The 72,089-nt window shown below is 46.6% G+C and overlaps 2 protein-coding genes across 3 annotated transcripts; both read right to left on the bottom strand.

Moving 5' to 3' along the window:
• Positions 1–31,262: 31,262 nt before the first annotated feature.
• Positions 31,263–34,079, bottom strand: LOC127319978 (uncharacterized). 2 transcript variants are annotated; one of them, XM_051349793.2, is made up of 3 exons: positions 32,822–34,079; positions 32,102–32,210; positions 31,263–31,573 (listed from the first exon to the last, which is right to left on the bottom strand). In XM_051349793.2, the coding sequence occupies exons 1-2, from the start codon at positions 34,038–34,040 to the stop codon at positions 32,146–32,148; spliced, it is 1,284 nt and encodes a 427-aa protein (XP_051205753.1). In that variant the 5' UTR covers positions 34,041–34,079; the 3' UTR covers positions 31,263–31,573; positions 32,102–32,145. The 2 variants fall into 2 exon arrangements, with proteins under 2 accessions (XP_051205753.1, XP_051205752.1); XM_051349792.2 differs by having other exon boundaries at positions 32,135–32,210.
• A 4,930-nt stretch (positions 34,080–39,009) lies between these two features.
• On the bottom strand, positions 39,010–42,858 carry LOC127319962 (uncharacterized). Its single transcript, XM_051349791.2, has 3 exons — positions 41,535–42,858; positions 40,285–40,354; positions 39,010–39,301 (listed from the first exon to the last, which is right to left on the bottom strand). The coding sequence occupies exons 1-2, from the start codon at positions 42,799–42,801 to the stop codon at positions 40,296–40,298; spliced, it is 1,326 nt and encodes a 441-aa protein (XP_051205751.1). The 5' UTR covers positions 42,802–42,858; the 3' UTR covers positions 39,010–39,301; positions 40,285–40,295.
• Positions 42,859–72,089: the final 29,231 nt, after the last annotated feature.

Raw genomic sequence — 72,089 nt, 5'->3', positions numbered from 1 at the left:
TGTATCTCCTTCAACTTTGTTGGCTTCCTCATTGTTACGATAGCCTGTATTTTGTCGGGATTTGCTTCAATCCCTCTTGCTGATACTAGAAACCCCAAAAGTTCTCCTATTTGGGACGCCAAAGGAACACTTCGTCGGGTTCAGTTTGAGGCAGAACTTATCAAGGTTGTCGAAGGTTTCCTTGAGATCCTCGATCAGCGTTGCCCCCTTTTTTGATGTTATGACGACATCATCAATGTATACTTGCACGTTCTTCCCAATCTGTGTCGCCAAACACTTCTGCATCATCCTTTGATATGTTGCTCCCGCATTTTTTAGACCAAAGGGCATTGTTCTGTAGCAAAACACGCCGTAAGGTGTAATAAACGCGGTCTTTACTTCATCATCTTCTTTCAATCTGATCTGGTTATAACCAGAATATGCATCCAGGAAGGAAAGACGTTCACATCCAGCCGTGGAGTCGATAATTTGATCGATCCTCGGGAGGGGAAAATGATCCTTTGGACAATGTTTATTGACACACGTAAAGTCGACGCACATGCGAAGGACCTTAGTGTTTTTCTTCGGCACCAGCACAGGATTTGCTACCCATGTGGCTTCTGTGAATATCTCTTTGATAAAACCAGCTTCTTGTAGTCGATTAATTTACGACAGATGACTTTGCGGTTTGGTTCAACGTCGCAAAGGTTGTTTGATTGGTCTCGCTAGTGGATCCAAGTTTAGGTGGTGCTCGGCAAGTTCCCCAGGTACTCCTGGCATGTCAGCTGGACACCATGCGAAGATTTTCCAGTGCTCACGGAGGAACTCGACGAGCGCGCTTTCCTATGCGATATCCATGTCGTTTGCGATAGATGTCGTCTTTTTTGGGTCTGTCGGGTGAATCTGCACCTCTTTTGAATTTTTCTCGGTACTGAAAGTTGATTCTTTGTTTGGCCTTCCAACGTCTGCCAGTACGTCGTAATCAGTCATGCTTTTTGACGCCAAGTACTCAGCTTGCATCCCGAAGGTTTCTGACAACCGGTGGAAATCCTTGTCGCACTTATCGGCTAAGGCAAAGCTTCCTTTAACTGTGATTGGTCCCTTTGGTCCAGGCAACCTCCACAACAAGTATGTATAGTGTGGCACTGCCATAAATCTAGCATATGCTGGTCGTCCCAACAGAGCGTGATATTGCGACGGAAAATCCACGACTTCAAACTCGAGCCTCTCGATTCTATAATTTTCTCGGGTCCCAAACTGAACGTCGAGATTGATCTTTCCCAATGGATAACTTGGTTTCTCCGGTGTGATGCCGTGGAACCTTGTGTCTGTTGGTTTCAAGTTTGCTAAGGATATGTTCATCTTCCTCAATGTATCTGCATACATAAGGTTTAAGCTGCTGCCGCCGTCTATGAACACCCGAGAGACATCAAATCCCGCGATAACTGGCGAATAAGTGCTGACTGCCCTGGTCGAGGAACTTGCTGCGGATGATCTGCTATTGTGAAGCCGATATCTTGTCCTGACCAATTAAGGTACTCAACTGTTGGTGGAGGCATTTTCTCTGCCATAAACACCTGTCGTGAGATTACTTTCTGAGCTCTATTGGACGGCCTTCCCTTCTGAATCATCAACACTGCTCCATTGGAATTAGGATCAACATAAGGTGGTGGTGCAGGTGCTGCCGCTATTCTGAGCTGATGCCGATTGTCGTCTGTAATCGCGGGAGGAGGCGGCAAGTGAATCTCGCTTCTGGGTTCTCGAGGATTTCTCTGTGCTGCCCGCGCATTAGCGTTCTCTGCATACCGCAACATTGCTTGAAAATTTCGACAATCCTTCTGCAAGTGCCCTGACTGTCTTTTTCCGTTGCTGTCGAGGAAAAAATGCATCTGGCACGGTCCGTTCATCATCTCTTCGGGGGACACGAAAGGTCTTGGGAACCTAGGCCCGCTATTTTGCCTGTTGCGTAAATCATCCCTGTTATCACCTCGCTGCTCACTGCTTCTCTGGTAATCATCTCTGTTGCTTCCTCCTGTGTTTGTCCGAAAACCTGCCGAAATTTGTCCTGGAGCGTCGTAGTTCTGGTACGTCCGAGGAAATCTTCGCCTCGGTTGATAGTTTCGACCGCGGTCCTCCTCTGGCGACCTGTGTCGTTTGTTGTGGACGGCGTCTTCTCCGTCTGCCCATTTATTTGCTATCTCCATTAACGCGGATACTGTCTTTGGATTGGTCCTTCCCAAATCTTCGACGAAATCTCCACGCCTGACTCCTGCGACAAACGCATCTATTGCTCTCTCGTCAGATATATTTTCTGCTGAGTTTTTAATGATATTCCACCTCTGGATGTACTTCCTCATTGGCTCATCCGCTTCTGTCGACACGCTCTCAACTCCTCTAACGACGCGGGTTTTTTGCACGTGGATCTAAAGTTCTTGACGAACACATCCTCGAAACTTTCCCAGCTGTCGATGGATCCTGGAGCGAGTTTCTTTATCCAAGATCGTGCGGCTCCACTCAAATGCACCTGGATACTTTGCATGGCTGTTGCCCTAGTTCCTCCTGTGAGCTTCACCGTTTCCAGATAGTCGACTAGCCAATCCTCTGGATCTTGAAGGCCGTCGAACTTCTTGAAATTATCGGGTAACTTGAATCCTGAGGGGACTCGAGTTTTCCGGACTCTCCTCGTAAAGCATGGCAAGCCACACATATCTTCGTCGGTCAATTCCGGAGATTGCCGATGATCCCTTCTGCTTTGCCGCGCTCTGTCGACTCTTGCCTGTGCTGCTGTGTCTCTTGCTCCACTTGGCCCTTCAGGTGCTGCCGCTGTTGCTGCTGCAGGTCGTGGACTATTTTGCCTTGCCACTCCTTCGGGAGGCGTTGATACAAACGCTGTCCCCATAGCTCCAACTCCTGCTACCGCCATATTGTACAATGTTTCCCTTGGATCACCTGGAGGTGGTTTAGACGCAAGGATAAAAGCATGTGTCGCCATATACCCAGCCTCTGGTGTCTTAGGGATGATGTGTCCACTGGTATCGATCGACATGCAGGCCATGTCGAGGTTCTGGACCACGTGCTCTCTTGCAGCTTCGGGTATATGTTGCAGCCGTGCTCGTGCTCTGTTCCGCGCCTCCCGGTGGCTATCACCCGGAGTTCTAGATTGTCGACTTAGATCTGCCCTTCTCCTGCTGGATGCGAAGCTGCCTCCTTTCTCTGTTCAACTCACCGTCTGTTTTTCCAATTCCCTGGCAGCTCGTGCGAGCCTATATTGATATGCTTGCAATTCTTCTGGTGTGGCTGTGGTAGCCATTGGTTCTGTGCCGTTCATAGCTCTCGCGGCTCTGTCCCATGCTGCTTGTGAAAGTTGAACTCTATCTCGCGGCTCTGGCCCGACGTATTTGTTGCCCAGGCCTTGTCGCAGATTGGAGGGATCGACGTATGGATTTCCCAAACTGTCGAAAGCCTCAGATGTCTCCTCTTGATCTTCAATGGCGTAAATCTGATGATACTTTGTACTCAGATCTACGTTGGGTTTGGTGACATCATCGTTGAGATTGATGAAGACCTTGCCCACTGTGAGAGATTTGTCGATGAAGTCGTAACTGTCGACATCGCTTGAGCCATCGCTTATATATGAGTCCGCAGATGACTCGAACGACATGTCGTTGAAGATCTTGGCGAGTTTCTCTCTTGCTCTGGTGCTGACGTAACGTGTCGCCGAGGTTTCTTCTTCTCCTGACTCGGTTGACGATGCATAGTTTGAAAAATCGGAATCGACCACCGACGATCCCGACGAAATCGGAATCTCGACACGATACGATCCTTCCTTCTCGACGCGAAAGTGAAACCTTCCGAACGTCATCTCCATGGGCTCCGCCAGATACGCATATGCATCCAAACGGGAGGGTGGGTGAGGAACAAAATCGACAAGACCAGCAGCGATCTGTTTACCTCGATCCATTGTGTTGCTTGCGGTTGACGATGTTGAAGATCTTGAGCGTGCCATCGAGATCAGCTCCTTACGCCTCTAGTTCCCACAGACGGCGCCAATTGACAAGGTATCAACTTGTCAATGCCTATGGATTGTAGGCTAGGGTTTAGTTGGAAGTAGAGGGTAAGTAGATCTCGAAGGTTTCAGCCGGAAAGTACTCGACGAATATGAAAACTAAGGTTTGCAGACAATGATCCCCTTTTCGTCCCTCGCCTCCCCCTTTATATAGGAGGTGGAGCCGAGGGATTCGTGCTATACAAGTTACAGAGTCCGAGACGGTTTCTAACTCATCCCGCCAGATTACAAATAACACTTCCTATTACAACTCTTGACTTTCCTTAATATATCTTGGGCTCCCGAATCTTCTTATTCTTCGGGTAGTGGGCCTTCAGTAAACCCCGGGTACTATCTTCGGCAGGCCCATTTGGGATGCCTATGTCACAGAGGGACTCCACCTCCATGGCCGGCCAACCCTAGAGGGGGAGGAGTCCCAAGTGGACTCCCCCAAAGGGGGCCGGCCACCCCCTCCATGGAAGGTGGAACTCCCACCTCTAGTGGGAGTCCTAGCTTGGGTAGGTTTCCCTATCATATGGAAGGTTTTGGGTTCGGATCTTATTCGGAGACTTGTAGTCCAACACTTGGGGCTTCCACCTATATAATGAGGGGCCAAGGGGAGGGGGCCGGCCACCCTAAGACCACAAGCTGGCCGCACCCCCCAAGTGGCCGGCCACCCCCTCCCAAACCCTAGCCGCCCCCCTCTCCTCCATAGCTCTCGCGTGCTTAAGCGAAGCTCCGCCGGAGTTCTCCACCGCCACCGACACCACACCGTCGTGCTATCGGATTCAAGAGGAGCTACTACTTCCGCTGCCCGCTGGAACGGGAGGTGGACGTCGTCTTCATCAACAATCGAACGTGTGACCGAGTACGGAGGTGCTGCCCGTTCGTGGCGTCGTGATCAAGATCTTCTACGCGCTTTTGCAAGAGGCAAGTGAACGTCTACCGCAGCAACAAGAGCCTCATCTTGTAGGCTTTGGAATCTCTTCAAGGGTGAGACTCGATAATCCCCTCGTTGCTACCGTCTTCTAGATTGCATCTTGGCTTGGATTGCGTGTTCGCGGTAGGAAAATTTTTGTTTTCTATGCAAGGTTATCCTACATATTTGATATTCAAACATCATGTGAAACTACTCATGGATATGCTTTGTTAATTCTTAATACAAAATTGCATGGAGTTTTCCTTTCTTGTGGAGTGTAAGAGAGATGTGTTGCCGACAGGATGCCCATATGAATGCTTACCAAACACATATTTAAGTTTCGTCAATATTATCTCATTGATGAATTGCTATTATCCAGTAAAACTTTAAAGAGAGTAGACAAGTGAACCCATGAACCCTGGTCCAATTTTAATCATAAGAAACACCTTTCCATTGCATTTTTCTTACTTTCTACTTGCAGCAATATTTTAATCCAAAAATACAAAAATATTTAGTTCACTTAATTTCACATAAAATCCAAAAACAACTATCTCTTTACCGCATTTACTTAGTTTACTTTGTTTGTGTTACCTCTTTTATTTACTAATACTAATACGAAAAATACTTGTGTTACCTCTTTTATTTACTAATAGGGATTTCTATTTTCGTGCCCCTGGCTCCTTAGTTGTGCTCAGTTTTCCCCAGCCCCTTAGTTTTTCCTCAGTTTTCCCCAAGACCTTGTCTGAAACCCGCAGAAGGAGCTCAGACGGAGGATTCCCGTTTAGTTGACGTTGGTTGGTGCTGACAAGTGGGGCCGCTATTGGTGCCCCGCAGTGGACATGTCTTCACTTATCAAGATCATCGTGGGACCCACAACTTGTCCACGTTAGTGCGCCGGACCCACAGCTTACCCAGGTGACCGTTGCAAAATGGGAGCCCGAGCCAGCCCCGCGCCCATGCCCGTGCCATTGCTTCCCCTTTCTTTCCCCGCGCCCCATTGTTCTTCTTCTCCGCCAGCGGCAGCCCTTCTCCGGCAGGCGGGTGATGTCTAGTTTCTCTTCGACCTCCCGTTCTTCATGGCCGCAGTATGGACCCGTGCCTTTGACAAGATTCCCTGACTGCCCACGCCAGGAGCCTCTGAAGCGGTCGATCTGTAAGACGGACGAGAACGGCAACCGTGGATGTGAGTTCCTTGCATGCGAGAGCTTGCCATATAGAGAGGGGGATAAGGTTAGATCTCGCTCCAATTTCTCTGTTTTGTCTCGATTTTCTTGCTATTCCCTCGAATTTGGGATTTAGGGTTCCCGTTGTTGTTTTCAGATCCTGAAGAAATGCAGGCATTTCGAGTGGATCGATGTGTACGTTCAGAGGCTTCAATTGCAGGAATCAATTGGCGCTATTGGGGAGCGCAATTTGGGAGGGGGACTTGCTGTAGAGAATGCGGCGGAGAGAGGAGCCCCGATTATGCCTAATGCTCCCAATGCAGGACTGGTGAAAGTGAAGGGAGAACTGAAGAAAATGAACAAGCAGTTAAGGCAGCTACTCGAGTTGAAGAAGCAAGCTAATATGATGGCTGGTTGTTTTTTCTGTTGTATAATTGTGATCGGATTCTTATCATTGCTCACCAGGCGCTAGAAGTTGTTACAAGGGATACCTTGTTACAAATTCATTATTCAGTTACATGTACTTGTAGTTGTTTTCATAGTTAGTGTGTGCATTCACCGAAATTACCAACTATATTGGAATGCTCCCAATAATTGTTAGAGGGGTGACAAATAATCTAGGGCTCCCAATAATCTATTCACCGAAATCCGCAAATATGTATGCCTCATGTTTATACCAAAATTATACCACTTTTGGGCCATTTCAAATTACCAAAACTATATGCCAAAATTATATCCCCAAAAAGAAAAGGAAAGCGAAAGATAGTTGATAATTGTTAGAGGGGTGACAATAATGCATTCACCGAAATCCGTAAATATGTATGCCTCATGTTTATACCGAAATTATACCACTTTTGGGCCATTTCAAATTACCGAAACTATATGCCAAAACTATATCCCCTAAAAGAAAAAGGAAAGCGAAAGATAGTTGATAATTGTTAGAGGGGTGACAATAATGCATTCACCGAAATCCGCAAATATGTATGCCTCATGTTTATACCGAAATTATACCACTTTTGGGCCGTTTCAAATTACTGAAACTATATGCCAAAACTATATCCCCTAAAAGAAAAAGGAAAGCGAAAGATAGTTGATAATTGTTAGAGGGGTGACAATAATGCATTCACCGAAATCCGCAAATATGTATGCCTCATGTTTATACCAAAATTATACCACTTTTGGGCCGTTTCAAATTACCGAAACTATATGCAAAAACTATATCCCCTAAAAGAAAAAGGAAAGCGAAAGATAGTTGATAATTGTTAGAGGGGTGACAATAATGCATCCACCGACAGAGAGAGAGGGATGGCCACGAAGAGAGAGAGAGAGAGAGAGAGGGGTGGCCACGAAGAGACGGGGAGGGGTATACTGCCCGTTAGATCAGTTGATCAACGGTTCGTGGAGTCGATCTGTGTGAGAACGGCTCAAACAATCAGGATAAGTTTGGGCTTTTGAGAGCATTTGTGACAGAACTTGAGGGCAAAACTGAGTAGTACTAACAATCCAAGGGCACATAAATAGTAAATAGACTAAGGGATTCAAACAAAAAGAATTACAAAATGAAAAATGCGTGTTTTGTACAATATAATTCATATTGGGCTACATCAAATTATTTGCAATTCAAATATACATGAGTGTGACAATTATGGCATCATTTAGACAAACTATGTTTTCGGGGAAGATGTTTTGCAAAGGGGTTTGAGTGGAAAACCATGCATCTTCATAGCTACACTAGTGATTCTGAGAAGTGGTAATTTGTGGTAAAACTTGATTTATATATGTTTGTTAAGGTTTTCTTGGTGGCAGGTTGCGTAGGAAAACTCCATGAGTAGGTGCCACTATGTTTTTATTTTTTTGAATTTTTTTGCGCATGAAATGCCTCAATTAGATATGTTAATCTCATTTGTTGACTCTCTATTGACCAGCTACTTGAGGGTAAAAGTGAGTATATTGCACTTGCCAGTCTAAGTACTCGAGGGGAAAACTGAGTACAGATAAAATTTCTGTATACGGCCCGAGGTTATAACTGAGTACACCAAACGTCTCAGGGTTAGACTCGTGTCGCGGTGCACGCTGCAGCCGTGCATAGCGGACGCGTGTTGCGGTACACGCCACCTTCGTCTTTATAGAGCCCCTCTTTCTCTCCCTCGACTCACGTTCTCACTGCAACCGCCTCTCCTGTCCCATCATCTTCTCCACAACCGAAGAAAAAACCCCGAAGAAAACCGCCGGCGATGGACAAGAATGAGATGCCCATTGCCGGCGCATCGGCCGCTGCCCCCGTCCAGGCCCCTGTCGCTGCTTCCAACGTAGCCGCCGGCGCATCGGCCACCGCCCCCGTCCAGACCCCTGTCGCTGCTTCCAACGTCGGCCGCCGCCCCCGTCCAGACCCCTGTCGCTGCTTCCAACGTAGCCGCCGGCGCATCGGCCGCCGCCACCGTCCAGGCCCCCGTCCAGGCCCCTGTCGCTTGGGACCCGTACGAACCAGTGCCGTACGTCGCGCCGGAGAACCCCTACGACACCAGCATCGTCGACGACGAGCCGGAGGTAACCCTTTGCTCCCTTGTTCTTATCCCATTTCAATCCTTTTGTGTTAGATCTAGCGTTATTAGGGTTCATATGTTCCTAGTTCAATCCATTTGTGTTAGATCTAGCGTTATTAGGGTGCGTCTGTTCCTAGTTCAATCTTTTTGTGTTAGATCTTGCGTTATTAGTGCTTGTGATTTGCTTTTGTTTAAGATTTGTGCCGATGATGATGAATATTTGGGCACAAATTGATTCAGGGTTTGGTCAGTAAACAATTGGTGTGTACAAATTTGTTGTGCATGATCTTTTGTTTACTCACTCAAATCCTGGATATAAGTGTGTCCAATGTAACTGAGGCTACCTCTTTTTTTTCGAGCCCATATTATCATGCATGATCTTTGTTCACTCTCTGTTCCATCATCGTTGCAATTGAGTCCGTGTTTTTTGCACGATCTTTGGTGCTACGTGACAGGTGCAGAGCAGCGACGTCGACAGCGATGACGAGTCCTTCCACACCAAGACTCGTCACGTCCTCAGGAGGCTGCAGTCCGGCCATTACGATGGCCCCTTTGCTCGAGGCATTTACAAGTGCCCCTTCTGCAACAGGAAGCTCCACGCCACCGACTTCAACTGCCTGGTGAACCATGCTGAATCCATTGGCAGATGCGGCGCTAGAGTTGGAACGACGGTGAACGTGCATGCGTTCATGGCCAAACACAAAGCACTTGGGATTCACCTGCGCAACCTCCAGGCGAGTCACAGGCGCAACCTGGAGGCGTTGAACATGCCTACTGCACTCTCTGTATGTGACTGCTATATCTGTAGAGCAGCTTAAATTCATGTAAAATGTAGCTTATGTTGTAGGGTTCTATCGGTACTACTGTTGGATCTGTCGTGAATATATCTATGCTATGTTGGCTGCTCTATGCAAGCTTATCCTATATTTTCTCTGGATTTGTGCCCTAGATTTCCTACCTGATTGGGTAAAAACGAAGGCATAAAGAAATGAATGGCGTTAAAAAACAGAAGGAGAAGCTGCTCTAGATTTGCTACCAATTTGGGCTATCAAATAGGAATGAGATCGAGCGAGAGAGAGGAAAAAGGTACATTGAAAACTACTAATCTGGGCGAAAGAGACAGAAACCACTCGTCCCCACATCCCGGACCCACACGGCTCCACACGCTACGGCCACACAAACATGGTCTCGTCCTGTCCCACGCGGTTCCTTCCTACCAGCCCCACACGACGCGACCCCACAAACAACACGACCCCACTCGTCAGCACGGAACGGTCAACTTAACGGATTCCTGCCGTCGGAGCTGCTTCTGCGGGTTTCAAACAAGGACTTGGGGAAAACTAAGTAAAAACTAAGGAGCTGGGGAAAACTGAGCACAACTAAGGAACCGAGGGCACGAAAATAGAAATCCCTTACTAATACTAATACGAAACCTTGTGCTTGACAACTACATGGTGGAGTTAGGGACACAAGGCATTATCTTACTTTGCAAGATTGCTAGAAGAAGAGGAAAGGTGACGACTCTTTCCTAATTCCCCGAGAGTTCGATATAAACTCTCGAGACACCCTTGTGGGAAAATTTTTCACTGACATAACACTCTGCACTTGGAGTTACAACGTCATGAAAAATATTTTCTGGAGCTATTGTCGGGAGTTAGTAGAGCATCTCACAACTGCATCCTCATCAAGCTAGGACTACAAAAATTCCCACGGCAACTACAAGACTATTTTCTGGCCTCGCTATCAGGAATTGGTGAGTTATCTCGTAGTGGTTTTGTTGCGTGACTAAGAAAGACTATTTTTTGGCGCTGTCATCATCTTCATCAAGCTAACACCCAAGTTTGGGGAGGTTGCACCGCTGTGAGCTCTTCTTTCTCTTTTAGATTTTGCAAAGTATTTTATATCTTGTTTTTATTCTTTTCTTTCTAGTTCTATTTTAAAACACAAAAACACATAAAAATTAATAGTAACTTTCTGTTAGAAATTATGGGAGAGAGAGTTACTAAATTGTGTGATTACACAAACACTTCTAATGATCATTTTATTGCTAAGCCTATCACAACACCTGAAATAACTGCTGAATGCTTTGAAGTAAGTACTAGGTTATTAAATCTAATAACTAGAGGAAAATTTGGTGGTAGTGCTAGTGAAGATGCCTCTATGAATTTACATGATTTTTGTGAAATTTTTTATATGCAAAAGTTAAAAAATGTGGAAAACAATATTGTTAAGATTACACTATTCCCATTTTCACTTAGAGGAAAAGCTATAAAATGACTATTATCATTACCTACAGCTAGCATAAATTCTTGGGATGATCTTAAATAAGCATTTATTAAAACGTATTACCCATCTGTTAAGATCCTACAAAATAGAAATATCATCCTATCATTAAGGAAAAATAATAATGGGTTAAAAACATGCTTAGAACTTGTCTATCACATGGAGTAAATGAATGAACCATCCTACACTCTTTCTATAATGGGTTAAATAATATCAAGAAGCATGATAGACTCTGCTGCGGAGGGTACATTCATGAGTAAAACTGTGGCCGAAGCTAAAGCCATCTTAGAAAGCATTCTACACAACCATAGTCAATGAGCACCTAATCCCACTAATAAAATACACTCTATTGAAGAAGTAGATCCCTTATCCAATAAAATTGATGCCAGATTAGCTTACATAACAAAGCAAAATCATGATAATGTTCATTCACAATAATTAGTTGGAAACACCAATGAAAATGTAGATGTCAACTCTATAAGAAACTTTGGTAATAATAGATATGAGAACAGCTACAATAACGCCTATGGTCGGCCTCCTTATGTGTCCAATAAATATACTAGTGGTAATAATAACTTCAATGAATTATAAAATAACAATAGAGCCTTTATATTCACACAAAAAGAATTAAACGAAGAATTCATAGAAAAATTTGAAAGACAAGATGCTTTAAATGACAAAATATATCTCCTAACACAAGAAGTTATGTCTTGTAAAAATCTCCTACAGCAAAAGAATCATGAAGAAACTATCAAATATGTGCAAGAGGTAAGAGACAAATCTTGGGAGACTCTTAATGCTACAGAAGATAAAGAAACACTTATGATAACAAATAATAAACAAATATAAGAAGTGAAAATGCTTAGTGAAGTAAAAGAGCCATTATTAGATCTTGACAAATGTAACTTACATGAACTCATTGCTACTCTTGAAAAGTTTTCTAAAGATCCTACTATTAATGTTCATCAAGCTGGGATTGCCTCTTATATTTCATCAAGATAAAGAGGTATAACCAATAAATCTATTATACCACATAAGCTTAGGATGCTTGGATCCCCAAGATATTAATTGTCGTAGAGAAAGAGATACACCATGCTATTCTAGATTTAGGATCTAGTGTCCCTGTTTCATCTAAAGAGCTATATGGTTTGCTAAATCTCAAGAGTATGGAAAAAAATGCTCTAGAGGTTTTTTTATTTTCTGATGATTCAACCAAAAAAGCATTAGAAATAATTAATAATGTTGGTTGAATTACATATGACATATGTTCCTGTGTATTTTATTGTCATTAACATGGATAGCAATACATCTAATCCTATAATTTTTGGGAGACTCTTTTTGAGAACTACAGGGGCTATTATTGATTTAAAAGAGAGGAATGTTAAATTCTAATTCCCACATAAGAAGTGTATGGAGAACTTTCCAAGAAACAAGGAGGTAGCACCAAGATTCAAGTTAGCACGTGATTTCCATACCACTTAAATCAAGTAAGTAAGCCTAGCTATATGGCTATAAAGAAAGCGCTTTACGGGAAGCAACCCAAGATATTTTTATGTTTGATTTTTTCTATTTCTTTCTTGCTATTGCAAGAAGTTTTATTTTTGTTTACTCTCTGATTTTTAAATAAAGTACCAAGTTTTTACCCATTTGGATGTTTTAAAGTTGTGAAACAAACTTGGAGTTGCTGATCTCCGTGCTGCACTTTTCAGTGCATGTTTTTTCTGATTTTTTTTCGTAACTCCTAAAATTTTGATAAATTCATAGTAGCTGTAACTTTTCATCCTCTATATGCACAAAAGTTGGATAAAATTCTTGGCATGTCTAAGTGGTCGAAAAAAATCAGTTTTGCTGCTGCTAAATGTTTTGACAGATTCTCCCTCTTAATGTTTGCACCATTCTTTTGAGTTCCAAATGATTTTTCTTGAATATTTTGATTTTGTAAGAATGTGTAGAAATTTATGTGCTCTCTGGTACTAAAGGGATTGTTTTATCTTTAAATAAAAGGGCAGCAAGCATATTATTCTTGTACCACTATTTCACCCCATAGAAAAGAATGAGAAGAAATGTTTTTTTTGGATAAAGGGAACATATTAATATTGTGAAGATACCAATTACACCTAGCCTCTGCATAAACAAGATGTTCTAAGACATCACGAATGCACACAGCCAAGAAAAAATAAAGAAAGAGAGAAAAATAAAACAAAGACCCCGTCACTGTGATGAACCACTCACAACAGTAGCACTTTGACCACCACAGAAGACAACACCTGAACTACAAACAAGATTCTCCAAAAGCAACGCCTCCAAGAAGGAAACAATACACAAGCATTGTCGTCGCTCGATCGTAGATCTTGGGCTTTCACCCTAGAGAAAATCTGAGTTTTCAAAACAATGCCTTCATCAAAGAACATTATTAGGTGCAACCAATGAAGGCCAGACCTTGAGTTTTCAAAATCGTGGCTCGGTTCTCGAGGAGCGCCACCAAGAATGTGGTCCACCTGTGTTGCCGCCCCCGCTTACCAAGGCTGCTATTGCAAGTCTCCAAACACCGGACACACAAGTAGAACTTGTACCGCATTATCCCCATCACATCCATAACACTCTCCACCATTACCAACCTCTGATCGTAGCCACCATGACTTTCTCCACCTCTATCAGTTTCATGGAAATCTATATTAAGACATATCACATGGCACCAACAAAAGCTAAAGCTTCGCGCCTCGCCCAAAAGAAGCAACTATGGCTGAGAGAGCGCGCGCCCGCATCGATTCCGCTTTATATATCCAGGAACGCTCTGCGCCAAACTGAGGATTCTCCAAGAGGAAGACCAGAACTCGGTGACAGTCAGATTGAGGAGGCCGACAAGCAGCAGATCGATGCCTTGGTGCTCAAAGAACTGCAGGGTCAGACCACCTTTATTCTTCATACAAACTGTCCCCATGCATGCTGCCCTCCGACAACAGTGTAGATCAAGCGAGAAGTCCATGGTTGCATAGACGATGCCTTGAACAAGTTACCTGCGCATAGACGCCACCATTGCATGCCGTGACATGAGTCAGAGCACGGTTTTCACCGGCAACCATGACTCCCAAGCTTGATCGCATCAAGGATTAGATGCGGGATGCCTAGATCCGCCACAACTTGCCGCCAACCAGCCGACAACCCTCGGCGAGAAGGAAGTCACCACCGCCATGTCCGGGGCCGCTGCCCCGGAATCCTTGTACTACGGGAATGGCCGCACATAGAGGAGCATGTCTGTCAAACACCGTTGGAGGTCAGATGCAACCGTTGCGCCTCCTGTAGCTATCTCCCGCCGTAGCCAGATCGTTGCCGTCCAGTAGCACCACCGTTGTAGCCACCGGAGCGTGCGTAGCCGCTGCTCTCTAGATCGGCGTCCGAGGAAAGTCTGCCGCTACGCCACACAGGTTTTGCATGGCAACGTCCTTGGCGGCGGCAGGAGGGGAGGGTGCACGGGAGCGGTCGAGAGATGCAGGCGGTGGGCTCCCCGGTGCGGTCCGGCGCGTCCGCACGGAAGCGATCCCTTTCTTCCGCTAAGAAGAAATATTTGTGTTGAAGTTTTTTCACTGGGAATAGAGGAACACCACACCAAGAGCTATCCAAGAATGGTGAAGACCATAAGCTTGGGGACACTCAATGTACCCCACTAGACTCATTTTTAAACTCTCGGTTTGCACACTTCTAAACTCTGTTTTTGAGCAACATAGAGTTTTCGCAAAAACTTGGAGCGTCTTTTGTTTTGTTTGTGTATAGTTTTGTTTTTAAGTGCATGATACCATCATGTTAAGTACCTTACATACATATGAAAGAGCTACTTAAATAAACTCTCTTACCCTTAAATAAAAATATGTTGCATGTTATGAAAAGAAAAGGAGGAATGCTTAAAATGATGAAAGTTCAGGTTATTCATGGTATCACTAGTTTCAAATGCTTTATTGAATGGTGATTTCAAAAGTGCCTTATTTAGTGCTGCTTCTTACTAATATACATATATGTTAACATTAAGTATCATTGTTTGATGATAAATGAATAGCACTATGAATACCGCATGCTTTTAGACCTTTTGCTAGCTAAAAGATGATGAATTCTCACACAAGCTTAGACTTGTATCCAAATCAACTCAACCCAACTATCATCATACCTACCTACGTAGCACTTGCTATTCCAAGTATAATATGTGTGCTATGCTCCAATTCCTTCAAAATATCTTTTTGTGTAATTCAAAGCTCATGGTAAGGTAAGGTATGCAGCCCGGACGAGCGGGAGTGCAAACTGTGCCATCGCACAGGGCCCATAGTTTTCAGGGGCCCCAGAATTTGTAGCGACCAGGCTTCAAACCTGGTGGCGACAGCCCATTTTATCTGGTAAGCCGTATAGCAGTTTAGCCCATTAACAAACAGGTCCGTTAAGCTCGCTGCCTACGACAAGAAAATAAAATCCTTTATGAAGTGGTGACTTCGTCAACCTCAAGATATGCCGGCTCAGTCTCTCGGAGGTGCTCATAGGGGTAGGGTGTGCGTGCGTGCGTTCATAGGGGTGTTTGTACGTGCGTGTTTGTGAGCGTCTGCGTCGTACTGTGTTCTAAAAAAAAAAAAACCTGAGCACAAACAAAAGGCTAGCGGGGCAAGCCAACTATCCAAGGTTGCATCTATGTCGTACTAACATACTAACTTATTCTTGTTAACAACATATAATTATAATTATTTTGAAAGTAGTGCCCATTTTAAAATGTTGCACAGGGCCCTGAATTTTGCCGGCCCGGCCCTGAAGGTATGGAAGGAAAAACACAACCATGTAAGTTATGGGTTTGACAGATTATGAGTAATGAGCTAGGTCGGAACCATGCTGACATGGGAAACACCTTTCAACATTGCACTTATATTTTGAGTTGATCATCATGTTTTCGGCTACTTGATAGTTGTCTCTTGCAAAATAAAGGGGGTTATCAACATAAAGACTAGAGTATGCATATGTTAGAGAAGTGCATTGGGGCACTAACTGACATAGGCACCCCCAATGGGCCTGCCGAAGATAGTACCCGGGGTTTACTGAAGGTCCACGTACCGAAGAATAAGAAGATTCGGAAGCCTAAGATGTAGTTATGGAAAGCTAGAATTGTAAAAGGAAGTGAAAATTGTAATCTTGCGGGACGGGTCAGAAACCCTCCCGGACTCTGTAAACTTGTGTATTACGAATCCCTCAGCTCCACCTCCTATATAAAGGGGAGTCGAGGGACAAAGAAAGGATCGAATCATTGTTTTCCCAAACCCTAGCTTTTACATCGTCGAGTACTTTTCGGCTGAAACCTTCGAGATCTACTTGCCCTCTACATCCAACGAAACCCTAGTCTACTACTTGTAGGCATTGACAAGTTGATGCCTTGTCAATTGGCGCCGACCGTGGGGTTTAGAGGCGACAAGGAGCTGATCTCGATGGCACGTTCAAGATCGTCGACTTCGTCGATAGCAAGCAACATCATGGACAGAGGTAAACGGATCGAAACTGGTCTCGTTGATTTTGTTCCTCACCCGCCCTCCCGTTTGGATGCATGTGCGTATCTGGAGGAGCCCATGGAGATGACGTTCGGGAGGTTTCACTTCCGCATCGAGAAAGAAGGAACGTACCGTCTCAATGTTCCGATCTCGTCGGGATTATCGGCGGTCGATCCCGATTTTTCAAGCTCATCATCATCCGTCGAGTCAGGCGATGAGGAAATTTCGTCGCCACGCTTCATCAGCACCAGGGCAAGCAAAAAACTCGCCAAGATCTTCAACGACATATCCTTCGAGTCATCTGCGGACTCCTATATAAGCGATGACTCGAGTAGCATCGACAGCTTCGACTTCATCGACAAGTCCATTACTGTGGGAAAGGTCTTCACCAATCTCTATGATGGTGTCACCAAAACCAGCAAGGTGCAGAATCCAAAATATCATCAAATCTATGCCATCGGAGAAGCAAGTCGCGATCAGGAGGAAACGTCGGAGGCTTTCGACGATCTGAGAAATCCATATGTCGATCCCTCTGACCTAAGGCGAGGTCTAGGCACCAAATACGTTGGGCCTACACCACGTGTTAGAATTCAACTACCACAATCAGCATGGGATAGAGCCGCAAGAGCTATGGATGGTTCAGAACCAATGGCGACAACTGCTACGACTGAAGAATTGCAAGCTTATCAATATAGGCTCACTCGAGCTGCAAGAGAGTTGGAAAAACAGACAGCGGCTCTGAACAGGAGAAGGGAGGCAGCTTCAACGTCAAGTAGGCGAAGAGCGGATTTGAGTCGACAATCCGGAACTTCGGGAGATAGTCACAGGGAAGCCCGGAGGAGAGCAAGATCTCGGCTGCAAAATATACCTGAAGCGGAAAGAGAAACTTTAGTTCAAAACCTCAACATGTCTTTTATGTCGATAGATACGAGAGGGAACATTATTCCCAAAACACCAGAAGCTAGGTATATGGCGACACAAGCCTTTATCCTCGCGTCTAGGCCACCTCCCGGAGATCCAAGAGAGGCGTTGTACAACATGGCCATGGCAGGATGTGGAGCCATGGGAGCAGCATTCGCAGCCACACCTCCCGAAGAACCTGTAAGACAAAATAGCCCGAGACCTACTGCAGCAGTGCAAGACCCACCAGGAGCAAGTGGTGCCAGAGATACGGCGGCCCAGGCGAGGGTAGATAGAGCGCGACAAGAGAGAACAGAACATCGGCGTTCACCAGAACTCGCCGAAGAAGATATGTGTGGACTCCCGTGTTTTACGCGACGGGTCCGAAAAACTCGAGTCCCATCAGGATTCAAGTTACCCGATAACTTCAAAAAGTTCGACGGCCTTCAAGATCCAGAGGATTGGTTAATCGATTACCTCGAGACGGTGAAGCTGATAGGAGGAACCATAGCAACAGCCATGCAAAGCACCCAAGTACACTTGAGTGGAGCTGCGAGGTCTTGGATAAAGAAACTCCCCCCAGGTTCCATCGACAGCTGGGACAGTTTTGAAGATGTATTTGTCAAAAACTTCCGATCAACTTGCAAAAAGTCTGCGACACTCGAGGAATTGAGATCATGTCGACAGAAGCATGATGAATCAATGAGGAAGTACATCCAAAGGTGGAACATCATCAAAAACTCGGCAGAAAACATATCTGACGAAAGAGCGATAGACGCGTTTGTTGCAGGAGTTCGACGAGGAGATTTTGTGGAGGACTTGGGAAGAACTAACCCAAGGACAGTATCAGCATTAATGGAAATAGCAAACAGATGGGCAGATGGCGAGGATGCTGTGCATAATAAAAGACACAGCTCACCAGAGGAGGACCGCAGTCGAAATTTTCAAAATAGACAACGATTTTCTCGACAATTTTCGGGTTATGATGCACCTGGCCAAATTTCGGCTGGGTTTCGAGCAAGCGCTGGAGGAAACAATAGAGATGAGTACCAAAGGAGCAACGAGCAGCGAGGCGACAATAGAGATGATTCCCGAAACAACAGGCCAAACAATGGACCTAGGTTTCAGAGACCCTTCGTGTCCCCTGAGGATATGATGAACGGCCCGTGCCAGATGCATTTCTATGTCGACAATAACGGCAAGAGGCAGTCGGGGCATTTGCAGAAGGATTGCCGGAACTTTCAAGCAATGATGAGATTCGCTGGACAAGCCAACGCTCAGGCAGCGAGTCGAAACCCTCAGGGACCTAGGAGTGAGATCCACTTACCACCTCCTCCCGCAATTACGGACGACAATCGACATCAGCTCAGAATTGCGGCAGCACCAGCACCACCACCCTACGTTGATCCCAACTCCCATGGAGCGGTCTCGATGATTCAGAAAGGCAGGCCATCCAACAGAGCGCAGAAGGTAATCTCGCGACAGGTGTTCATGGCAGAGAAGATGCCTCCACCAACAGTCGAGTACCTCAATTGGTCGGGACAAGATATTGGCTTCACAATTGTGGATCACCCGCAGCAAGTTCCTCGACCATGGCAGTCAGCACTCATCTTACCAGCAGTAATTGCAGGATTCGACGTATCTCGAGTATTCATTGATGGAGGTAGTAGTCTAAACCTTATGTACGCAGATACACTAAGGAAGATGAACATATCCTTGGCAAACTTAAAGCCAACGGACACACGTTTCCACGGTATCACACCAGAAAAACCAAGCTACCCACCGGGGAAGATCAATCTCGATGTTCAGTTTGGCGCTCGAGAAAATTACAGGATAGAGAGGCTGGAGTTTGAAGTCGTGGATTTCCCATCACAATACCACGCTTTGTTGGGGCGCCCAGCATATGCCAGGTTTATGGCGATACCACATTACACATACTTGTTGTGGAGGATGCCTGGACCCAAGGGGCCAATCACAGTAAAAGGGAGCTTCGCGTTAGCCGATAAATGTGACAAGGATTTTCATCGACTTTCGGAAACCTTCGGGATGCAAGCAGAGTACATGGCATCAAGGCTTACGACCGATTACGATGTGTTGCCAGATGTAGGGAGGCCTAATAAGGAATCAACTTTTAATACTGCAAAGGATTCAAAGGAAGTACAGATCCACCCGACAGATCCGAAGAAAACGACGTCCATCGCGACAAATATGGACCTCGCATAGGAAAGCGCGCTCGTCGAGTTCCTCCGTGAGCACTGGAAAATCTTCGCATGGTGTCCAGCTGACATGCCAGGAGTACCCAGGGAACTTGCCGAGCACCACCTAAGTTTGGATCCAATAGCAAGACCAATCAAACAACCCTTGCGGCGTTTTTCGAAACCAAACCGCAAGGCTATGCTGTCAGAAATTGATAGACTCGGAGAAGCTGGTTTCATCAAGGAATTGCATACAGAAGCCACATGGGTAGCCAACCCAGTGATGGTGCCGAAGAAAAATACGAAAGTCCTTCGCATGTGCGTCGACTTCACGTGTCTCAATAAACATTGTCCAAAGGATCACTTTCCCCTCCCGAGGATCGATCAAATTATCGACTCCACGGCAGGATGTGAACGTCTTTCCTTCCTGGATGCTTACTCTGGCTATAACCAGATCAGATTGAAAGAAGAAGACGAGGTCAAAACAACGTTCATCACACCTTACGGCGTGTTCTGCTATCGAACAATGCCTTTCGGTTTGAAAAACGCGGGAGCAACGTACCAGCGGATGATGCAGAAGTGCTTAGCAACACAGATCGGAAAAAACGTACAAGTATACATCGACGACGTTGTCATAACGTCAAAAAAGGGGGACACGTTGATCCAAGACTTGAAGGAAACTTTTGACAATCTCGATAAATACTGTCTCAAGTTGAAGCCGACAAAGTGTTCTTTTGGCGTCCCTGCAGGAGAACTTCTTGGGTTCTTAGTTTCGGCAAGAGGGATTGAAGCAAATCCCGAAAAAATCCAGGTCATCGTAACAATGAGAAAGCCAACAAAGTTGAAAGAAATACAGCAGTTAACCGGGCGAGTCGCAGCTTTAAGCAGATTCGTCGCCAGGTTGGGAGAAAAGGCGTTACCGTTTTACGCCTTGATCAAACAGGGAGAGAAGTTCCAGTGGAATGAAGAAGCAGACAGAGCCTTTGAGGATCTCAAACGCAAAATCTCGACACCACCAATCCTGGTGGCGCCGAAAGAGAAGGAACCTTTGTTGTTATACATTGCGGCCACACCTCAGGTGGTAAGCACGGTACTTGTCGTTGAAAGAGAGGAAGAAGGAAAACTTCATGGAGTACAGAGGCCAGTATACTTTGTCAGCGAAGTTTTATCGCCTTCAAAACAGAGGTATCCTCAGTATCAAAAGCTAGCATATGGAGTGTTTACAACCGCAAGAAAATTGCGGCACTATTTTTCGGCACACCCGATAATAGTGGTCAATGAGGCGCCCTTGTCCAATATACTCAACAATCCAGAAGCTACGGGTCGTGTCTCCCTTTGGGGAATAGAACTTTCCCCTCGGGACATCACGTATGAAAAAAGAAAGGCAATAAAGTCGCAGATTCAACCAGACTTCATCGCAGAGTGGATGGAGCTACAAAATACGGGACCTCCGGATTTATCGAGAACTTGGACTATGAACTTCGACGGATCCAAGAGATTAGAGGGAGCTGGAGCAGGCGTGATACTAATATCACCGGAGGGCGACAAGTTGAAGTATGTATTGAGGATGACGTTCTCAAACGCATCCAACAATGAGGCAGAATATGAAGCTCTCATACACGGGATGAAGATGGCGAAAGCTTGTGGCGCAACTCGACTAAAAATCTTTGGCGACTCGCAATTGGTGGCTCAGCAAGTCATGAACCAATGTGATGCAATCAATGACAATATGAATGTATGATAGCATACAAGGAAGTGTATAATGAGCTGGAGAAGTTATTTGATGGGTGCGAAGTAAACCACATCAGCAGGTTGAGCAATGATGAAGCCGACGTTCTCGCAAACATCGGGTCACATTGCCTCGCAATTCCACCAGGCGTATTCTGGGAAGAGATAGCAGAGAGATCTACGAAGTCCACAAAACCAAAAAAGAAGGAGAAAGACAAGAAACCCTCGGAGGCTACCAAGGAAGCACCAGAGGAAGACGAAGAAGAGGAACAAGACTTGGTGATGATGGTGCAGGTACCTTGGATGCAGGTCTATATATCATACATCTTAAAGCAGGAGATACCCGACGATCCAGTGGAAGCAAGGCGAGTTATTAGACGGTCAAAAGCCTTTACTGTGATTAAAGGGGAGCTACACAAACGAAGTATTTCGGGAGTACTACAAAGATGCGTTACACCCGAAGAAGGAAGGATGATGTTGAAGGATGTACACGAAGGAATCTGCGGCCATCACGCAAGCAGTCGAGCTATTGCAGCCAAGGTTTTCAGAGCCGGATTCTACTAGTTGACAGCAATAGAGGATGCAAAGGAGATAGTACGAACTTGTGACGCATGCCAGAGATTCGCCTCGAAACCTCATTCTCCGGCAGCAGAACTGATGCCAATACCATTGTCTTGGCCCTTTGCTCAATGGGGCCTCGATATGGTGGGGAAGTTACATAAAGCTTCGCCAGGAGGATACGAGTATATGCTCGTCGCTGTCGAAAAATTCACCAAATGGATAGAGGCCAAGCCGATAAATTCACCAGATGGAGCGTCTGTCTTCAAATTCATGCAAAGCATCGTCTTCAGGTTTGGACTACCTCATAGCATCGTCACGGACAATGGCAGCAATTTCACATCCAAGGAATTCAAAGCATATTGTGCAGAGGTGGGCATCAAACTACACTTTGCATCAGTTGCACACCCGCAAACCAACGGCCAAGTCGAAAAAGCCAATGGGATCATCTGCAACGATATCAAGAAGCGCTTGTTAGGACCACTAGAAAAAGCTCGACACACCTGGCCGGAGGAGTTGCCAAGCGTATTATGGAGTATCCGAACAACACCAAATACAGCGACACAGGAAACCCCGTTTTTTTCTGGTCCATGGAGCTGAGGCAGTGCTGCCAATCGAAATAGAACATGATTCCCCGAGAGTCACAGAATATGACGAGGAAACCTCAAGAAGAGCATTGGAGGATGACGTCGATGCACTAGATGAAGCTCGAGATGAAGTACTATCGAGTGTCACCAAATATCAGCAAGACTTGAAAAACTATCATAGTCGACGCTTGAGACCAAGGTCCTTTCAGGTGGGAGATCTAGTTCTACGACTCAATTAACAGGGTACTGAAAAACTCGAGTCACCATGGCTCGGTCCTTACATCGTCACAGAAGTCATCGCAGGAGGAACATATAGAATCAAAGACAAGAAGACCGGGGCTCCCGAGAAAAACCCCTGGAACGTGGCACAGCTAAGGCGTTTTTACGCTTAGTGTCGAAATATAGTCCTCCTTGTAAAAATACAATGTACTGAAACACCCGCGAGTTTTCAAACGCACTCTTTTCCTTTTTCGGGGCACCGAGTGGGGCCGGGAAAGGTTTTTAATGAGGCGGGCTCGCGGGGCTGCAATATAATAAAGATAGTTGAGATATATATTTCTTCGACAGGCTCGGGGGCTTGTGCTTCAGACTTGCAATATATATTTCCGAAAAATATTTCGCCTTGGTGCACAAACACCTCGCAAAATAAACAAAGATACAAGATAGCGATCAACAACAAAGACACGGGGGCTCGTACCCGCAAATATAGCATACCCAATATAACTTAGTTGCCTTGATTCAAAACCTCGCACATACAATATAGAAATTCGCCACCACAATACCCGGAGGCGTGATAAAGAAATTTATGGGCTTTACAATATAGAACATATTTACAACATACAAGAGACAATTTTTGAGAAAAATTCAAAGAAAAAGAAAAGTCAATGATGGCCTAGTATATTATCTATGGTCATCCGATTTGAAGTACGAGTACTATGTTCAGCATAGCTGCCTTTTACGAAGAACTCAGAATCCATCCGAAGAAGTTCATCCATCATATCTTCGGCTACAGGGGTTACATAATCGTCAATTTTGCTAACATCCCTTTTCTTTTTCGCCATCTTCGCCAAGCACTTGGTGACAATTTGGCTCATATCAAACTTAGGATGGCAGATTTTGATCATCATCATAGCAAACCTGGCACCAGCAGAGAGCTGCGCCCGAACAAAGCCATAGATTTTCGGAGCATCTCGAAATTTCTCCATTAATCCAAGAAGAGTATCGGGTGTTTCGTTCCGAGGAAACATCGTCTTGTAAACCAAAGATAATGTCCTAGTACAGAAATCCAAGAAATCGCGAACCTGACGGGCGCGGTCTTGAAATCTGACAATTTGTCGGGTCCGTTCCGGGGTGGCCCAGAACAGACAACCATGATCAAGGGAAAGATTGACGAGAAGGTTGGTCCTCGTGTTTACCCTTTCATCTTCAGCCGCAGCATCGAGAAAGGAACCTATTTGACGACAGCATGAAAAATCACAAAAAAAAAATATATACAGCAGAAAGATAGAAGAAGCTTTGGTTTGAATAAAATACCGGATATATCAGCAGCGGCCTCATTCATTAATTCAAGCATGGAATTCTCTCGAGAAGTTGCTTTCTCAGCTTCAGAAACAGCGACTTCTTTGACAGCCATGGCCTCTTGAGCTTGTTGAAGAGCAATTTTTTCAGCTTCGGAGGCCTAGCGAGATTTTTCCATCATCACAAGTGTTTGCCTCTTTGCATATTGAAGCTGTTGTCGAAGTTCGTCCAAATCTTGCGACAAACTCTCACTCGAGGAATTTTCACCGAGCTCAGTATTAATGAGAACTTTCTTCGAGTGGGAAGAAGTAGGCAAAACATCGGAAGGAGCATGAGTTGGAGTATAGTTATCAAATATCAACTGAAATTAAAAAGGGTCGACATCAATCATCAAGCAAAATAGAATTCCATTGATTTTCAGAATAATTACAAGACATTACAATGGATCTAGTGAGAAAGGTGTCGCCAAAAGCTACTTTGGCGACATCATCAAAAGGAAGAAAGGAAAAGGAAAAAAAAGGGGGAGGAAAGACAAGGCGATCTACTGGACCTCCGGTTTGGATGAACTTGGAGCCGGAGTTGGCTTGCACCCAAGATAGGCGAGGACCTCCTTCGAATTTGGTTTTGCAGCCTTGATCAGCGACTGCCACTTTTTGGTCTGCATCTCTTGCGTGTCGCCAACCTTGGTCCAGTCGATGTCCTGTTGGCTATCGGCAACTAAAGCGATAGTACTCTCCACGCCAACCTTCAAACTTTCTTGGCGAAGCTTGAGTCCAAGGTTTTCGGCAGTAGTGAAGCACTTGGCGAGGGCAAGGAACGGCGTGGGTTGCTCCTTTTTCGGGAAGAAGTAGGGATAAAGTCGCGACAACCCCGCCTCAGCTTCGGCAAGACCGTCGCGTGCCTCGTCTCCATGAATCTCCAGAAGAGAAAGAGCGTCAAGAAGAGGATCATTTTCGGGATCACTAAGTTCATATTCTTGACCCGTTTTTCCTGATAAGACAAAAGTTTATCGATAAGCAAGCAAAATAGGAGAAGTTCGAAGCATGCAAAATAGATTGGGTACTTACTGACGAAACGACGACTTTACGACGCCAGGCGCTTGATAATCGCGTCCTCGCGAGCAGATTGATCAGAAATGTGCTCGCTTAGAGAGTTTTCCGCCTCATGAAGTCTCTTTCGAAGATCTTCGACGGTGGCGGCCTCTGCCTTAGCCTTTTTGGCATCTGCTTCAGCTTACTTGTGAGCTTTTTCACTTTGCTCCAGTTTGAGAGCAAGTGTGTCAGCACGATTTTTAGCTTCCGCAAGATCGGCTGAAAAAGCAATCGACAATATTGAATATGGCGACAAGAGTTAAGAGGAATGAAAGGCAATTGAAAAAAGATAGCAAGATAATACCTTTCAGCTGGTTGGACAGATCAAGGTACCCGACGAATTGGGTACCGAGGCGAAAGAACTCCTTCATCAAAGGCTACAGAAACCAAAAGAAAGAAAAGTCAAAATATAGTGCGGGAAAAAGTTCAGGGGCAACATGAGAAAGAAGCAACAAACAAAAGAGTAATGAATCAAACTGACGTCATTCAGTGAAGAAGTCGTGAAACCACCACTTAATTGGGTGGGTTCTTCGACTGGTTCAATCCTGGCCCTTTTCGGTGAAGAGGCTCGGGGGCTTGCAGGTGGAGTCGGATGCTCGACGTTATGTTGAGGAGGCGAAGTTTCCTCCACCTCAGGATGAGCATCCGACACAACTAAAGTACGTGACGTACTCATCCGAGCAGCCACGTCAATAGGCGGATTTTCTTCCTCGTCGTCGCTACAATAAAACGTCGACAGTATAAGCAAAACGACGACAAGCATTGTGCAAGAAACAACAAAGGATAGTGACTTACGAACTGACGAGGGCATCCACAAAAGGGTCGAAAGCTTTCTTTCCTTCAGTGGGAGCAACTTCTTCGGCAGCTTTGGAGGAGCCAGTGTCGACAACTTCAAGCCTTTTTCATTTGTTTCGCGGGGAAGCAGCAGAAGGAAGGGATTGTGTTGACTCGCTGGCTTCAGATTCAACTTTTTCAGAGGAAACTGCAGATTTCTGAGAACCTGCAGCTTCACTCTCAGGGAGAGAAGTACCCAGGTTGTCTTCAGTGACAACAGCCTGTTCTTCGACTTCTCCATCTTCAGGAAGAGGAGGAAGGGAAGCTAGAATTGGATGGTTCTACAGAAAAATAGCGACAAGAAAATTTACAGAAGTGTCAATAAAAATTCAGCAGTCGACAAAAGCAGGAAAAGTTTGGGGAAGGATAAAAAGTCGAGAAGATAAAATACCTGTGGGAGAGGATTGGCGGCGCTGTATGGTTCCACGCGGCAAGAAGATGGAATAGGATCCTTCTTGCTAAGCGAGGAAATTCTTCGAATAAGCTTCTTCAAATCCTTCACAGAGAGATCTTTGGAGAGCCTATTGGCATCGTTTGCACCAGCGTAAGTCCAAAGAGGATTTTTGCGAGCTTGTAAAGGCTGTACTCTGATCCTAAGGAAGTAGGCTGTGATTTGGATACCCGATAGTTCCTTGCCTCGGGTATTCTGAAGCTCATGAATGCGGGACATGAGGGCCTCTGTCGCCGTTTTTTCTTCTTCGGTAGCTTCAGCATCCCAGGAACGGCGGCGAAGAATCTTGGCGCTTCCGTCGAAAGGGATTATGTTGTGCTCGACAGAATTGGCACTTTCTTCGTGTATATAGAGCCATCTTTTGCGCCACCCTTGGACAGAGTCAGGGAATTTGACGTCGAAGTATTCGACGTCGGAGCGGACACAGATAACAACGCCGCCTATGTTGTAAGTGGCGTTGTGGGAGTCATTGCGGCGAAGGCAGAAGATGCGTTTCCACAGAGCCCAGTTAGGAGGGACTCCGAGGAAGCACTCGCATAGAGTGATGAAAATGGCGACATGGAGGATAGAGTTGGGGGTCAGCTGGTGCAGCTGAATCCCATAGACAAAGAGAAGGCCGCGGAGGAAGTCGTGGATTGGGGTGGAGAGACCGCGGATGAGATGGTCGACAAAACTAACCCGGTATTGGATTGGCGGAGTAGGGTAGCTTTCTTCGCTGGGGAAGCGGATGGCATCCTCCTTCTTCATCAACCCCAATCTCTTCAGCATGTTCACATCTTGATTGGAGATTTTGGATCTCTCCCACTCCAGATCTTCAGCAGCCATCTTGGATTCGGGTGTGCTGTGGCGAGTGAGCCGCGCGCGTGGTGGCATCAATGGTGGTGGCGGAGCAAAGTTTGCGCGTGAGCAAGCTCAGGAAGCACTGGATGCAATGGAGGTTTTTTGCAGAGAGAATCAGAGGTGCGGCGCGAGCGAAGGTATGAACGGAGGAAGAAGAAGGATTTATATAGGGATTTAGCGGAGCAAAGCACCATTGGATGGAGAAATCGTGCGGTGGACAGTGAATTCATAACAAAGGGGTAAAATGGTATTTTTACTTCAATGAAACAGAACAGGCGCTACAGTACGTGCGCCAGGAAAAGCGGAGGACGTGTGTCCCCCACTTGCACGACGTGTCAACATGGTAGGAACTTTGGACCCACAAGGCAAGGACAGCAGTACTCGAATTTCTCGGATACAAAGATCGTGGCTATCGTCAGCATTGAGGTCACTTTGACCAAGGGGAAAATCTCGACAAGTATGAAATGAGAAGATTGGCGGCAGGAAAATTTATCTATTACTTCGCGAGCCTTTGGTCACATACAAGTTTCTGCCCAAATGCTCGGGGGCTACTGTGGGAAAAAGTAAAATTCAAGTATGACAATATAGAAATTGCGGGAGCCTATGATCAAACGCAAGCATTTGTTCATAGCCTCGGGAGCTACTCCCATCGGGAGCGCTGTTCGCGCACCCGATAGATATAAAAGTTCGAGAAAGAATGACAATATAGCGACACGACACATTAAGGTGTTGAGCCTACAACCAAGCACTAGTCCTTGGCTGTAGCCTCGGGGGCTACTCCCATCGGGAACGCTGTTCGCGTGCCCGATGAAATTATAAAAAGAGAGAGAAAAAGGAGAAAAAGGGAGCATATTTCGAGTTGTGAAAATAACTCTACATATACTCCCATCGGGAGAACAATATAAGTCATCCGTTGACTCAATAAAATGTGCTATTCCAACAGCCGAATAAGCACTCGACAATATATTCTCAGAACGCCAAAGTTGCGAATAATTTCTGAATGCCGCAAAACTTTGCGAAGGTAAGACCCCAGATCCGTTCTGTGTGGCGTGGCGCCGTCTCTGACGTCGGTTTGCTACTTTTTTCCGTATCAACAGATACGAAGAAAAATCCTAACGGACGCGTTAGGTACCCGATAAATATGACTGGGACTCGACAGAATGGTAAGACCTTAAGCGGCACCTGTCGAAGTTTACACCAGTATCCCGAGATCATGTCCAGGGACGTGATCTTGAAGTAGGTTTTTGCGGATTGCCACTAGAGCAGTTAACTAGTATCTGATCCGTCAGATGAACTAGCCCCAACTACCATTATCCCTGCACAAAATAGAAATTCGTATGCAAAGATAGGTGGTAAAGTTCAAAGATATCGAATAAATATAAAAGTGGAGATTTTCCTTGACTCTACGACTCAAACAAAATCTCGGGGGCTACTGACATAGGCACCCCCAATGGGCCTGCCGAAGATAGTACCCGGGGTTTACTGAAGGCCCACGTACCGAAGAATAAGAAGATTCGGAAGTCCAAGATGTAGTTATGGAAAGCTAGAGTTGTAAAAGGAAGTGTAAATTGTAATCTTGCGGGACGGGTCAGAAACCCTCCCGGACTCTGTAAACTTGTGTATTACGAATCCCTCGGCTCCACCTCCTATATAAAGGGGAGTCGAGGGACAAAGAAAGGATCGAATCATTGTTTTCCCAAACCCTAGCTTTTACATCGTCGAGTACTTTTCGGCTCAAAAGTTCGAGATCTACTTGCCCTCTACATCCAACGAAACCCTAGTCTACTACTTGTAGGCATTGACAAGTTGATGCCTTGTCACTAACCGAAGCCATGCCTAATCATGGTGAAAGTTTCAGCACGAGCATCCTTAATAGGAAGAGAGGGAAAAAAGAAAAAAAAAGTGGAAAAAGAAAGACAAATAAGATAGAGATAAAAAAGTGAGAGAGAGATTTTAGAGAGGATACTCTCAAGACTGGTGTCCATATTCTCCCGGTATGGATGGCCTATAAAGTTGAGACTCAAAATCTCCTAAGATCCTTTATACATGTGGCATGGAGGTACCCCTTTGTGTTATTCTTGGTTTAAAAAATATGTGAAAGGTGTATGATAATCTAAAGTTGAGTAGCACGAGGTATGACTTATCAATGGTCAAGGGAATGAGGCACTTACTTATAAGATGTCAAACACATGAACCATAGGTATCCCTATAACAAAGAGATATGTGGAGCCTCATCCTTATTTTCGATGTCGACATGAATTGCATAGCTTAAAATTTAAGTTTCTCCTTTTATTAGTTTATCACTTGATGAATGTTTGAGATATTCGTTCTCCTTTTATTAGTTTTGCTGCCAGGTTTATAATAAACTGGATGTGTGCATCTTTGATGCATAGGTTAGATGTGAATTGTTTTGATGTTGTATTGCTTTGATACACTGTAAAGAATCAATATAAGCTATCTTAAAAAGATGAACGGCAGATGAGAAATGTGACATCATACAATCTTCAGGAAATCACGGAGTCGGGGTTGTCTAATTCAGACCAGCTTCGACCATTCAGCAGGAAAAGGTTGTTGTTCCAGATATACTGTGGGCAACAGATGAACGGAATGGTTCTAATCATCACGGAAGCTTTAAGAATGCCTCTACTGAAAAACGCTTCGGGCTCGCTCTCGCCCCCCGCGCGGGCGAGAGGAGCCAACCCTAGCGCCGCCGCCCGAACCCCTTCCCCTCCCCCTCCCCTCCGCCGCCGCCGGCGCGGGCCGCCGGGCGTTGCTCGTGCGGTGCCGGCGGCGGCGGCCGGCCATTCCCGCGCGTGGCAAGGAGGCGCGGAGCTCGGCGCCCGCGGCGGTGCTCTTCGGCGGTCGTCGGTCCGGCGCGGCTGGGTGGATTCGCTGGCGATGGCGCTGCTCCTTGGCGGCGGGGCGGCGTGGTGCGGATAGGCGGCAGGCTGGTCGCCGGCGTGCGGCCGGCAAGGTCGTCTCGGCCCAGATCTGGACCAGTTTGGGCCCAATCTGGGCTTGGACGGGCTGCCCTATGCGCGCTGTGGTCGTTCCCTGGAGGTGGCGGAGGTGCGTCGGCGGGGTTAGGTGGTGGCGGCACTGCCGCCGGCCTGCTGCAGCGCGGCGGCGGAGACTTCACGGGCCAGTTTGGGCCCGGCCGGGCCAGCTCGGGCCTGGTGTGTCTCTGCTACTACGTCCGGTCGGCTACCGCGAAGGCGGTGGAGGTAGTGCCCTCCCGCGCGGCTGCGGTGCTGTTGCCCCTTGCCCGCTGTCCCTCTCCCTCCTCTAGGCCTCGCGATGGTGTCCGCAGTGAGACGGCGAAGTTGTAGTCAAGACCGTGGTGGCGCATGCTGGTGGGCGACATGTTGGGTGGGCTCTTTGGATCGTTCAGGGTGGTGGTGGTTGGGGTTAGGAGAAATCCTTGCCGGCTCGTTCGGCTCCGATGCGGTGACGCCTGCGGGTGCCATCCTTCCTTCCTGAAGGGCATCGGGTGTACCTCCTTCACCACCCCCGCCGCGTACCGGGGGAAACCCTAGGACTTGTCCGGGCAGCAGCGGCGCCATCGTCGCTTTCCTTGTTGAAGGTGCTGCTTGGTATGGGGGCGATCCAGAGTGCGAGGAGCGTGGTGGGACTTGTCCGGAGGGCGCAACGGTGGCGACTCGTCTTCGTTTTTCCGTCGAGCTGCCGATGACAGCATTTGTTTCTCTTTTCTTTCTTTTTGTGTCTTTTCTTTTGGGCTTGGTTGTGCTGCGGCCCCAGCGTGCTCGTTGTATCGTGTGGTTGCTATATTAATATAGCGGGGCGAAAGCCTATTTCGAGGGAAGAATGCCTCTACTGATTTAACCTGTGTATATCTATAGATCTTGCTGGAGTTGCTCTGTGCACCAGTGTGCTGCGGCAATGCTGGTTACACTTGTAGTGTCTTCTTCAACATGTCAAAGTCATATATCCAATACCTCAAGAAAAGTGATATGTCCTATTGATTCAGTCATGGTGTTAATAGCAAATTGATTTTGTCATCCTTGTTACTTAACACAAACAACATACCATGAAATTGGCATGAAAACACGTAATTTTTAACACAGACCTATTGGAACAAATTGTGAATCCAGTGCAGATGAACATAAGATTAAATCCCTTAAAAAGATTTCTCATAAGAGTTAACATGTGGAAGCATCAATCTTTTCCTACAGATGCAATGTCTTGCTAGAAACACAGCATATACATACGATGTTCAGTGATAGTCCTTAGATGCCAAATTAATTTAGCAACTCCGCTGGTGTTCTACCATGAACTGAAAGTCTGAAAGAACTCCCAGATTACCACCCAAAAGAGATACAAGACAAATCGGGACTCCTGAAATGACCGTTTTGTCCACCATCAGCTTCCTAATTTATTAGAGCAGCAGCTGCTGTTAGTTTTAAGAAACCTGAAAAAGAAGAGGAAAACATTACGGATATTTGAATAAGCAAGTGACGATGACTGACCGAAATGAAAAAGACAACCAAAGGGAATTCTTGAGTATAAACACTAAACAGAAAAGCTGCCATAGTCCCATTTATGTCTATTTCCAAAACTGAAATAAAATAGCGAGTTGTCATCTGGATAACATATTTTTTTCCTATCCAAGTCTTGATTGTAGTAAAAATATTAAGTTATAATTCTGCCCCTAATGAGTTGGTGGTAACGTTTCATGAAAATGAATGACAATGGTCATCATGATGACAAGGCTAGTTATCCTTCAGGTTCTAATAAAGTGAAGAGCAGATGAACAAAGCTAAGTATACTTTGCGCTGGCGAGAGACACTAATACATCTGGACGGATGGTTGGAAGGACAACACTACCTTTTGGCAGCATGGAAGTTGCTGTCACAAGAATAGGAATGAAATAACATGTTTTCAGGTAGCAATCTTCAATAATAACAATTCTACAAACTGAATATGCTAACAGTCTTACTTGGATGCTAAAAAATATTACTAGCCTCACTACCTTCATCTCTTCTAAGGACTGCCTGCGCGAACGAGAACATCTGCCAAAGTCTTGTCTTTCTTGATGTCTGTCTTGCCTGAAAGATATTCATTTTGTCAATGCGCAAGAAGTTGAATAATAGCAACAACATTAACACAATTTTTTTATTACAGCACAGATTTATCTGCATCGAATACAGGAATTGTGCTACCAAATTTATTCAATAGTTAGAGAAGGTTATCAGTAATTCAGCACAGTGTATCCATCCATAAGCACATAACACAAGGAGAAGTAGGTGGAAGATAACACTTGAGTAGTGTACAGGGGTGATTAGATGAATATATATTTAAATCACCAAGTTACCTTCTACAACCAAACTGCAGAGAGATGGAAATAAAATGGCGAACATGCTCTATAAATTAGGAATTCGCAAACAACAGATAACCTATAACCACATTCTGGATAGGTACATTCTAGCTTGAATCAAGTCACCAAGCAAAGAGGATGTTGTTTTGGGTCACAATATAGTGAGTGGTTGAGTTAACTAGATCAAAACCATTGGCCGGCCTGAGATGCAGAAAGCAAATTCTATGGAAGATAATCTACTTATAGTAGTACTGATCATGCGCTGCACATCTGAATTAAAGCTGAAAGTAAAACTGAGAAGCAGTAAACCAACAATAGGAGAGAGATGGAGAGGCACAAGACCTGCAGAAGGGATGCGGGTGGAGCCAAGCCACGGCGGGAACACAGAGGGCACGAAGGAGGGGTCGGCCCATATACAAGGGTAACTGAGAATCTGGTGGCGATTCATGTCCACGACGAGGATGACGGAGGTTCCTTTGGCATCCTTGGGAGCAGCGACGCGAGCCGACAGGTGCATGCGATCAGCCCTGAGTGGGTCTAGAAACCCAACTTGTAGCGATGGGAGGTGGCGTGCCATTCCCTGGTAGCCGCTGAGGTGTAGCTGGTTTTCCAGCGTCCAGCCGGTGCCCTCGTCGTCGAGCGCGAAGGCGCTGAGCAGGAACGGCTCCGCCGGAGAGAACTCGATGTACCAGAGCCGCCCTTGGCTGACGCAGAGGCGCCGGTGCGTGGATCTGCCGCAGCCGTGGGGCCGGCCGCACCCGCAGCGTTCCTGCGCGGCGGCAGGCAGCACGCTGTTCTTGGGAAGCTCGACGAAGCGGAGCTCGGGAGCGTCGGTGAACGGGTCGGCGGAGATGGCGCCGCAGGTGACGTCGAGCCACCACAGGCGGCCGCGGAAGGCCACCACCTCCCAGTCCAGGACCATCTGCCGCGCGTGCGGAAGCTGGCACGGCGAGACCGGCACGGTTTCCCACTCCTGTGTCTCCGAGAGAAACCGGACCATCTGGTTCCCCTGCAGCTCGGCCACGGCGAACTCGTCGGGCGGCCCGTCGTGGCCACGGCCGGCTCGGGTGAGGAGACCCGTGTGGCTGCCGCAGATGGCCTCCCTCACATGGTGAGGAACGATGTCCGGGAGGCGGGACATCTCGCCGGTGACAGGGTTGCAGACGAAGCGGTTGTCGGGGACGTAGTCGGGGTCGGCCATGGCAGGTCTCTTGTCGTACTTGGGGAGGATGGGACTCATGCGCACCTCGAAGTAGGAGAGGAGGAGGAGGCCGTCGCCGCTCGCGGCGCAGACGGAGCCGGGGAACAGCTGGATGACGCCGGATTCGGGGTCGGGGGTGCCGCTGGTCTGGATGAGGTGCATCGGGGGATGCACATCGGAGACGAGCGGTGGGTCGTAGAGGAGCACGGGCGCCGTCTCGTCGTACGCCACGAGCGAGTTGCGCTTGATGATGGACCAGGAAGGGTGCGTGACGGCCGTGGCGAGGGAGCGGCGACGGAGGCGTCCGGGGGCAGCGGCGGCGGCGGCGGCGGAGAGGCCAAGCAAGCGGCGGAGCGACATCGCGGAAGCTGGTTGGTTGTGGAGTTGGGGATTGGGGAACGGCTGGGCTGGGGCGCTCACATGGTGTTGCCGTGTGCGCATAACAAACGCCAGGGAGTGTGTCAGGACGAGAAGCGCCGTGCGACTGTTCCACAGGAAGTCAGGAAGACAGGATCCAAGGGCCCATTCGTCAGTCAGCTTGGTCCATACGGTGTAGTCCATGAACCGATTTCTGTATTAGGAATGGTTGTACAGGGTGCAGCTTTTTGTATAGGCCGAGGATGCCATTTCGAGTGTTTGAACAGCTGGTGCCCACCGGTAGAGCTCAACGGCCAAAATTTCCCGCCGAAACGCTCGTTTTGGGCAAGGAGTACTGCCTTAACCGAAAATGGACAGCGGCGCGACCCAAAGTGATCGGACCGTGCAGAGACGCAAACCTGCGGATGTTGCGCGGACACGCAAAGTGTCTGCTCGTATCTCCACCGGGCCCGCCTGGCAGCGAATCTGCATCGAGGGCATCGCTTCGGCGGTCAGCGCTTCTGCGTCTGCGCCGCAGCCTTCACCATCAATGGTGCGGCTTCCTGTTTTGCGCGTGCACTGGCGTGCAACGGCTGGGCTTCTGCGCCTCCTTCAATGGCATCGTATCCCGCGCGCGGCCGCCCTTAAAAGTCCACCGGCCGCGTTCCTCCTTCGCTCACACCTCCTCTCGCACCAACACCGCCGCAGCGCCATGGGGAAGAAGATCGACTTCGAGGCCTCCGGCAGCGGCATCAGGGGACGCAGAGGGTGCCGCTCCCCGTCACGCTGGGGAGGTTGATGCACGGCAAATGGATGTCGTGCGATGCCTGGTCGGGCGTGCAACTGCCTGGCGGCTGGCGGCTGAGCTGCCGCCGGGTGCCCATCCCTCCAGTCCCTGCGCGCGATCCTGATCGTACCGCGGAGATCCGGCGAAGGAGGCGGTACCTGCCGCCGGACCTCCGCGCCGATACGGCGTACGCCATCGACACCGACAGTTGGCGTACCTATCTGTCGACCGAGACTGATAGGAGAAGGAGGGCGGGCTTCATGGGCGACAGGGATTTTCCCTTCTCGCGTCCAGCGGCGACTCATCCACGAAGACAGGAGGCGCCGATGCGTAGTCAGCAGCCGCCGACGCGCGCGCAGTACAACGACGACGAGGAAGACCACGGCGACCACGACCACGACCATGACGCCTACGCCGCCTACGAAGATGAGGATGACTACATCGAGGCGCTCGCGTACCATAACGAAGAGGTGAAGGACGACAGCGACAACTACGTCGCGGTCGTCTTCCACGAATGGCGGCAGGCCATGGCGGAGGGCCGCAATTTCGAGTTCCCGGTGAACATGACGGACGACGAGATGGCGAAGCTCGGCGCCCTCGTCTCCGAGAACGACCCGCCTGTGCAGCCACCGCTGCCCCGCTACGCCACCGGCGTCATGCCGTCGGGCCTGTCGGAGGATGAAGCCCTTCGACAGGCGCTACAGGACTCGGCGGCGCCACAACCGCCGCCGTACAACCCCTGGGCTCCTCTTCCACAGCCGCATCCATGGGCGCCTCCACCGCCGCCACAGCCGCATCCCTGGGCGCCTCCACCGCCGCCACAGCCGCATCCCTGGGCGCCTCCACCGCCGCCACAACCACAGCCCTGGGCGCCTCCACCTCCAGCACCGCCGGCGCGCCCGGCGTACGCTCCCGCGGATGGCAACTGATCGTGGGCGATACGGGAGCTCATCGTGCTCGACAGCGACGACGAGTAGCAGTAGGCGTTAGGTTTTTTTTCATGTTTAAACTATGTAAATTATGTTTTCATGTTTAAAAAAATGATTCGGCCAAAAAATGCGTCGTGTCGCTGGAGCCACCCCCGACGCAAATGGACGCGCAGTCGATTTCGACCATTTCGGCCGACGCAAACGGACGCGCGTGGACGCTAAAATGCGTCGCACCGCTGGAGATGCCCTTAATTTCTTTGTTGAGTTTGCAACAATTTTCATCCCGGAGGCTACACTTGTGGTGGGATTAAGGAAAAAGCTCAATCTCACATATGAAAGATGCCATAATTTGGCCCCCTCCCCCTGCTCCCTCGTCCCTCCCCGAGGGCGACTGGGGTGCCCCTGCCCACACCATCCCCCGCCCCTCACCTCCTCCCTTCCCCTGCTGCCACCGGGAGCCACCGGGCAAAGCCCAAGCGATGTCGGCAGCGGCGGTCTTCCCCTCCCTTGCTTGCTGGTTGGATCCCATCGGGGCGGATCGATATGTGGCGATGGAAGGCTCCAGCCCTGGCCCCGGCCGTCTTGGCCCCCGCTATGGCTGGCCTGTGAGGGTTGGGCCTGGTGGTGGTGGTTGTTGGCACTGCCACCCGCCGGTGCTTCAGGGCACGGTCGTGAGGGCGGCCAGATCTAGGCCTACGTGCCTAGGTCTGGGCCTGGAGAGCCCGACCGCCCCCACACCTCTGCATATTCCCTTCGTGGCCTCCGTGCCTTCCGGCCTGGATGCACGGCTGCCGCGAATGGATGTGTCTGAGCGGAGGGTTTGGCCCTGCGCGGTGGCCGGTGGCCATCCACCCGCTCGGATTTATCGGAATCTCATGGGCGTACGTCTCCATGGATGACGTCCTTGCTGACTATCTAGGAATGGGTTCCTGAGTCGGCCCGTGCTCGTCGAGGATGGCAACACGCTCAGTACTGCTGCTGCTGCTGGCGCGCTGCAGTCTGTTTTTCCTGCCAAACAGTATGGACGCGCTAGTGCAGTAGTTCGCGCGCTGGGGAGTCGCCAGCGTGATGCCACCGATCTAGCGCCGTTCGCGGCGTATAGACCTAGGCATGGCCGGGCCGAGCCAGCTCTTGCGCTTAACCCGAAGATGAATCTAATCGGGGCTAGGTCTTGTGTGACTTGGGTTGGTGGAGGGGTAGTGATTTCTGCAATGTCCGCTCCGGGTCCTCGCGTCGGCGTCCGGATTTTTGACCGGGTAGGAGCTCGGCGAAAGTTGGACATGGTGTTGGCATGTGCCGACGACGGCGTCACCTATGGGTGTCGCTCCCTTACTGAAGGTGTCCTCGTTGATGTCTCTCTGTTCGAATTGATGGACTCCGTCCCTCCGCCTCAACCTGCTCTCCTTGGGGGGGCTCACTTCGTGCATACCTCTCTAGTAGTGTCTTGTGGATCACCCTATAACCTCTCGCTGGTGTTGGAGCCCTCTCGCAACGTCTGGCTGGCTGTTTTTACACGGTTTGTTGCGGTAGCTGACGTCCTCCCTAGCGCCTTGGGGTCTTTTCTAGGTCGACATCTAGTCGTTGTAGCTCTTGCCGGTGTGCGTATCCCAACACCAACGGAAGATGTTGTGTTTTTGGTCTGGACCTAGCCCGAGCTCCACGGGTGGTGTCTCTCGGGTCTGGGTGAAAACTTTGCAGGACCTCTGTTTGGCGACGACGATGATGCATTCTTGCGTCATTCACCTTCTTGAAGACGTCGCCGCAAGCCCCCCTCCTTTGGTTTCTCAAGCTCTGCTAGGTGGCCGGTCCATCCATGAGTTTCCCCTTGGGTTGCTGGCTTGGTGCGGTGTAGGTTTGTTGGTGTGGACACGGTCATGATGACTCCGGTGCAACAGAAGACAAGGTTCCCTCTTCTTGGATCCAGATGGCGATTCGATTTGACTTTTTCCTGTGTTGTGCTTTGTTGTGGGTTTCGGTGTGCGCTTGGCACGTGTGTGGGTTGTAACTCTTGGTGTAACACCTAGCCGGTTGGTGAATTCGTTAATTCAAAACCGGGCTCATTTCGAGTCTTCTGTCTAAGAGGCTACAATTTTCATCCTAGAGAACAAAAGTAAGGAACATTTGGTGTCCTTCGAGTATACGAATCGCAGCTTGGAAAGGTATTATCCTCAGACGGCTATGGCAGCGTCACGACATCTTGAGGATATCCCAAGGGCACGGATATTAGATCTATTGGAGATAATACTTTCATTGTTGAGTTTGCAACTAAGGCACAAATATAGCATCGAAACGTGTGCTCCATAGACTATTGACAACCATGGAATGCTCGTTAACAGTTAATGATGCCAGACACAAACCATCAGATGTTAACTTCGACAAACTAACAGCCTAGGTTGTGTAAAATACCAAAGATTTTACAAATGAACAAAAACAAGGGAGAAGATCTTGGAGAAAATATAAGAAAACTGGAGTGTTGATGCTGATAGCCACGGCAAAGCTTGGAGAATATTCATGAGTCAAACGAACTGAGGATACTGACATTAGTACTCCAAAGGTAAAGAGTTTGACATTTATGAGGTGTTGTATTAGAGGCTTCCACATTAGCGCTTCCAATGTGTTTGTCGAAAGTACTAATGTTAGTCACGACAAAGCTTGGGGAATATTCATGAGTCAAACCAATTGACACAAACCAAATTTTACCCCTGAAAATAAATCCCTATTTTGATTCAAATTTAGGTTTGAGTACAAGTTTGTGATTACACTTTTTATGGAAATTGTACAATAGCCTACTAGTAGTAATTGAAGGCTAGAAACAATTTTTCAAGAGACTTTCCCAATGGAAAATCCCTCAATTTAACATATTTCAGAGTTGCCAAAGGGACTTGGTTCTGAAATCAAGTATGTGTTGCTAGCTGTGCCTCAGTTCGCCTCAGAGTCTGTAAGGTCCGCGACAATTGCCTGGGGTGTTGGCCTGCTGCGGAACCGGCTTGGTGGAGAAGCTCTGTGCACCAGCGTGAGGCCAGTGCCGGTTACACTTCTAGTTCATGTTCTTCGACATGTGAAGATATGTATTTGCATATTGAAATAAAATCAAGGTGATATCCTTGGGGATTCAGTCATGGTATCATAAATAGAAAATTGATTTCCTATCCGTCTTACTTAACAAGAATAATATACCACCAAATGGCATGAAAACGTAAATAACTTACAGCAGCAAACACTGATATGTTGGAACAAATCGTGAGTGCAGCGTGGATGACATAAGTATAGATCCCTGAATAACATTTATCATAGCACGGATGCAATGTCTTTCTAGTAAACACAGCATATTCGATGTTCTGTGATAGTCGTTACATGCTTAATTAATTTAGCACCGAACCAAAGGTCTGAAGAAACTCCCAGTTACCACCTAAACGAGATATGGTGAGTGGATCGGCAAACACTAACAGGCCTGACTACTGTATTCCCAAAATGACAGTTCAGTAAGCTACCACCACCAACCTCCTAATTTATTCGAACAGCAGCAGCAGCTGTTGGTTTTAAGAAACCTAGAAAAAAAAGAGGGAGAGAAAATTAGGGTCATTTGAATAAGCTGAAGAGGTGTTCTTGGGTACACCCTCCTTAACAAAGTTTACAGATTTCGCAAATCAACGGCGCAGACTATAACTTGCCCTTTACTTGAAAGGGTTTATTTGTCATCTTATGAACAAGTGAAGAAACTGAGTGAATTGAAAAAACAGTCAAAGGAAATTGTTGTGTAAACAGAAAAGCTACTACAGTCAAACTATGTCTATTTCCAAAACTAAAATAAAATAGCGAGCTATCATCTAGATAACATCTTTATTTTTCTATCCAAGTCTTGAATCTCTTGATTGCAGCACAAAATTACACAACGACCAAATGTTTAGAAATACCAAGCTTCAATTTCAGTCATTAATCCATTGACAACAACATTTAACGAAAAGGAAAGAGAATGGTCATCATAATGACAAGGCTAGGTTCTAACACAGTGGTCATGGTCACCAGATGAACAAGGCTAGATTTTGCAGTCTAGCTAACACCTGGATAAGGGGTTGGTAGGCCAACTCTAACACAATAAACGGTATTTCTTGGCAGCATTGGCAAGTTGTTGGCACAAGAATATGAATGAAAGAACATATTCAGGTAGCACGCTTTCAGTAATAACTATTCTACTGATTTGAGTCCCCAAAAAAATACTACCTTCACTAAAACCCCAACTAAAGCTCAACCAACAAGAAGAAGAAGGTGGTATTAAAGATAACAATATGTTGGACAATACATAGAAAAGCGGTTGAAAATGTTGTTAGTAATTGGCAAAAATATCCACCTGTTACTTTTTCAATCCATAAATTGCGCCGATAGAGTAAGAAATACTAGTAACAAGAATGCAGCATCCTAAACATGCGACACGGACAGTGCATCACTTGAAGAAATCAACGAGAAATGCATTGACTGGTAAATTGGCACCGTGTGTTTGAGAAATAAATCAAGTGTTCAGGTAAATTGGTACCTTCATCTCTTCTACAGACTATTTGCGCGAACCAGACCAAGGCCTTGTTTTTTCTTGAAGTCCTTCCTGCCTGAAAAAGGTGCATTTGATCAACGTACAAGAATTTGAAAAACTGCAACAACAATAAAACAACAAAATTTATAACAGTATAAATTATTTGCACCGCTATAGGAATCGAGCTAGCAAAACAAACTGACAGTTAGATAAGGTTATCAATTAATCAGCACACTGTACCCATAACCCATAAGCCCATAGCAGAGGGATAATTCTATTTTGTTTTGTTTTTAAGCACATGGATAATTAGGTGCAAGATAACAGCTGGGTAGTGTACACTGCACAGGAATAATTAAATGGGTACGTACTAAAACCAAAATAACGAAATAAAATGTGGAACAAGCAGTGCAAATTAGAAAGTCGCAAACAGCACATTGCTATAATCACGGTCTAGATAGGAGCATTCTAGCTTATAACAAGTCACCAAAGAAGGAAAGTGTTGTTTACATGCAGAAGATAGTCACTGATCGAGTTACTTAGGTCAAGGCCTATCATATTTCGCCCATGACTGAAAAGGGTAAGATATTAATGTCATACAGTTGTTCTAAATTAGTGTCACAGCAACCATTTTACAACAGTTCTCAGAAAATATCTACATTTTCACTGAGAATCCGCGCCAATAGGAACAAGGATAAGAGAATCAAAATTGACAGCTAATGTGAGTACCATGGAAGCGCACTTGCAAATACTGTGTTGAAAAGCTAATTCAGCAGGGCCAACAGGTTCAAAACTTGAAATAACCCCACATGTTGGAAGTTTCAACTTAAGGAATGGTTAATTTAGGACAGAAAACTTGCGACCCCAAGTACTTGCTCTGCAGCCCTGCACCGTTATAAGTTGTACTTTTGGATAAGATTGACACATTCTAATCTATGGCTGTGACTTATTTACGATACCTTATAGGTTAGCTAAAGATCAACACATTGCCATTTCTCATGCACCTCAACAAGCAAAATCAAACTAAACCCCTTCAAAACTTTTATGTTCCCTCCCAATAGCTACCAAACACATGGCATAAATACTATATTTTTGGGTCATTGATTAAGTTATGCCGAAACAAAATATTATGCCAAGCGGATGCAGAAAACAAATTCTGTTGAAGGTGATCTACAAAGAACTCGTACATTGCACATCTAAAGCTAAAAGTACAACAATGAACTAGTAATAATCTAACAAGTTGAGTAGAGAGTCAGAACCTGCAGCAGGGATCTGGCTGGATCCAAGCCACGGTGGAAGAACAAACGGTACGAAGGAGGGGATGCCTGATCTATAAGCAGAACACATGATCACATCCTCTTTCTTCATGTCCACGACGAAGACAAATCGTGGCGTATCCTCAGGATTAGCAATGGTAGCCGACATGTATATCCAACTGTCGTCCAGCGGGTCTAGGAACCCAATCTGTGGCGTATCCCCCTCCTTTAAGGGTAGCCATGGGTGGGGGCAGTAGTCTTGGAATTGGAAGCGGAAGCGGCTGAGGTCTAGCCGGTGCTGCAGCGTCCAGCCACTGGCCTCTTCATCGAGCGCGAAGGTGCTGAGCACGAACGGCTCCTCTCGAGCGACCTCGATGTACCGCAGCCGCCCTTCGCTGACACACAGGCGCCGGTGCTCCGGTGATTCACCGCAGCCGCTGGTCCCTGCGCAGTCGCAGCCGTCCTGCGCGGCTGCGGGCAGCACGCTGTCCCTCGGCAGCTCGACGAAGCAGAGCTCTGGCCGGTCGCTGAAGGGGTCGACCGAGACCGCGCCACAGGTGACGTCAAGCCACCACAGGCGGCCGCCGAAGGCCACCACGTCGTGGTCCAGCACCATTCGCCGCGCATCCGGGAGCTGGCACGGCGAGACCGGCACGACTTCCCACTCCCCTGTCTCCGAGAGAAACCGGACCATCTGGTTCCCGTGCAGCTCGGCGATGGCGAACCTGTTGGGCGGCCCGTCGTGGCCGCCATCGGCTCGGGTGAGGAGGCCCGTGTGTAAGCCGCACATGACCTTACTCACAGGGTCCGAGGTCCTGGGGTCAGGGAGGCAGGATAGCTCACCGGTAACAGGGTTGCAGACGAAGTGCGTGCAGTGGGCGCCGTAGCCAGGGGCGAGGTCGGCTGGGCTTTTGCGCAGCCGGGCGGCGCCCCGTTGGGCGAGGATCGGAGCCTCCAAGCGCAGGTCGAAGTAGGACAGGAGGAGGAGGCCGTCGCTGCTGGCGGAGCAGACGGAGCCGGAGATGGACTGGATGACGTCGGCGTCGTGGTCGGGGGCGGCGCTGGTCCTGACGAGGTGCTTCGGGACACGTATGGTGGAGAGGCTCGGTGGGTGGCCGAGGCGCACGGACAGTCCCTCGGCCGCCTCCGTGCTGCGCTCGATGAAAGCCCACGGAGGGGGCGTGCCGGACGTGGTGAAGGAGAAGGAGCGGCGGAGGAGTCCGGGGAAGGCGGCGGCGGAGGAGAGACCTAGGAGGCGGCGGAGAGACATCGCGGGGAGCAGTGTGCTACTGACACGGTGAAGTGGGGAATAGTTGCCTGCCTGGTTCTGGTTCACATGGACTGGGGTCTGGGTGTACCCAGCAGAAATTCCAGGGGAGATGGCCGGCCGATAGCACCGTGTGACTGTTCCACCGGAAGATAGCAGCCGCGCTGCCGCGGGCCCGCTCGTCAGTGACATTGGTCCATGCGGTGTAGACCACAGACCAGTTTCCGTATTAGGAACGGTTCTACACTGTACGACTTATTTTTCAGAAGCCGAGGATACCATTTTGAGTTTTCTTTTCTGGGGAACGAGGCCATTTAGAGCATTGCTACGCGCAAAGGGACGAGCGACCATTTTCGTTCCCCGTGATCGAAAATGTGTCTGGCACCACCTCCAGCGGGACGATGTAAAGTGATCGGGTCGTCCGCGGAGACGCAAACCTGGCCCAAATATGCATCTGGGATGCGTCTCTGCGGACGTTGCGTGGACGCGCAAAGTGTCCGCTCGCGTCTGGCGGACGTTTTGTCTGGCCTGCCTGGCAGTGACCCAGCGTCGATGCGTCTTCTCCGCCAATACTGACACCAATGCGTCGCTTCGGCAGTCTGCGGCCGCGTAAATGGCGATGTCTCGCGTGGCGCGCGGCCGTCGCCTACCTCTGCGCACGAAGTAATGGCGTTGCCACGCGTGCCGCGACCGTCGCCCTGCCTCTGATAAACAGGGGCGCCAGCATCTCATCTCCTCCCCACAAAACCCTAGCCACCGCACAACCTCCACTGTAGCGCCGCTGCCGCTCAGACTCCGCCGCAGCCACCATGAGCAACACCGACCGCGGCCAGGCTGTCGCGCCTCCATCTCCACCTACACCTCCCACTCCACCTCCCCGGCCTCGAGCTCCGACGAGGAGTTCGACTCCGACGACAACGCGGGCGACCTCCTCGACCCGATCAGGGACGCAAAGTACCTGGCTGACGCAGAGAAGGAAGCAGAGGAGGAGCGAGCGGGCCACGCGGTGTTGGACGCCGAGATGGAACAGCGCAGGCTGGCGGCCGCCGCAGCCACAGAGGAGTCCGACTCCGACATATCATGGACTTCCGATGACCCTGATGCGCCTACCCCGGAGGAGAGGACGGCGGAGCATAGAGCTATAGTCGAGTCCTTCGAGACGCTCAAGGACGACGCCGCCAACGCGAGGCTGCAGCAGTGCTTGCAAGAGGACGCGGCGGCGCACCGAGCCATACCAGTCGCACGGGAGCCGGCGGAGAAGCAGGCGATGGAGCGACGCAACGACAGGGCCGGCCCGTTCGGAAGCAAGTAGTATAGGCTTCTAGAACTACATTGTATAGTTTTTATGCATTTAAATGTACTACTTTTTATATTTTTAAATGTGTTGCAAATCTAAAAATGGGTTGTGGGAGCACACCCAGACGCAAACGGACGCGCGGACAAAATATGTCAGCGGGGCGACGCAAACGGACTCTCGCGACCACTTTTGGGCGTCCAAAATGCGTCGCCCCATTGGAGATGCCCTTATGCCGCATTTGTTTGCCTGAGCCGATTTCCTACATGACTATTTCAGCGAGATGGGAGCCCCTGCGTGCTGCATGACTGCGCCAGTGAGATAGGAGCTCCTGCGCGTCACGAACGGGCCATGGGCCACTTTTGCCGGGTCATTTGGTAGCATGTGAGGCCTTTTGCGCGTCGGAGAAGGAACCCAGGCCCCATCGTTTGGTTGCCCGTTAACAGTATTTTCTTCCCTGCTCGTGCAGCCCATAGCCTGTTTGGTTGTAGATAGCTCAGTGTTGTGGTAACCCCTTCACTTAGAGTGCTGAGGTTACCTAGTACTGAATAACAACATACATGTGATTCAGTTCAGCAGAGAAGATACTGGTAATACACAGCAACTACTACTTAGTGGGAGATGCATCACGAACGAAGCAACTACTTCGTGATGCATCACAGGTTCATCACGAGGAGTTAGTATATACCACCTCGAACAAGTTCATCATTACAAACCGGGGATCAGGTTGTAGCAAGTCCTAGCTAATGGAGGGATACAAGATCACCTCCCAAAATCAGCGAATCATGAGAAGGAAGCAGAAGCACTAAGCATGAACTGGTTGTGGACCCAGGTCCTAAGCCAGCTCCTCTTTTCCGGTGGCTGCATCTTACGATAGACGTCATACTCTGCTCCATTGTCTGTAATGAAGTTGGTAGCCCTGACCAGCAAGTTAAGCTAGAACAGCTGCGCCTTGCACACAAACCGCGGAGTGAAGATCGTCTTCATCTGAGCATAGTTGGTGATCGGGGTGCCGACGTACTGACGGTGCTTCGAGTACCGCTGCAATCCACAAGAAACAACTGTTAGTGCGGTCCCAGTGGAAGAGTCAAGGGCGAGAATGGTCCCCGTCGTAGAGTCAGATGGAACCTAGAAAACCTCCACAACCTCCACCGGTGACGAATGAATGTCCTACAATGGATTCGTTCAGACCCCGATTGTGTACCCAAAAGATCTAGATCTAAGGCTAGGGTTTGCAGAAGCTTACCACAACCGAAGTCATCGACGCAGACGAAGAAGACGACCATCCTCCGTGGCCAGTAGCCGCCGCCATAGCCGTTGTCGCCGCCATAGCCTCGCCGACTGTGCGGGTGAGGTAGAGTCGGCCATGTCGCTAGATCGGGGGTGGTGGATGAGCTCGAAATGGGGGGAAGCGGGGGATTTGGATTTGCAGGTGAGAGAGCCGCCCCTATATACGGTGGCGAAATGGGGGGAAGCGGGGGCTTTGAGAAGCGGTTCCTGCAAGAACGCGATGTCGACCAGGTAACCAAACGGGTCGAAAAAAGCTGGGCCGATGCGAGCCAAGGGGCATGCAGGCTACCAAACGCGTCCTTAGTGTTTGAACTGTTGTTGCCCACTGGTAGAGCTCAACGGCACAAATTTCCCGCCGAAAATTCCTAGGCCTCCTTTAGGGTATCTCCAACGGGGCGACGCAAACGGACGTTGAGCGACCATTTGCGTCCGCCGGGTCGAAAAATGCATCTGGTACCACTTCCAGTGGGACGATGCATAGTGACCGGCCATCCGCGACGACGCAAAACTGGCCCAAATATGCGCTAGGTTTGCGTCCCCGCGGACGCTGCGCGGTCGCGGAAAGTGTCCGCGTTCGTTGCATCCGGGCCCGGTTGGCAGTGAATAGGAAAGCAAAATATGTCTTCATTACTATTGATTGGCCAAAATGACCATATTTACAGAGATGGTTAGTCGAGTTAACCTAAAACTACAACGACCGTACCTACTCGCAGTCGCGCGGCCTACCACGGCCTGGGTTACTCGCAGTCACGCGGCCTACTACTGGCCGCCGGAGGGGCCAGCACCGTCGTCGAAGCGGGAGCGCTTCATGCACTCCGCGTGCCACGCACGACGGCGATCGGACATCTCGCCCTGCCGCCTGGGGCGTTCGAGGGCCTCGGCCAGGAAGGAGTCCCACAAGACTCTATTGGCCATAGAGTTGGCCTCCACCTCCGCCGTCGCCGCCGCCGCCTCGTTCGCTTGGGCCGCCGCTTGTAACCCCGCCAGCTGGGTGTGGAAGCGGGCCCTGTCCCTAGCCGCCTCCACCACCGCTTCGTCCCTAGCGGCGATGGCGCCCGCCAGCTCCCGGTTCTCCTGCTCGACCCGTGCGGGAGAAGGGCCCCTCCGCTGGAGCGAATCCAGGTCAGAGCACATGTACCCCCGAGCCATGGCGACCGCATAGCTGTGAAATTCCTCCTCCGCTGCCCAAGCCTGACGGCGCACGCCGTCCCCAGCCAGGGTCTCGAAGGACGAGAGTAGAACCCACTGGTCGTCGGCGTACTCGAAGCGGCTACGGCGTTGTCATCATCGTTGGCGATGTCGTGGATGACGGTGTCCGCTGGTGGGGCCACCGGAGGGGTCACCATCACCTCCCGCGCCTCCGCGAGCGCCGCCCTGGTGTCGGCGAGCTCGGCCCTGGCGTCAGCGATTTGCACCCTGGTCGCCGCGAGGCGCCCTTGTGCGCGCTCTTACGCCTCCACAACCTCCGCCTTCGCCGCCTCCAGGTCCAGCTGGTCGGCCTGAACCACATCGGCGACTAGCTGCTCGTCCTCCTCCGGGTGGGCATGGCGGCACATCTGAACAACCTGATCCCAGCTAAGGTTGTGCTCGGCCATGGATGGATTCTAGGGTTTAGCTTGAGGTGTGTGATACGTCTCCAACGTATCGATAATTTCTTATGTTCCATGCTTGTTTTATGACAATACCTACATGTTTTGTTCACACTTTATATCATTTTGATGCATTTTCTGGAACTAACCTATTGACGAGATGCCGAAGTGCCAGTTCCTGTTTTCTGCTGTTTTTGGTTTCAGAAATCCTAGTAAGGAAATATTCTCGGAATTGGACGAAATCAACGCCCAGCATCTTAGAATTGCACGAAGCTTCCAGAACACCCGAGAGCCACCAGAGGGGAGCCCTAGGGGCCCCACACGCCAGCCTAGCGCGGCCAGAGGGGGGCCGCGCCCCCCTATGGTGTCACCACCTCGTCAGCCCTCCGACTCCGCCTCTTCGCCTATTTAAAGGTCCCTGACCTAAATCTTCGATACGGAAAAGCCACGGTACGAGAAACCTTCCAGAGCCGCCGCCATCGCGAAGCCAAGATCTGGGGGACAGGAGTCTCTGTTCCGGCACGCCGCCGGGACGGGGAAGTGCCCCCGGAAGGCTTCTCCATCGACACCGCTGCCATCTCCACCGCCATCTTCATCACCGCTGCTGTCTCCCATGAGGAGGGAGTAGTTCTCCATCGAGGCTAAGGGCTGTACCGGTAGCTATGTGGTTAATCTCTCTCCCTATGTACTTCAATACAATGATCTCATGAGCTGCCTTACATGATTGAGATCCATATGATGATGCTTGTAATCTAGATGTCGTTATGCTAGTCAAGTGAATTTTACTTATGTGATCTCCGGAGACTCCTTGTCCCACGTGTGTAAAGGTGACAGTGTGTGCACCGTGTGGGTCTCTTAGGCTATATTTCACAGAATACTTATTCACTGTTATGAATAGCATAGTGAAGTGCTTATTTATATCCCTTTATGATTGCAATGTGCTTTGTATCACTATTAATCTATGTGCTACTCTAGTGATGTTATTAAAGTACTTTATTCCTCCTGCACGGTGTAATGGTGACAGTGTGTGCATCGTGTAGTACTTGGCGTAGGTTATGATTATGATCTCTTGTAGATTATGAAGTTAATTATTGCTATGATAGTATTGATGTGATCTATGCCTCCTTCATAGTGTGATGGTGACAGTGTGCATGCTATGTTAGTACTTGGTGTAATTGCAATGATCTATCATGCACTCTAAGGTTATTTAAACATGAATATCGAATATTGTGGAGCTTGTTAACTCCGGCATTGAGGGTTCATGTAATCCTACACAATTAGTGGTGTTCATCATCCAACAAGAGAGTGTAGAGTGGTTCTATTATGTGATCATTGTTGAGAGTGTCCACTAGTGAAAGCAGGATCCCTAGGCCTTGCTTCCAAGCATCGAATCTCCGTTTGTTTACTGTTTTGTTGCATGTTTACTCGCTGCCATATTTTATTCAGATTGCTATTACCACTCATATACATCCATATTACTTGCATCTCACTATCTCTTCGCCGAACTAGTGCACCTATACATCTGACAAGTGTATTGGGTGTGTTGGGGACACAAGAGACTTCTTGCATTGTGATCGCAGGGTTGCTTGAGAGGGATATCTTTGACCTCTTCCTCCCTGAGTTCAATAAACCTTGGGTGATCCACTTAAGGGAAAACTTGCTGCTGTTCTACAAACCTCTGCTCTTGGAGGCCCAACACTGTCTACAGGAAAAGGAGTGTGCGTAGACATCAGTGTGCCCGTCACCCCCGCCGGTGTCCAGCATGTATAGCCACGGCGGGGCGGGAAACGGCGTTGCCGCGCAGGTCACTTCCCGCGCGCGCAAAACGCCGGCAAAACTTGCCAATGTATTGGGCAAGAGCGGGAACGACCGTTGTCGCGCGGGAACCGGTAATCGCCAGCGGCAGGCCTCGACGGTACGTAAAGGCCATTAACAACCTTGACACTGTCTCCGCGAAAAAAATGCATCCGCACCGCTGGAGGTACCCCCGACGCAAACGGTCGCCATGGGCCGCATGGCGTCAGCGTGCCGACACAAACGGACACAACCGGACATTTCGGACGTCTGAAATGCGTCGGCCCGTTGGAGATGCCCTGAGAGCGACCCTAACAAATCCCTCAAACTGCAAACGCCAAAGATGCTTATGGACGACACTTAAATGTTTGCAAAAATGAGTGATCATGTACCATCTAAAAGTTTGGATAATCTATCCTAAGCCCCACCTTATCAAAGAAACCGCTCCACTCTTCGTGCACTAAATTTCTGAAAAATTCAAGGGGTTTTGGACTTGTGCTTCTTTCACGTGGGTTACTAGGATCGTCCCCCCCGCGGATAGAACATTTATAGGGGTTTCTAACTCAGAACATCTAAGCCCGAATTTTTCCACAAACTCCAATGCAAGAAATGATGTGGTTGCTCCAGTATCAAATAATACTTTGCCAGGATGAGTAAGGATGCTTAGCGTACCTAAGACTGTTTGATCCGACTCTTCCGCTTGTTCCAAATATGTGCAGTTCAACTTTCCATAAGGCTTTCCCCTCTTGTTGTTGTTGTTGTTATAGTTGCGGTTGTTGTTGTTGTTGCGGTTGTTGTTGTTGTTGTTGTTGTTGTTGTTGTTGTTTCCACCTCGTCCTCCTGAGCTCTGTCCGCTCCAAGTTGACTTGTTTGGGCACTCTGGCTTGATGTGTCCATCCTTCCCACAACCATAATAGATGATTCTAGATTTCTGACAATCCTTCTGCAAATGACCCTTTAGGCCACAATTGTTGCAGATGATCTGGCTGATTGGATTCTGACTCTGACCTCCCCGGTTGTATTGGCTACCAGTAGTAGGTCGGTATCGGGGTTTGAAACTGCGATCAGGTATTGGTTTACTAATTGGGTACTTCCTTGGCTCGATATGAGCCCTCTTCCTCCTGTCCTCCTGGACTTGCCGGTAATCATCCTCGAAAGTGATTGCTGAGTCAATCAGTTCCTGGAATTCGGCAGTCTGTGCCAACCTCAGTTGCATCTTCATGTATGGATTCATGCCTTTCATGAACCGCTTCTTCCTCTTCTCCTCCGTATCAACATCCTCAGGTGCATACCTGGATAGCCTGTTGAAATCCCGAACATACTGCATGATGGGTGCAGTGTTCTGTCGTAGTTCGTCAAACTCCCTCTTCTTCAGCTCCACCACACTGTCCGGAACATGGGCATCCCGGAACTTCTTCTTGAACTCCTCCCAGGTGAACACCTTATCTGGAGGGTGTACTGCTACAAGGTTCTCCCACCATGACGCTGCTGGTCCTGACAACAGATAAGTAGTATATCTAATCTTCTCCTCATCATTGCAACCAATGGTCTTCAGCTTCCGTTCCGTATCCATGAGCCAATCTTCAGCATCCATTGGTTCGGGAGCTGATGTAAAAGGTAGTGGTCTTGCATTTTGGAAGTCTGATAAGGTTACTCCCTTGCCTTCATTACCCCTATCATTGATGACGTGGGTAAAGAAGTCTTGCATGTTCTTGCTTTGACTTTCCTGATAACGCCTCCTATCTTCCTCCATTGCTCTCATATACTGTTGGAAGTCTGGGTGCATCATTTGGTGTGGTGGTGGTGGTTCATTCTCTGCTCTAGCTGCTGCATCTGCCTCCTCTTTTTCTCTTGCCTCCCGCTCTCTGCGAGCCTCTTCGGTTTCTACTAACGCCATGTTCCCCCTAGTCCTGTAACAAAGAGCGATTACTCATAATTACACCATGCAAATGTTTTCTGAGCTCAACTCAATGCCCAGAACTAGTCACACAATGAAATCAAGAAGCAAATACAAAACAAACATTTATTGTGCATATACTTTGTATATTACATAACACACACACACATATATTACATGTGGTATATATAAACCACTTATTTGGCTCAAAGCCCAAGCCAACGGGAATTTAAAGTACGTTCTATTACAATACCACCTAGATTACTTTATTCTTCCTTGGAGCTCTACTCCTCGTCATCATAACTCGCCTCCGCATACATTCCTGGGGTCCATCCGGTACAGCGGTTTGTCTTCCGAACGCCGTCCGGAATGAAGGTCCTTCCAGTAGGTATGTAGTCTGAAGCGGACGAAGTGCCGAGACGGAGATCTGTCATGCCAAAGTAGCTGGATAAAGACTCATATGTATCCCCAGTGGGATACAGCTCACCTTCTTCTGCTATCCATGGAGGATTCCTACTCACTTGACCTCTCATCTTCTTCTTCTTCTTTTTCTTAGTTCCAGAACTCTCACCTATGACGTACTGGGATGTTTTGGGTAATCCCATCTCCAGATCTAAAGAAATGGAGTTGGTGTCTTTCTGTTCCTGCCCAAAGCTTTGTTAACATTCTGGTTAACCGCGCCTCCTTCATCCTCTGAATCACAAGTGATGGGTTCTCCTTCATCTCCAAATGGTTCCCCGAAACGCCAACCAGTCGAATTCTCGATTGGTGACTCTGAGCAGTCTAGGTTCCTGGAATCATCTCCCACATATCCAGACTCATATGATGCTGACACATGTGGATAGTGTGGGACAAAGTTGGGTGTGAGTGGATCTTTATGGGACAACTGGTCACTCAAATCTACATAGCTGTCTAGGCTAAAGAAAGGTGTAGTATGTTGTGGTTGTGCCCTCAGATCACGCATCTGAGTTTGGACTTTATCAGGGTCCGTGAACTCAGCTAGCATGTGGTCAATCTCACCCCTCATCTTCATGTGTAAAAGGTACATCGTGGTCAATAAAGACTTACAGCTATCCATGTGCTGTGCTGCAGCTTCAGGACTTCTGTGTGCTAACACCACATGATTCAGAGTGGGATCCTCATCTTCCTCGGCATGAGGTATATGAGAAAACTCTGAACATAGCAGTTCTACTGACTTGTGCTGCCTTATCTCAAGGATTGCCTTGAATAGGCCCATGTGGTAGGCTGTGGTGATAGTTTTGGCTTCTCCGTATGGCATTACACGACTCATCAGAAGTTTTGTCGGTAGTTGGACCGATACTCTGCACTTGGCTAGGATTTCCCCATCATAGTAGGTATACTTGATAACAGGTATCCGTGGGTCACAATGAAGTTCCTTCAGCATCCCACACAGGAGAGCTGTGATTGGTCCATCATAATCACCGAGCCATCCCTCAACCTTCCTCAAAGTCCTCTTAGGAAAAGTGTTCGCCATTATGGCTGTATACAAAAGCAAAATATTAGTAGTGATAGTGCATCATAATAGCTATAATAAAGAATTATCGCACTCAAAAATAATTCAAGGGATAGATCTTCCAACGGAAGCTAAAACTTTCAAATGGCGACGTGGCGACTAAAACCCTAGGAGGTCATCGCCGGTGATCACCGGAGATCCTGGTGATTGGGTCATTCTGATCCGATCATTGTGATCTCCTCCTTCTCCCCTTCAAGGTAACTAGTCCCTCGTCTTGTCTTCTCCATGTCTTCTCCTGCATGGATCTGGAATGTGTTGGATGGAGAGTTACACGTATGGCCTGCTAAGAAATGGATTACTTTGGTGGATGCGGCGGGTTCACCAATCATTGGCAAGTTTCTACGTAAGGATGATGGTGTTCTGGAAGTTGGATCTGTGGTTGAGTTTTCGGTTTTTCATGCACTAGTGGATCATTGCATTCTTTCTCCGCCTGATCAATCTGGGTTGGATAAGAGGCTGGTGTATGATACATCTAAAACCCTAGATCTAGCTAGTCTGGTTAGATCTTGGAAGATCACCTATTCCACAGTTAAGGATTTGGATCGGGGACGTATGAAAGCGTATGATGGATGTTTGTGTTATTGCATGGACAAGCATCTCAGATTGTATAATGCTAAGAGTGCTCTCATTGGGTGCCAGAGAGTTTCTTCTAAGGATAGGTTTCATGTTGGTTCAAAGATACGTTTCACTGATCATGTGGTTAGATTGGGGAAGATGATTAAATCTAATCCAGCTGTGGATGATATTTCTGTTAAAGATGCGATCTCAGGGCAAGAGGGTCGTTGTGCTTCTAAGGATGCGGTCCTGGATAATCAGTTTGAGGCTTTGTTGGCACAGGATCCCAAGTCTGATCAAGTTCCTGCAGATTCCTCCTCTTTGGCTCATGCTGCTCTTTTTAAAGACCTAGATTTCTCCCATGGTATAAATTTTGCCAAAGATGTTAAGAATAAATTTCACAAAGAGGTGCATCCATCTTCTTCCTCTGGTCATTTCCTTATGGTGGTAGCTTTTGGCCGAGCCACTTTCAAACTTGAGGAGGATTTGGTTGGTATTGCTTTAGAATCTGCTATTGGTGGGTTTTGTGGACAGCTCAAGGTTTCTCAATTACAGGATAGAGTTTTCTCTTTTACTGTATCCAATAAGGAAGTGGGTTTTCATATTCTCAAGCTTCGGAAATTCGCATGTAAGCTTTTCAAGTGCTTTTTCTATTTGTGGGGTCGGGGAGGGCCCAATTGGACATGGGAGTTTCAGAGATGGCAGAGAGAAAGGGAGGAGGAATGGACTCTGGTAAGTCCATCCAAGAAAATCATGCAACATGGTTTAGCAGCTCTCAAGAAACAAGTGCCTAAGCCTATTTTAAATCTCAAGAATAAGGCTAACAAGAAGTTGGAGTTTGGCAAAAATCTTGGATATGAGGCTTGATTGGGTTACCATAGTTCTGCTCAGCAGGGTGCTGTGACAGCTGATCCACCTGTCACGCTTGTTACTTCTTCTGCTCCACATATTACTTATTCTACTTCTAAGCCTCTTCCTGTTGAGAAGAATAGTTTAAATGTTGATGCTCCTATTGAACAATCAAATTTGGAGAAGCATAAGAACCTCTAAGAGGAGAGGCCTAAGTCAGCTCAAGATGACTTTGGTAAGATGATTGATGACATGGCATATAAGGTTTGGAATTGTGGTCGGTGTCTTAGTATGGGTCATCGTACACCTGATTGCACCAATGAGATTCGATGTAGGTCATGTTTTAGTTATGGCCATGTTAGAAAGAAGTGCTTGGCTAATAAGGAGAGAGGGAAAGTTTGGGTGCCAAAACGGATACATACGGGTACGGTTTTGGGTACCTGTACGGATAAGGAAGTGGCTACTTCTGGAGTTGCCGCCTCGGCTTCTGCTTCTATTAATGATATGCCAGATTCCCTGCAACAGTTCGAGCACATTAACCATGTCTCTCCTCCTGTCTCGGCGAGTCCGTCTTCTTCACAGGCGATGGCGGTTTTCGAGGTAGATCCAACTCCATGGCTCCCTTGGGGGCATGAGATCATTGACGGCGGGCCGACTCGCCTGCCGCGGACCTTCTACTTCGCCTCACAAGATCCACCACCACGGCACATGGACTATTGTATTGCGCTGGTTGATCCTCCACCGCCGCCGGCAGTGATGGCGCTTTGGAGGGAGCAAGTGCATAACTTCCTGACTGGGCCACTGCAACGCAATGTGGTAACGTCCCAGCCTAGCTTGTTTGGTGTTGGTCTTTATCAGATGAGTAGTCCAAATTCGGTGAATGCTCTAGTTCAGCATGGTCAGTACCAGATTCAGAATAGATTGCTGAGGTTTGTGCATGTGGGTGAGGCGCCGCAGAATCATCGGGCTGCTTTGGGGTTTCGTCGTGGGTGGTTGATGTTTCTAGGTGTGCATCCAGATTATCGCAATGACTTTGACATTGCACAGGCAGTTGCTACTTTTGGTCAGTATCACACCTGGAACAATAATGATCCTGTCATGGATAGGGTACTGGTTTATGCTTCCTTCCCTTCGCCACAATTGGTGCCTCGTGATGTTGTGTTTGGGAAATTTGCTACAGTTGGAGGGGCTAAAGAATCATGGACGGCTCCAGTGTATATCCTCACAGCAGAGTTTGCTGAAGCATTGCCAGCTGATGAGGATCAGATGCCACCAGATGGTAATCCTCATCCCTTCCCAGGAGAACTCCAGGCCAACAACAACATATTTGTTAATCCTCAGTTTCTAGAGATTGGGTGGGATGCTGTGCAGGATGTTGGGCATGATCAGCAAGGAAATCAGGGGGGCCCTCATGGGCAACAAGGTGGTTGGGGTTTGGGAAACAATGTGCAACATGATGGTTGGGGTGTTTGGGAGCAAGGTGAAGTGATACTCCATGATATTCAGGAGTCTATGGTGATCAATATGTCTGACAGCTCAGGGTCTTCAGTTAACATGATGGAAGGGCAGCACCAGCAACAGGAGGAGGGTTTGCAGATACTGCACAATGTGCTCAATATTGGAATGGTTCATACAGTGGTGGGGCCTACATTGCCACCTGAGATGTTGTGTGCACAAGCTCTGCAATTGGCTCTTCCTTCATGGCTTAGTATGCATGTGCCCAAGGGACTCTCTGTTCCTTTTGGTTTTCTGAAGAAAGTTTTTGGGCCTGAGTCAGTGTTGGACTTGCAAAAGGGGACCCAGCACCTTGTGAGCCTCATGGATTCTGGTTGGCTGCAGGTGCCTATGATTGGTGATGATGTTGTTAGTACTGTGGACAGAAGACATGAGCTGCAGGGAGTGGGGCAGCATGAGATCCTTAGCCCCAGACCCAAGAAAAGGAGAACAAAGGCCACTGCACCTCTGGTGCAATCTGCAGAAAGGAGATTCACTAGAAGCTGCCTCAAGATGGATGGGTATAGGCCAACTCCTGTGTTGGCAGTGCAGCCTAAGATTAGGAAGAAGGTGAGAGCCAGCAACTTGCTGATGACAATGGAACAAGAGGCAGTGGGGCAGGAGAAGGTTCAGGAGGAGGAGAGGAGGAATGAGGAACAATCAGTACATGTGCCACCTATCCCTTTGGCTCTGTTGCAGAGAGTGGGTTACTCATTGGGGATAACACCTGATAGATTGAGCAAGGAACAGCTTGAGGCTGGTCCTGGTGATGAGCAAGGAAAGGAGTCACCCAATGAATAAGCTGCAGATGTTACTCAGATCTTGGCAGTTCTACTGCTGCTGGTGGGATGCTTTTGGTGTGTGGGTGTCATGTGTTGCTTTTGTGTTGGTGTTATGGGTTTATTGCAGTGAAGTTACTGTTCTTATCAGTAGTATGACCATGGTGTATGAACTATTAAAGCACTATTATATTATGGGCTCTGTTGGCATTATGTGTCAGCTTGGTGAAGTATTTTATTTTATTCTTCATGACTGTGGTGTATAAGAGAAAATGGTGTGTGTTCTGTTGGAATGTTCGTGGTTTGAATTCTGATAACAGACAAAGGGAAGTGAGATCCAAGATAGAGGAAAGTGAGTGTGATGTGATTTGCTTACAAGAAACTAAATGTGAATCTTTTGACTGGACCCTTATTAGAAAATTTTGCCCCAAAAGGTTTGATAACTTTGCTTTTTCACCATCTATGGGGGCTTCTGGGGGTATAATTGTCATTTGGAACTCCTCTGTGTTCACTGGTATGTTGGTACAATCTGTCAAGTATGGGGTGCAAGTTGAATTCACTTCTGTGCATAATAGTGAGTCTTGGAATTTGATTTGTGTTTATGGGCCATGCCAAGGGGAAGAAAGGGATAACTTTGTGTCTTGGCTTTATAATATACACATTCCAGCTGATGAGAATTGGATTATTTTGGGAGATTTTAATTTTGTGAGATCACAAGATAATAGGAACAGGCCTGGAGGTGATATCAATGATATGTTCTTGTTTAATGAAATTATTGGTCACTTGGGGTTGCTTGAATTACCTATTAAAGGCAGAGCTTATACTTGGCCTAATATGCAGAAGGAACCCTTATTAGAGCAGTTGGATTGGTTCTTTACCAGTGCTAACTGGATAACAGATTATCCCAATACCATGGTGTTTCCCCTAGCAAAAATTGGTTCTGACCATGTGCCATGTGTTTTAAATGTGGATACCAATATACCCAAAGCATCTCTGTTTAGATTTGACAACTATTGGGTTAATATGCTTGGGTTTTTGGACAGTGTTAAGAGTTCCTGGGATAAGGGGTCTAAAAAGAATTATAGCTCAGCTATTTTGGCAGACAAATTAAAGACCTTAAGGCATGAACTGAAGAAGTGGCATGTTAGTATGGCTAAATTGAAACAGATGATCAAGAACTGTAATTCAGTGATCTTATCAATGGACTCTTTGGAGGAGCAAAGGCCTTTGTATGTGGCTGAATTTAATTTCAGAAGAATTGTTAAGGAGCATTTGGATAGCTTGCTCCTGGCTGAGTGTAATTACTGGAGGAAACGTTGCACTATTAGGTGGATTCAACTTGGGGAGGATAACACAAAATTCTTTCATGCCATGGCTACTGAAAGATATAGGAGGAATACTATTGCTATGCTCAGAGATGTGGATGGGAATGAAGTAACTGATCATGATAGTATGGCAGGATTGTTTTGGAGGGAGTATAAGGAGAGGATGGGCAGGTCTGAGCCCATCTCTATGCAATTTGATTTGGATAGAATCCTGCACAAGGTGGATGGTTTGCAGGAGCTAACTAGACCCTTTGAAGAGGCAGATATGGATGAAATAATCAAGCATATGCCAGCAGATAGGGCTCCTGGGCCTGATGGTTTTAATGGTTTGTTCTTAAAAAAGTGTTGGTCTATAGTCAAGAAAGATTTTTACAAACTAGCTGCTGATTTTTATGATGAGACTATTCAGCTCAAGAATATTAATGGCTCTTTCATCACCTTGGTTCCTAAGAAGCCTGTCCCTGTGCGGGTCAATGATTTTAGGCCCATCTCTTTGACAAGTGTGTGTGTGAAATTTCTTACTAAGCTAGCTGCAAATAGATTACAAGATAAAATCCTTTCTTGTATACATAAGAATCAATATGGTTTCTTGAGGGGCAGGTCTATCCAAGATTGTTTGGCTTGGTCTTTTGAATATCTCTATTTGTGCCATGCCTCTAAAAAACCAATCATACTCCTCGAGTTGGATTTTGCTAAAGCTTTTGATACTATTGAGCATGAGGCTATACTGCAAGTTATGAGGTATAAAGGTTTTAATGATAAATGGATAAATTGGGCTAGAATCATCTTATCCACTGGTACATCTTCTATTCTATTGAATGGTATACCTGGGAAACAATTTGAGTGCAAAAGAGGAGTAAGGCAGGGGGATCCAATTTCACCTTTGTTCTATCTCTTTGGTTCTGATCTATTGCAGTATGTGCTGAATGACTTGGTACAGCAAGGGTTATTGACACTGCCTATCCACACAAATGACCCTGACTTCCCTATTGTCCAATATGCTGATGATACTTTACTTATTTTGCCTGCTGATAAGGATCAGCTGTTGCTCATAAAGGATACTTTGAGAAAGTTCTCATTATCAACTAGATTAAAGATTAACTTTGACAAGTCTCAAATGTTACCAATTAATGTTCCTGAGGATTTATTCCAAGAACTGGTGGATGTATTTCAATGTCAGGTGGGTAAAATGCCTTTTACTTACTTGGGCTTGCCTGTTGGCACTACTAAACCAACAATTACTGAATTGTCTCCATTGGTGTGTCGTCTTGAGAGGAAGTTAACATCCAGTTCTAGTTTTTTATCTCAAGGGGCACGTTTGCAGTTGATTAACTCTGCTATGTCTTCTATGCCATTGCATTTCCTGTGTTCTTTGCAACTGCCCATTGGGCTGACTAATCAATTGGATAGAATTCTGAGATAGTGTTTGTGGAGAGATAAGGGTGGTATGCCAAAATAGTCTTTGGCTGCATGGGAATTGGTATGTAAACCTAAATTAAAAGGAGGATTGGGGATTGTCAATTTCCAAAAGCAGAATGCTGCTCTACTTATTAAATTCCTGGATAAGTTCTATAATAGGAAGGCCTTACCCTGGGTGGATCTGGTATGGTTTGCACATTATCAGGGTAAGGTACCTCATGAGGTGAAATTGTGTGGTTCTTTTTGGTGGAGAGATGCCATGAAGCAAGTTGATAATTTCAGAGGAGTAGCAGCTGTTATTCAAGGCAAAGGTGATACCTTATTGTTCTGGTCTGATAATTGGAGAGTTAATGGCTCATCCTTACCTTTGTGCCAAAGATACCCCAGGCTATTCTCTTATGCACTCTTACCAAATGCATCTTTGGTGGATATGTATCATGAAGAGGATTTGGAGTCAATGTTCTATTGGCCCTTGTATGTTCAAGCTTACCAGGAACTGGGGGAGGTCAAGCAAATTATACAGGCTAATCCTTTGACACAAGACAATGATCAGTGGGTGTATATTTGGGGAGAGCATTATGCTTCGGCTAGATTCTATAAGCACATTCATGATCACATACAGGTGCCTGGTGTATATAAATGGCTTTGGAAATCATGTTGTATCATGAAGCATAAGGTGTTTGCTTGGCTGCTGATATCAGATAGATTAAATACAAGAGACTTGCTAAAGAGAAGGCACTGGCATGTCACTGATGATGAACATTGTGTGCTTTGTCCAGGTAGAAATTATGAAGATCGTATCCACTTGTTATTTGAGTGTAATTTCAGCAGGAGAATTTGGAACTATCTACAGATTGAGTGGGTGGGTACTGATGACATGCAACTGGTCTTGAATGGAGCAAGGAAGAGTTTTGCTAAGCCTTTTTTCATGGAAGTAGTCATCTTGGCTTGTTGGAATATCTGGTTACTCAGAAATGGGAAGATCTTCAGTGCGGAGGTTCACTCTTTCATTAAGTGGAAGGGGAAGTTTATTCATGATATCTCTTTATTGCAATATAGAATAAAGCAGAAGCATAAGGATATACTGTTAGACTGGATTAGGTCTCTGCCTTAGAGCCTTTTTTCCCATGATGTACATAGTTTTTTTTCTTTCTTTTGTTTTTGGTCTTTGTACATAACTTTCTTTAATTTTGGAGTAATAAAATGCTGTGGGGCTGTTGCCTCACAGTCTTGGGTTTCAAAAAAAAGAATTATCGCACTAAAATATATGGTTTTGCTATTCTCATGTGAATAATCACCATATTTCTAGAGAATCCTTTACTATTTCTACTTGACTCCTACAGGTTTCTTCCCTATACTAGGTTTTTCCAACCTAAGGTCGCAACATTTGCTCTGATACCAGCTGCGGTGACCCAGCATACCATTGCATGTTGTAGTATACAAGTCGTTGATATGATCTTTGTGAAGGGACTTCTTCACAAATTGCCATATCCCTCAGAGTGGTACAACAGAAACATTGCAGGTCATAACACTCCATATATTATTACAAACATTGTCTTAACAAGTTGGTATTCTCACAGGTCCTATGAGAACACCCTAAGATACTACTTAAGTACGATTACAACTCATAACTAATATAAAGAGAGCTCAACAACTTATTTATGTAAGTTCTATGTTGCTCGGCTCTATGATGCTAGGGTATGTCACTACTCCTCCACCTCCGTGTCATCGGTTCCGTAGACTATCCCATAGTCTACTCCTTCCACTCCGCCGGTAAGATCAGGTTCCTCGTAGACCAGCTCGTAACTTCCTTCTGGTGCTCCATCGTTGATGGCCTCCACTTCCGGATCACAGTCTAGCAAGGGTGTCGAAAGAAAGTGAGTACAGAGGTACTCAGCAAGTTCTAAAAGAGTAAAAAGGTGTTTTATGCACTAGCTACGACCATTGATCAGGAAATCGCAGGTCAATGCATGTTTTGAAATCATTTCTTCAAAAGGTTGCTTTTATTATGAAAACTATGCCCGTCAGTCTTCACAGGTTGACTAGAACTTCGTGAAGTTCCTTTCCTGCCGCGTTCGCAGTTCCCTTCCCGGAACAGGGAGTGACAGCCACAATTTGATACACTCTGCAGAGGTGCGTTACTTTTCCCATAAGAGATCTCACCCTTTTTGCCATCCACAGGGACTTGCCCCCGTTCACACTTCCTTTGGTGTGAGGCCAGGTATAAAGATCCAAGCCCACACCGCCTTCTCCGCGACTGCAAACCCACCCTTTTGTCCACCCGCACACCCCCAGTAGACTTCTCCCGATAATACGGCTTTACTCACGGTGTACTTTGGACAATCCTTCATAGATCGTAGAGCCATCATCACTAATGGATGGGGATTTAAAAGGCTATCCCAACCTATGGCAGTGCCTCCAACACCCCACCGGCTCTACCAATCCGTTGGCGTGCAGAAGGGAAAAGATACGGCTGGCTTCCCCAGAGCCATTATAGATCTCATGGTCAACGCGGTTTGTACGGCGCTAGAATCACTGGACGACATTGGTAATTTAATCCTAGGATGATATAACCCATGCAATGGAACCTCCACCATATCAACACATACCATGGTTCCATTGCCAGCCACATAGTCATATTCATAGTTGGAAAGTAACATTTTATTTACGATGCAGGAATGATAAGTATATAGCTTTGCATTAAAGTAGTAGAAAATAATCAAGTTGACATGAGCAAGGGTGAACTTGCCTGTGGACTGCGAGATAGTGCAGTTCAATGCAGTTGATGGAACCTGGACCTCGGGTTCTGTAAGAAGCATCATTGTCCCGTAAGGACAATGTTATAAAATCCAAATAATGCAATCATGGATGTATTATTTTATGTTGAATCCCTTTACCCCGCTGAGTTATAGCAATTTAGGGTTAAGTTAAGATTTATGCCTTTGGCAGTAACTTGCAATTGATTTAAAGTGTAAACCATTTTAATTCACATAAAGTAATATAATTCAAAGTAAAACTACTTTACTTGGTGATTCATTATTCATTCCAAAAATGATTTGAAATAATAGAGTTGTCTCTATATTTTTGGAATAAATAGGGAACAGAGTATTTTTCTTTGAAAAATACCTTTCTCAATAGAAATGACTTGGAATAATAGAATTTCATTTTGAAATGTTTGAAAATAAGTATTTGAACTTATTGGAGATTTTTCCTTGAATTTTAAATACAAGGAAATAATATTTTAAAATTCCAAGTTATTATTTAAATTCTTCAAATTCATAATTTTGAATTTGTTTCTTAAATTCTATTTCATATTTTATTCTGGTTAAGATTTATTTTTCATTCACTAATCCAATTTTTAATGGATTTTTAGAGTTTATTTTATTTATTAAAAATTGGTGAAATTCTGGTTTTTTTTCTAAAAAGTAAAAAGACCAAAATGCCCCTGGCCCCTATTGGGCCAGCCCACTTAACTAAAGCCCATGGGACAGCCCATTAAGGCTTGTCCCATTATGGGTCGGTGGCGCCGAAGCGGCCCACCTCGCTCCCTCACTGTCTCTCTCACGCGCTCGTCTCTAACCCTAACTTTCTCGCGACGCCCGTGGCGATGGCGTCGCCGCCATGGCCGCCGCCGCGCTCCGGCCATCTCCGAGCTCCCCTGCCTTAGCCACTTACCAAATCGGGACCACCGCGAGACGATCTATCGATCTGTCCGCGTGGTTTCCCCCATCTCTTCCTCTCCTGGTGAATCGCCTCCATTCTGGATCTCGTGGAGAATCGCCCCTGGCGATTGGCGATCTCCGGCGAGCCCTCGCCCTCGTCGTCGACGGGTGCGCCTCCGAGACTGACCTGGCGCGGGTGTTGCTCGCAGTACCTGTGCCGTCGTCTCTGGTGCTCTGCTACGGTGGTGGTGTTTGTGTTCGCCGGCGTAACGTCGGCGCCTACCCTGGCTTTGCAGCTGCTATGGCCGCGCGAGCACTGCCTCGCCATGCCCTAGCTTCTGCCACCAGGCGCGTGTAAGTAATCTTCACCTCCTCCTACTCTTCTCCATGCATGTGCGCCTCTCCAAGCTGTTGTGCTTCTTCTTCCTTATGTTCTGTTGCTTTCTGGTGATCCTGTGATCACACAGAGTTCTGCCATGGTTGCTTAATCCTCCTATGCTTCCCTTTGTTGCAAGCTCATGGCCAAATCACGGTTTAATCTTGGCGGTGTTGCCTTGCTTGCTGTACATGCTCTGTTTGCTTATCTGTTGCTCCTAGCCTGCTCTAATCTTGCTATGCTCTGCTGTGCTTGCTTATGAGCTTGCTATGCCATGCTGTACTTGCTTATGGGCTTACTTGTGCTTACTGGCATGTTATACTTGCTTGTCTAGGTGTACTGTGGTTCATCAGTGACACTTGTGAGTGCCAGTGGTGCTTGTGAAATGCTTCTGTGCTTTCTGTGTAAGCTAATGATCCATTGGATCAACCATTGCTTGTTGGCTAGCTTATCTGTGTGGCTTGTCTTGATTCAATTGATCCATTTGATCAATTAAATGTCAGTGATGGCTTACTGATTAATTCTGTGGCTAAGTGATTCATTTTCCTTATTGATGCTGATGCTCAAGCATCACTATGCTACTGCATACATGTGCTATTGCTTGCTCTAGCTTACTGGACTAGATCCAGTGGCTATGATGCAGTGTTGCCCTATAGTGTGCTACTGTCAATAAATAGTATGAATTTGTTACATATTCATGCTTGAATAAATTGATTCATGATGAACTGCTTATGCAGTGATGATTTAAATGACTTGCTTGCATATGAATTTGCTATTCATGATTGTTTAGCAAGCAAATGAATCTGAATCCATTTCTGGATAATGATGTGCTATAGTTGGCTTTATTTTAAATGGTGCTAAGTGTGATGTGACCTCAGTAGCCTTGCTACTGATTGGTTGCTCACCTATTTGATTGGATCTTGTGGCTACTCAACCTTTGCTTGCATATTTGGGGATCATACTAGATATGAATGCCAATATGCTTGCCTGATGAAATCTAGGGTTTACCGATGGTTACATGCTTAGGATTTACTGTGTAGTCTGTATTAGCTACTAATCATTGCAACACATCTACTGGTGCTTATCTGTGCATAATATCTTGTTAGTGTGTGCATCTGTGCATGATTTCTAGCTTCTGTGCACAAGATTTGTATCTGGATGATTTCCATTTTTAGTGGCTTCTAGACTGGCAGTAATCCTTGGTGAAAACCAAGTGATGATCTACCCATTTGAGCATCTGCTCAATCCCATGACTATGTCATGCATAATTTATGGATCAGATCCATTGGATCTGTCCAGGAACTTGGTATACCTTGTTCCAGCTCCTAGAGTGAAATATTTGGTTGTTGCAGACTTGCGGTTTTGTGCACAGCCCTTCACCTCCAGATTCTGGTTGATCTTCTCAGGTCACCATGATTCCTGGTGGCTAAGTGGTTGTGTTTTGGTTCTGTTCTTGAGTATGAACTGGATGAACTTGTGTTGGCTCTAGCTTCACCCTTACCTGGTGAATTATCCTATCTGGTCGACTGTCATGGTTCTAGGGTTTGTGTTCTATTTATATGATCCCTACTTCTACTCTGGCCATGACACACAAGGCCTGGTTACTTTGTGACTCAGCTGTTGCATTGCCTTGCTGTTGCTTGATCAGCAACAGCCCTCATATGCTGAAACTTGAGCCCACTGTGGCTGCTCAGGTTTGGTCTGCCTGTGCCTATCTTGTGCTGTCCAAGTTTTGGACAAGCACAAGTGTGCAATGACAGTGTTCACTGTCCAAACTGAATTTCTGTGATGTTGTGCTATCTGTCCAAACTGAATTTCTAACACTTACATTCTGGCTAGCACTTGTTATTTGTTTTGCAGGTTTGAAATGGAATATGGCCAGAAGATCATCTTCAAGTCATTTAGTCTAGGTTTTAGTTTAGGACACACTTGTAATTTTCCCTTTTTATTTATGTTTATTATTTCTCAATTCTTGTATCAAGAATATTGTAAAGACCTTGTAATTTGTGTTGTGTATCAATAAAGCTCAAGTTTTGTTTATGAGCTTTTGTCTTATGTAATGTTTATATTCTTGATTAAATATTGCATTTGGTATTCAATTTGAAATTCAAAGTCATTTGAATTTATAAGTTGTGTTTGAATTATGAATTCATTATTTATTTTGTGTGATGCTTATTGTTAAATGTGTTAACACTTGTCAAATGCATTCATTCCCCAAAGCAATAAGATACAAAAGAGATCATGTCGAAATTTCCCTAATTCACATTGCCTAACCCTAATTGCAAAATGAGAGAGAACCTCGATCCCTCTTAGGTTTAGTTGCAATAAGGCGCGAAAATTTCCCCCGTTTTGCGATGAAATGCACAACCCATTTCTAAATCTACCCTTCGTTGTTCCTATGTTCTGGGTTATTACAACCTCTCCCCCTTAACAGAAACTTCGTCCCGAAGTTAAGATTGGTACCTGAACATCTCGGGGTAAGACTTCCTTAGTTCTTCTTCCGTCTCCCAAGTTGCTTCTCGCTCAGGATGATGTTGCCATTGAACTTTGCAGTATTTGATTGCTCTATTTCTTAACTTCTTCCATTGTACTTCTAGGATCTTTTCCGGTCTTTCCACATAAGTTAGGTCAGATTGCAATTCTATTTCTTCATATGTGATAGGATCATCCGGTGCCTTCAAACACTTTCTGAGTTGTGATACATGAAACACATTGTGAACTTGACTTAGTTGTGCTGGTAACTCCAACTCAAAAGTTGTTCCTCGATTCTGACTAAGTATCTTAAATGGTCCTATATATCGAGGACTTAACTTTCCTTTCACTCCGAACCTCTTAAGTCCTTTCATTGGGCTAACCTTTAAATAAACCATGTCTCCCACTTTCGGCTCCCAATCTCTTCTTTTCAGGTCGGCGTAACTCTTCTGACGACTCTGAGCTATTTTGAGTCTATCCCGGATCACCTCGATGACTTCTTGTCTCTCCTTGATGTAGTCCGGTGTAAACTCCTTGTTCTCTCCGGTTTCAAACCAACAAATTGGTGATCGACACTTCCTTCCGTACAATGCTTCGTACGGTGCCATCTGGATGCTACTCTGATAACTATTGTTATATGAGAATTCCGCTAAAGGTAAATGGTCCTCCCATGAGCCTCCAAAGTTCAGAGCACAAGCTCTAAGCATGTCCTCAAGTATCTGATTGGTTCTTTCGGTTTGTCCTCCGGTTTGTGGATGATAAGCGGTACTGAAATCCAACTTGGATCCCAAATCTTCTTGGAGTTGTTTCCAAAACGCTGATGTGAAAATTGAACCTCTATATGAGACTATTTTCTTTGGTACTCCATGCTTACTCACAATCTCCTTCACATATATATCCACAAGCTTCTCTGCAGTATCCTTTGTATTTACTGCTATGAAATGGGCACTCTTGGTAAGTCTATCCACTATTACCCATATCATATCCTTTTTCTTACTAGTCATTGGTAGACCAGTAACAAAATCCATTACGATTTCATCCCATTTCCACTCCGGTATCTCTAGTGGTTTGAGTAATCCCGCAGGACTCTGATGTTCTGCCTTCACTCGTTGACATGTATGACATTCCGAGACATATTGTGCTATTTCTCTTTTCCTGTTGTTCCACCAGAACATCTCTTTCAAATCCATATACATCTTAGTACTTCCCGGATGTATTGAATAAGGGGTTTCATGTGCTTCCTTTAATATGATTGACTTCACTTCTGGATCGTCCGGTACACATATCCTTTTCTGAAAGTATAATGAATCAAAATCCCCTAGATGGAATTCCGATCGTCTTCCTTCTCCAATCCTTTTGATTTCTTCTTGGATGAACAAATCATCCGCTTGTTTTCGGATAATCTCATGCTTCAAGTCTGAGTACATCTCATCCATAATCCTCATGGTTGCTATACTTCCCTTAACATCACCTTGAATAAACAAAATCTGAGCATCCTCTAGCTCTTTCCGAAGTTCCTTTGGAATCTCCCATTCTGTAGGTTGATTCTCCGTACTCTTCCTGCTTAAGGCATCTGCTACTACATTAGCCTTGCCTGCTGTATAGTTGGTTGTAAGGTCATAATCCTTAATCAACTCTAACCATCTCTTCTGTCTCATGTTTAATTCCTTCTGAGTGAAGAAATATTTTAAACTTTTATGATCGGTGTATAACTCACACTTGGATCCATATAAAAATTGTCTCCAACTCTTCAAAGCATACACAATTGCCGCTAACTCTAGATCATGTACTGGGTAGTTGTGTTCGTGTGGTTTCAGTTGTCTTGATCCATAAGCTATTACCTTCCGATCTTGCATAAGAACACATCCAAGTCCATTCTTGGAAGCATCACAATACACCGTATAATCCTTTCCTGGTTCAGGAACTGCTAACACCGGTGTTGTGGTTAACTTATCTTTGAGTGTTTGGAAGCTGGCTTCACACTCATTAGTCCACTCAAATGAAGTATTTTTCTTGAGTAACTTGGTCATTGGGCCGGCAATCTTTGAAAATCCCTCTATGAATCTCCGATAATAGCCTGCCATACCAAGAAATCCTCGTATCTCCTTAGCATTTTTAGGTGATTTCCATTCCAATACGGACTGAACCTTGCTTGGATTCACCGCTATGCCTTCTTTGGTTATCATGTCCAAGAAATTCAACACTATCTAACCAAAATTTGCACTTGCTGAACTTTGCATATAGCTGATGTTCTCTCAAAATTTGCAGAACTATCTTCAAATGCTTGGCATGTTCTTCTTTATCTTTGGAATAGATTAGAATATCATCTATGAACACTATCACAAACTTGTCCAAGTACTTCATGAATATCTTGTTCATCAAATTCATGAAAATTGCTGGTGCATTTGTTAGTCCAAATGGTGCAACCAAGTATTCATGGTGTCCATACCTTGATACGAACGCTGTTTTTGGCACATCCTCCTTCTTGATCTTGATTTGATGGTATCCTGACCTTAAATCTATCTTCGAGAAGACTCCCGCTCCTTGAACTTGATCAAAAAGATCTTGGATTCTAGGTAATGGATACTTGTTCTTGATAGTTACATTGTTCAGATTTCTGTAATCTCCACACATTCTCTTTCCTCCATCTCTTTTATCCACAAAAATAACTGGTGTACCCCATGGTGACACACTTTCTTGAATGAATCCCTTCTGTTCTAACTCATCAATCTGAGCTTTCAGTTCCACTAATTCCTTTGGCCCCATCTTATATGGTGGTTGAGCTATTGGTGCTGTGCCTGGAATCAGATCGATTGTGAATTCTATCTCCCTATCGGGTGGCATCCTCGGTAGTTCCTTAGGAAATACATCTTGAAACTCATTCACTACAGGAATATCTTCAATTCTCACCTCCTTCAGACTATTAAGTTCCAATCCTATCTCCAACTCACTGTATTTGTCTCCTTGGAAAACTATTCAGCCTCCTATGGAATTGCGAAGTGACACTGTTTTGTCTCCACGGTTAATCACCGCTCCATTCTCTGTCAACCAGTCCATCCCTAGGATGACAGATATGTCCTTCATGGGTATGATGAATAGGTCCGCGAAATACACACAATCACATATGGTTAGGACCTGTGCTTCTTTCACGTGGGTTACTAGGATCGTCCCCCCCCCCCCCGCGGATAGAACAGTTATAGGGGTTTCTAACTCAGAACATCTAAGCCCAAATTTTTCCACAAACTCCAATGCAAGAAATGATGTGGTTGCTCCAGTATCAAATAATACTTTGCCAGGATGAGTAAGGATGCTTAGCGTACCTAAGACTGTTTGATCCGACTCTTCCGCTTGTTCCAAAGATGTGCAGTTCAGCTTTCCATAAGGCTTTCCCCTCTTGTTGTTTATGTTGTTGTTGTAGTTGCGGTTGTTGTCGTTGTTGTTGTTGTTGCGGTTGTTGTTGTTGTTGTTGTTGTTTCCACCTCGTCCTCCTGAGCTCTGTCCGCTCCAAGATGACTTGTTTGGGCACTCCGGCTTGATGTGTCCATCCTTCCCACAACCATAACAGATGATTCTGGGTTTCTGACAATCCTTCTGCAAATGACCCTTTAGGCCACAATTGTTGCAGATGATCTGGCTGATTGGATTCTGACTCTGACCTCCCCGGTTGTATTGGCTACAAGTAGTAGGTCGGTATCGGGGTTTGAAACTCCGATCAGGTATTGGTTTACTAATTGGGTACTTCCTTGGCTCGATACGAGCCCTCTTCCTCCTGTCCTCCTGGACTTGCCGGTAATCATCCTCGAAAGTGATTGCCGAGTCAATCAGTTCCTGGAATTCGGCAGTCCGTGCCAACCTCAGTTGCATCTTCATGTATGGATTCATGCCTTTCATGAACCGCTTCTTCCTCTTCTCCTCCGTATCAACATCCTCAGGTGCATACCTGGATAGCCTGTTGAAATCCCGAACATACTGCATGATGGGTGCAGTGTTCTGTCGTAGTTCGTCAAACTCCCTCTTCTTCAGCTCCACCACACTGTCCAGAACATGGGCATCCCGGAACTTCTTCTTGAACTCCTCCCAGGTGAACACCTTATCTGGAGGGTGTACTGCTACAAGGTTCTCCCACCATGACGCTGCTGGTCCTGACAACAGATAAGTAGTACATCTAATCTTCTCCTCATCATTGCAACCAACGGTCTTCAGCTTTGATACGTCTCCGACGTATCGATAATTTCTTATGTTCCATGCCACATTATTGATGTTATCTACATGTTTTATGCACACTTTATGTCATATTCGTGCATTTTCTGGAACTAACCTATTAACAAGATGCCGAAGTGCCGATTCTTTGTTTTCTGCTGTTTTTGGTTTCAGAAATCCTAGTAATGAAATATTCTCGGAATTGGACGAAATCAACGCCCAGGGTCCTATTTTGCCACGAAGCTTCCAGAAGTCCGAAGAGGAGACGAAGTGGGGCCACGAGGTGCCCAAACCATAGGGCGGCGCGGCCCCCCTTGGTCGCGCGGCCCTGTGGTGTGGGGCCCTCGTGCCGCCTCCTGACCTGCCCTTCCGCCTACTTAAAGCCTCCGTTGCGAAACCCCCAGTACCGAGAGCCACGATACGGAAAACCTTCCAGAGATGCCGCCGCCGATCCCATCTCGGGGGATCCAGGAGATCGCCTCCGGCACCCTGCCGGAGAGGGGAATCATCTCCCGGAGGACTCTACGCCGCCATGGTCGCCTCCGGAGTGATGTGTGAGTAGTCTACCCCTGGACTATGGGTCCATAGCAGTAGCTAGATGGTTGTCTTCTCCCCATTGTGCTATCATTGTCGGATCTTGTGAGCTGCCTAACATGATCAAGATCATCTATCTGTAATTCTATATGTTGCGTTTGTTGGGATCCGATGAATAGAGAATACTTGTTATGTTGATTATAAAAGTTATGTCTATGTGTTGTTTATGATCTTGCATGCTCTCCGTTATTAGTAGATGCTCTGGCCAAGTTGATGCTAGTAACTCCAAGAGGGAGTATTTATGCTCGATAGTGGGTTCATGTCTCCATGAATCTGGAGGGGTGACAAGAACCTCTAAGGTTATGGATGTGCTGTTGCCACTAGGGATAAAACATTGGTGCTATGTTCAAGGATGTAGTCACTAATTACATTACGCGCAATACTTAATGCAATTGTCTGTTGTTAGCAACTTAATACTGGAGGGGGTTCGGATGATAACCTGAAGGTGGACTTTTTAGGCATAGATGCATGCTGGATGGCGGTCTATGTACTTTGTCGTAATGCCCAATTAAATCTCACTATACTCATCATAATATGTATGTGCATGGTCATGCCCTCTTTATTTGTCAATTGCCCAACTATAATTTGTTCACCCAACATGCTGTTTGTCTTATGGGAGAGACACCTCTAGTGAACTATGGACCCCGGTCCAATTCTCTATACTGAAATACAATCTACTGCAATACTTGTTCTACTGTTTTCTGCAAACAATCATCTTCCACACAATACGGTTAATCCTTTGTTACAGCAAGCCGGTGAGATTGACAACCTCACTGTTTCGTTGGGGCAAAGTACTTTGGTTGTGTTGTGCAGGTTCCACGTTGGCGCCGGAATCCCTGGTGTTGCGCCGCACTACATCCCGCCGCCATCAACCTTCAACGTGCTTCTTGGCTCCTCCTGGTTCAATAAACCTTGGTTTCTTTCTGAGGGAAAACTTGCTGCTGTGCGCATCATACCTTCCTCTTGGGGTTCCCAACGAACGTGTGAGTTACACGCCATCAAGCTCTTTTTCTGGCGCCGTTGCCGGGGAGATCAAGACACGCTGCAAGGGGAGTCTCCACTTCTCGATCTCTTTACTTTGTTTTTGTCTTGCTTTGTTTTATTTACTACTTTGTTTGCTGTACTAAATCAAAATACAAAAAAATTAGTTGCTAGTTTTACTTTATTTGCTATCTTGTTTGCTATATCAAAAACACAAAAAAATTAGTTACTTGCATTTACTTTATCTAGTTTGCTTTATTTACTGTTGCTAAAATGGCCAACCCTGAAAATACTAAGTTGTGTGACTTCACAACCACAAATAATAATGATTTCTTATGCACACCTATTGCTCCACCTGCTACTACACCGAGAATTCTTTGAAATTAAACCTGCTTTCTTTGAACCTTGTTATGCGAGAGCAATTTTGCAGTGTTAGTTCCGATGATGTTGCTGCCCATCTTAATAATTTTGTTGAACTATGTGAAATGCAAAAATATAAAGATGTAGATGGTGACATTATAAAATTAAAATTGTTCCCTTTCTCATTAAGAGGAAGAGCTAAAGATTGGTTGCTATCTCTGCCTAAGAATAGTATTGATTCATGGACTAAATGCAAGGATGCTTTTATTGGTAGATATTATCCCCCTGCTAAAATTATATCTTTGAGGAGTAGCATAATGAATTTTAAACAATTTGATACTGAACATGTTGCTCAAGCTTGGGAAAGAATGAAATCTCTGGTTAAAAATTGCCCAACCCATGGACTGACTACTTGGATGATCATCCAAACCTTCTATGTAGGACTAAATTTTTCTTCGCGGAATTTATTGGATTCAGCTGCTGGAGGTACCTTTATGTCCATCACTCTTGGTGAAGCAACAAAGCTTCTTGATAATATGATGATCAACTACTCTGAATGGCACACGGAAAGAGCCCCACAAGGTAAGAAGGTAAATTCTGTCGAAGAAACCTCTTCCTTGAGTGATAAGATTGATGCTATTATGTCTATGCTTGTGAATGATAGGGCTAATATTGATCCTAATAATGTTCCGTTAGCTTCATTGGTTGCACAAGAAGAACATGTTGATGTAAACTTCATTAAAAATAATAATTTCAACAACAATGCTTACCGGAACAATTCTAGTAACAACTATAGGCCATATCCTTATAATAATGGCAACGGCTAT

This window comes from Lolium perenne, chromosome 1 (assembly GCF_019359855.2).
Source record: "Lolium perenne isolate Kyuss_39 chromosome 1, Kyuss_2.0, whole genome shotgun sequence".
In the NCBI taxonomy this organism is placed as follows: domain Eukaryota; kingdom Viridiplantae; phylum Streptophyta; class Magnoliopsida; order Poales; family Poaceae; genus Lolium; species Lolium perenne.
This window is presented reverse-complemented; position numbering and strand designations above follow the sequence as displayed.

What these genes read in the sequence shown, in the direction of transcription:
- LOC127319978 (XM_051349793.2), bottom strand. Translation starts at nt 34,040, where the DNA reads ATGTCGCTCCGCCGCTTGCTTGGCCTCTCCGCCGCCGCCGCCGCCGCT. An exon ending in CACCCGCATCCCTTCTGCAG is followed by an intron (nt 32,211 to 32,821) that starts GTCTTGTGCCTC and finishes AATATCTTTCAG; the next exon opens with GCAAGACAGACATCAAGAAA.
- LOC127319962 (XM_051349791.2), bottom strand. Translation starts at nt 42,801, where the DNA reads ATGTCTCTCCGCCGCCTCCTAGGTCTCTCCTCCGCCGCCGCCTTCCCC. An exon ending in CAGCCAGATCCCTGCTGCAG is followed by an intron (nt 40,355 to 41,534) that starts GTTCTGACTCTC and finishes CACCTTTTTCAG; the next exon opens with GCAGGAAGGACTTCAAGAAA.